The sequence below is a fragment of the Oncorhynchus masou genome, chromosome 3, assembly GCF_036934945.1.
Source record: "Oncorhynchus masou masou isolate Uvic2021 chromosome 3, UVic_Omas_1.1, whole genome shotgun sequence".
NCBI lineage: Eukaryota > Metazoa > Chordata > Actinopteri > Salmoniformes > Salmonidae > Oncorhynchus > Oncorhynchus masou.
In genome coordinates, this window is record NC_088214.1 from 13,971,409 (window position 1) to 14,032,165 (window position 60,757).

Genomic DNA, 60,757 nt, shown 5'->3' on the forward strand with positions numbered 1-60,757 from the left:
CATCATGGGCCAGAATCTTATTACAGGATTATACATCGTGTGTATGACTGTGTTGACAGATATATCTACTGTAAATCATGTCCAGATATGCTACTTATTTAACTTTTTAACATGCACAGAAATAAACCACATCCATATTCTCCTTTTGGTAGGTAATTTCATTATTAAACATGCACGGAGGGAAAGGTACACTGTGCATTCAGCACCACGGACAGAACTCTGGTTAACGGGTAGTTATGCACAAAAACACAAGAAAGAGAGAGAGCTCAACATTACATTTAAACTACTCAATCAGTGTGAGGAGTGAAGTCGGATTGGCATTGACTAGAGCAGGGAAGTCAGATATAGTTACTGACGTCGCTATGCACAAGATTGCTGAGAGTCAGTAAGAGATGATCTGTGCCTTGACTTGTAATATTTCATCACTGAAAATGTCTGTTCACATACATAGGTTGACCCAAACAGTACAAACATCTTCTGAGCATGACTCCTAATCTTTGGAAAGTTTTGTTCATCGAGAGATGCACGGAACCTCTTCAGTGACATTGTTTTGAATAGTTCTCCAATCACTGCATCAGACTGAAGATCGATAAGTTGCAGGTCAGTGAGAGCGCTATCTACATTGACGGTGAACGGAGAGGAAACCAACAGCATGTCATTTTCCAAAACTTTGAAATCCTCAAAACAACGAGAAAACCCACCATTCAAAGCAGCAGTGATGTATACTTCTCCCGCTGGTCATCTGATAGGGAACAGACTAGTAGTGTTGGAAGGTGGGTGAGATTGTTGGCTTCTACTTGGTGGGTCAGGAGGATCCCTTGAAGGCTTTAACAAGGCTGTACATCTGATGTGCAAAAAGGCCCTTCCCTTGTAGTTTGGAATTCAGTTAATTCATGAGGGCCATGATGTCCACTGTGAATGCAAAATCAGACAACCATTCTTTATCTTGCAGTTGAGGGAAATCCAAATATTTTCCTTCCATTTAAAAAAAACTCAATCTCTGACTTCAGGGCCCACACACTTTTAAGCACCTTCCCCAAACTCAGCCATCTGTGTGGTGGGGGAGATCTGCATGACCCGACTCTGTCTCTTCCAGCAGTGAGACAAACTGCCTGTGCTTTAAAGATTTTTACTCTTATGACGTTTACCACTTTAGTAACTGTATCCACAACATGGCTCATTTTCAGAAACACATTTTCAGAGCACCTCCTGATGAATAATGCAATGCAGGAAAATACTTTTCTGATCTGGGTTCAGCTCAGCTACTTGATCTTGTATCCTTTTCAAAAGGCCAACATTTTGTCCTGTCAAGTTTGGTCACCCATCAGTGGTCACACTGGATAACCTTTCAAAACACAATCCCAGCTTTGCCACACACTTATTATCCTCCTCCAATAAATATTTCCCTGTGGTTGTGCCCTTCATTGACTGCACTGAATACTCTAGATGCAGTTGCACCCCTAAAAATTAAAAACATTTATCATAAGAAACTAGCTCCCTGGTACACAGAAAATACCCGAGCTCTGAAGCAAGCTTCCAGAAAATTGGAACGGAAATGGCACCACACCAAACTGGAAGTCTTCCGACTAGCTTGGAAAGACAGTACTGTGCAGTACCGAAGATCCCTTACTGCTGCTCGATCATTCTATTTTTCTAACTTAATTGAGGAAAATAAGAACAATCCGAAATTCCTTTTTGATACTGTCGCAAAGCTAACTAAAAAGCAGCATTCCCCAAGAGAGGATGGCTTTCACTTCAGCAGTGATAAATTCATGAACGTCTTTGAGGAAAAAATCATGATTATTAGAAAGCAAATTACGGACTCCTCTTTAAATCTGCGTTTTCCTTCAAAGCTCAGTTGTCCTGAGTCTGCACAACTCTGCCAGGACCTAGGATCAAGAGACGCTCAAGTGTTTTAGTACTATATCTCTTGACACAATGATGAAAATAATCATGGCCTCTAAACCTTCAAGCTGCATACTGGACCCTATTCCAACTAAACTACTGAAAGAGCTGCTTCCTGTGCTTGGCCCTCCTATGTTGAACATAATAAACGGCTCTCTATCCACCGGATGCGTACCAAACTCACTAAAAGTGGCAGTAATAAAGCCTCTCTTGAAAAAGCCAAACCTTGACCCAGAAAATATAAAAAAACTATCGGCCTATATCGAATCTTCCATTCCTCTCAAAAATTTTAGAAAAGGCTGTTGCGCAGCAACTCACTGCCTTCCTGAAGACAAACAATGTATACAAAATGCTTCAGTCTGGTTTTAGACCCCATCATAGCACTGAGAATGCACTTGTGAAGGTGGTAAATTACCTTTTAATGCTCCTAGACCTTAGTGCTGCTTTTGATACCATCGATCACCACATTCTTTTGGAGAGATTGGAAACCCAAATTGGTCTACATGGACAAGTTCTGGCCTGGTTTAGATCTTATCTCTCAGAAAGATATCAGTTTGTCTCTGTGAATGGTTTGTCCTCTGACAAATCAATTGTAAATTTCGGTGTTCCTCAAGGTTCCGTTTTAGGACCACTATTGTTTTCACTATATATTTTACCTCTTGGGGATGTCATTCAAAAACATAATGTTAACTTTCACTGCTATGCGGATGACACACAGCTGTACATTTCAATGAAACATGGTGAAGCCCCAAAATTGCCCTCGCTAGAAGCATGTGTTTCAGACATAAGGAAGTGTATGGCTGCAAACTTTCTACTTTTAAACTCAGACAAAACAGAGATGCTTGTTCTAGGTCCCAAGAAACAAAGAGATCTTCTGTTGAATCTGACAATTAATCTTAATGGTTGTACAGTCGTCTCAAATAAAATTGTGAAGGACCAAGGCGTTACTCTGGACGCTGATCTCTCTTTTGAAGAACATATCAAGACCATGTCAAGGACAGCTTTTTTCCATCTATGTAACATGGCAAAAATCAGAAACTTTCTGTCCAAAAATGATGCAGAAAAATGTATCCATGCTTTTGTCACTTCTAGGTTAGACTACTGCAATGCTCTACTTTCCGGCTACCCGGATAAAGCACTAAATAAACTTCAGTTAGTGCTAAATATGGCCGCTAGAATCCTGACTAGAACCAAAAAATGTGATCATATTACTCCAGTGCTAGCCTCCCTACACTGGCTTCCTGTCAAGGCAAGGGCTGATTTCAAGGTTTTACTGCTAAACTACAAAGCATTACATGGGCTTGCTCCTACCTATCTCTCTGATTTGGTCCTGCCGTACATACCTACACGTACGCTACGGGCACAAGACGCGGGCCTCCTAATTGTCCCTAGAATTTCTAAGCAAACAGCTGAAGGCAGGGCTTTCTCCTATAGAGCTCCATTTTTATGGAACGGTCTGCCTATCCATATAAGAGACGCAAACTCGGTCTCAACATTTAAGTCTTTACTGAAGACTCATCTCTTCAGTGGATCATCTGATTGAGTGTAGTCTGGCCCAGGAGTGGGAAGGTGAACGGAAAGGCTCTGGAGCAACGAACCGCCCTTGCTGTCTCTGCCTGGCCGTTTCCCCTCTTTCCACTGGGATTAACCCTATTACAGGGGCTGAGTCACTGGCTTACTGGGGCTCTTTCATACCGTCCCTGGAAGGGGTGCGTCACCTGAGTGGGTTGAGTCACTGATGTGATCTTCCTGTCTGGGTTGGCGCCCCCCCTTGGGTTGTGCCATGGCGGAGATCTTTGTGGGCTATACTCGGCCTTGTCTTAGGATGGTAAGTTGGTGGTTGAAGATATCCCTCTAGTTGTGTGGGGGCTGTGCTTTGGCAAAGTGGGTGGGGTTATATCCTTCCTGTTTGGCCCTGTCCAGGGGTGTCCTCGGATGGGGCCACAGTTTATCCTGACCCCTCCTGTCACAGCCTCCAGTATTTATGCTGCAGTAGTTTATGTGTCGGGGGGCTAGGGTCAGTTTGTTATATCTGGAGTACTTCTCCTGTCCTATTCGGTGTCCTGTGTGAATTTAAGTGTGCTCTCTCTAACTCTCTCTTTCTCTCTTTCATTCTCTCTCTCGGAGAGCCTGAGCCCTAGGACCATGCCTCAGGACTACCTGACATGATGACTCCTTGCTGTCCCAGTCCACCTGGCCGTGCTGCTGCTCCAGTTTCAACTGTTCTGCCGTATTATTATTGGACCATGCTGGTCATTTATGAACATTTGAACATCTTGGCCATGTTCTGTTATAATCTCCACCCGGCACAGCCAGAAGAGGACTGGCCATCCCACATAGCCTGGTTCCTCTCTAGGTTTCTTCCTAGGTTTTGGCCTTTCTAGGGAGTTTTTCCTAGCCACCGTGCTTCTACACCTGCATTGCTTGCTGTTTGGGGTTTTAGGCTGGGTTTCTGTACAGCACTTTGAGATATCAGCTGATGTACGAAGGGCTATATAAATACATTTGATTTGACTGAAGCAAGCTCCTCTGTAATTTCAAAGTCTGGGTTTATGCCTCGTAAGAATATCAACAACTGCGCCGTGTCACGTGCATCACTGCTCTCATCCAGGGCCAAGGAGAAATAGGTGCAATCCTTTACCTCGTCTTTCAACTGTTGTTCCGTATTCTCTCAGATGTCCTCAACACGCCGTGTCACTGTTCGTCTTGACAGGGAAACATTTTCAAACAGCTCTTCCTTGTCGGGGCAAAGTATTGCTGCAGAGTCAATTAAACATTCTTCAATGAATTCACCCTCAGCGAATGGCTTGCTATGTTTAGCAATTTTATGGGACAGTACATAGCTAGCTCTCACAATTCCGTCATCTGCTGAATGCAGTTTTGTGAAAAGTCATTGCTGCTTTTGCAACTGAGAAAGCAACTCTTTCGATGCACTTGCCCTCTGCTCAGAAGACACATTCCTATGTTTCTCTGCTTCGTCTGGAAGTGTCGGGACAAGTTGTAGTCTTTCAAGACAGCGATGCTCTCTTTGCACGTTAAGCACACATCACTCTCTGATACCTCAATAAATACATATTTCGATCTCCACTCTTGCTGGAACACCCTACATTCATTGTCTACTTTCCTTTTCTTTGAAAACTTCGAAAAACAAATTTTTGCGCAATTTCTAGCGAGCACAATTGTAATTGTGATTTATTTATACGTGCCTTAAAAATAAATGTCCCACAAGCGGTGGGAGTTAAATCATTACACAAAGGTAAGTATTCATTGGGCTTTTAATTTGAATAACTTTAAAACTTTACTATGGCAAATTCTTAATGTGACCTGAGCATGATTCCGCGGGCCGTGTTGAATCAGGTCGCGGGCCGCGTACGGCCCATGGCCTTTGCCCAGGCCTGCTCTAGACACTACTCCTAAATCTGGGGTGGCAGGTAGCCTAGTGGTTAAGAGCATTGGGCCAGTAACCGAAAGGTCGATGGTTCAAATCTCCTAGATGACTAGGTGAAAAACCAGTCGTTGTGCCCTTGAGCAAGGCACTTAACCCTAATTGCTCCTGTAAGTGGCTCTGGATAAGAGTGTCTGCTAAATGACTAAAATGTCAATCTGAACATGAATTTACCGCAAGGGTACTGGGCTTGTAGAACACTTGAACATAATGGACCAAGCACAGACACTACCACTTATGCCCCCCAAAAACTGGAAGAGATAAAGAAACTTGCAACAACCATGTTAGATTTAGTGTTCATTTAAAAAATGGCAAAGATAGGAGTTACCCATTTGCAAGGCAAAGAAATATTCTAGAATGTCTGCAAAATTAGGCTGCATTAGAAATCACAGTGTTATGACCGTCATCCCAATGAAGTGTCATTACTCTCAAAAATATTATATTTGTCATTTAGTAGACACTTTTGTCTATAGAGACTTACAGTCATGTATGTAAATGTTTTCAGTATTGTTGATGTGTGGTGTTGGGTTGCCTTGCTCTGGCTCGTGAACTTGACTTTCATGGTCACATTCCTATTATATTAAAGGTGCTTCTTTCCCTTTCCTAGATCTGTATTTCTGAGAAATGTCCACTAGAGAGCCACGGTTGTGCTGGTTCTAGTCTCTTCCTGGTACTTAATCGTCCATCCCTACTGTATGTTCTGTCAGAGGTAGACATTCTCACCTAAACAGAGGTCTTTGCATTGGTCCCAGGCAGCCGGCTACTGCAACCACTGTTCTGGATCAGTATGTATAACAACTGAGGGGTTGCGGGACACTAGTAAGATACCAATGGTTGTATCTTTGCTATAGGGGGCTGTCTGCACGGTTAGAGGTAGAGGGATGGGGAGCTGGCCCTCTCACTCTGGTCTCCTCCCCCTCTGGGTGGATCCTGGTTCTGTGTTGAGACTGGACCAGGGTTTATTACAGGCCTGGAGGTCATACTCATCCTCCTTCTTCTTTGGTTCTGCCAGTCTTTTCCTCCCCTCCCTTTTAACCCTCTTTCTGTGCAGCGATAGCAGGAAGTGGTTTCTGGTCAGAGGTGAAGCTCTCGCAGAAGGTGGGCCCCTCCCCTTTTGGAATGTCCATTCCCAGCAGCTCCATCAGCTGATTCATGACCTCGTTCATGTAACCATTAATACGCAGGTGCGCGTGCTTGTCCTGCCAGACAGAAACAAACATTGTCCTGCCAGAACAGAAACAGCAAACTAGTTCCTACCACCTCAGAGTTTGCAGAACTGAAAGAACAGGCTAGATGTGAGCAATATGGCTGAAGCCTCCCCAGACTGATTGGACTGGCATTACAAATGATAGAAAAGCCAGGAGTTTATACTTACCATGTAAACCCAGAAAAACTACTGGCTTCAAAATAAGATCATTCACCTGTGAAACTGTAACTTGTCCACCTTCAAAGGTGAAACCACCCAGAGGCTATATACAGGGGGTACCAGGGAACCATTAACAGATGGTTTCTGTAGGCTAGATAAGTCATCCCTATTTACAGATGGTTTCTGGAGGCTAGATAAGTCATCCCTATTAACAGATGGTTTCTGAAGGCTAGATAAGTCATCCCTATTAACAGATGGTTTCTGAAGGCTAGATAAGTCATCCCTATTAACAGATGGTTTCTGAAGGCTAGATAAGTCATCACTATTAACAGATGGTTTCTGAAGGCTAGATAAGTCATCCCTATTAACAGATGGTTTCTGTAGGCTAGATAAGTCATCCCTATTTACAGATGGTTTCTGGAGGCTAGATAAGTCATCCCTATTAACAGATGGTTTCTGAAGGCTAGATAAGTCATCCCTATTAACAGATGGTTTCTGAAGGCTAGATAAGTCATCCCTATTAACAGATGGTTTCTGAAGGCTAGATAAGTCATCCCTATGTGTAATCAAGTCTCCGTATAAATGCACCTGCACTGTGATAGTCTCAGAAGTCCGTTAAAAGTGCAGAGAGCATCATGAAGAACAAGGAACACACCAGGCAGGTCCGAGATACTGTTGTGAAGAAGTTTAAAGCCGGATTTGGATACAAAAATATTTCCCAAGCTTTAAACATCCCAAGGAGCACTGTGCAAGCGATAATATTGAAATGGAAGGAGTATCAGAAAACTGCAAATCTACCAAGACCTGGCCGTCCCTCTAAACTTTCAGCTCATACAAGGAGAAGACTGATCAGAGATGCAGCCAAGAGGCCCATGATCACTCTGGATGAACTGCAGAGATCTACAGCTGAGGTGGGAGACTCTGTCCATAGGACAACAATCAGTCGTATATTGCACAAATCTGGCCTTTATGGAAGAGTGGCAAGAAGAAAGCCATTTCTTAAAGATATCCATAAAAAGTGTTGTTTAAAGTTTGCCACAAGCCACCTGGGAGACACACCAAACATGTGGAAGAAGGTGCTCTGGTCAGATGAAACCAAAATGTAACTTTTTGGCAACAATGCAAAACGTTATGTTTGGCGTAAAAGCAACACAGCTCATCACCCTGAACACACCATACCCACTGTCAAACATGGTGGTGGCAGCATCATGGTTTGGGCATGCTTTTCTTCAGCAGGGACAGGGAAGATGGTTAAAATTGATGGGAAGATGGATGGAGCCAAATACAGGACCATTCTGGAAGAAAACCTGATGGAGTCTGCAAAAGACATGAGACTGGGACGGAGATTTGTCTTCCAACAAGACAATGATCCAAAACATAAAGCAAAATCTACAATGGAATGGTTCAAAAATAAACATATCCAGGTGTTAGAATGGCCAAGTCAAAGTCCAGACCTGAATCCAATCGAGAATCTGTGGAAAGAACTGAAAACTGCTGTTCACAAATGCTCTCCATCCAACCTCACTGAGCTCAAGCTGTTTTGCAAGGAGGAATGGGAAAAAAAATCAGTCTCTCGATGTGCAAAACTGATAGAGACATACCCTAAGCGACTTACAGCTGTAATCGCAGCAAAAGGTGGCGCTACAAAGTATTAACTTAAGGGGGCTGAATAATTTTGCACGCCCAATTTTTCAGTTTTTGATTTGTTAAAAAAGTTTGAAATATCCAATAAATGTCGTTCCACTTCATGATTGTGTCCCACTTGTTGTTGATTCTTCACAAAAAAATACAGTTTTATATCTTTATGTTTGAAGCCTGAAATGTGGCAAAAGGTCGCAAAGTTCAAGGGGGCCGAATACTTTCGCAAGGCACTGTATTTGCGTGAAGCTCATTGTATTGCATTCCATGTCTGAAATGTGCTGTTTAAATAAAGTTTGCTTTGATTTGATGAAGATGAAGTGTGTTTCGGTATGTGATAGTGTGTGTGTGCGTCATGTGTGATATCATTCACACAAAGTGGTTTGAACTGACGCTTCTGTTACACTTCCCACACTCCTCCACAAACATGTTCCCATGCAACTCAGACACAAAATCCCTGAGAGAGAGAGTGAGAGATGAGAGAGAGAGAGAGGGGGAGAGATAGAGAGATAGATGGACAGATAGAGAGATAGAGAGAGAGAGAGATAGATGGACAGATAGAGAGAGAGATAGAGAGATAGAGAGAGAGAGGGGGAGAGAGAGAGATAGAGAGATAGATAGACGGATAGATAGATAGAGAGATAGAGAGAGAGAGAGGGAGAGAGAGAGAGAGAGAGAGAGAGAGAGAGAGATTATTTCATGAGTATGTTACTGAAAGACAATTCATATGAATGTAAATGAGGGTGTAGAAGGAGCCGAGTACTTTAGTTTAGCATTTCCTTCTCAACTCATTATCATATGGATTGGAATATGATATTCTTCTGCTCGTGTATTGAATGGTCCCCACTGCTCAGTAACATCTTCCAGGAACAAAATAGATTATTCATACAATAGATTGTTAATGTTCCAATTTGGAACGGATCCATACAGTGTGGGAATTGACATGTTTTCTCTCTAGCTGACTGCAGTTCGGCGTCGTAACCGACTTCAGGAGGCAAATGTTCACCTTCAATGGCCATTGGCACTCTGGAGAAGTGTGCTCTTCACAGATTAATCCCGGTTTCAACAGTACCGGGCAAATGGCAAATGGCGTCGTGTGGGCCAGCGGTTTGCTGATGTCAACATTTCGACCAGAGTGCCCCATGGTGGCGATGGGGTTATGTTATGGCATAAGGCATAAGCTACGGACAACGAATACAATTGCATTTTATCAATGGCAACTTGAATGCACAGAGACGCCGTGACGAGATCCTGAGGCCCATTGTCGTGCCATTAATCTGCCGCCATCCCCTCATGTTTCAGCATGATAAAACACGGCTCCATGTCTCAAGGATCTGTACTCTTCCTGGAAGTTGAAAATGCCCCAGTTCTTCTATGGCCTGCATACTCACCAGTCACCAATTAAGCATTTTTGGGATTCTCTGGATCGATGTGTACGACAGCGTGTTCCAGATCCCACCAATATCGAGCAACTTCGCACAGCCGTTGAAGAAGAGTGGGACAACATTCCACAGGCCGCAATCAACTCTAGGCGAAGGAGACGTGTCACTGTGCATGAGGCAAATGGTGGTCACACCAGATACTGACTGGTTTTCTGATCCACGCACCTACATTTTACTTTTTTAAGGCATCTATTCCCAGTCATGTGAAATCCAAAGATTAGTGCCTAATTTATTTCAATTGACCAATTTCCTTATATGATCTGTAACTAAGTAAAATCTTTGAAATTGTAGCATATTGTGCTTATATTTTTATTTAAGTACATTTTTTTGCTCTGAAACCTTAAGACTCCTGCTTGAGCATTAACTTTGTAAATACTTTTGACAATAGAGATCAAGGCCACTATTCATGAAGGCTGTGTTCACACAGGCAGCCAAATACTGAGATTTTACTCAAATATTGGAAAGATGTGAGGTGATTGGTCAAATGGCCAATTAGCGGCAAAAGATAAGAATTGGGATGCCTGTGTAAATGCAGTCTAAGTTTTTAGAACCTGATAGTAGTTCCAGAGACGGTCCTGAAGCTCAAGCAAGTCTGATTTATGACTCTTTGTCACCAGAGACAGATCAGATAAATCTACAATAGGCTGGAGAGAGAGGGCTATTATAATCGTGACTCTCCCTCTCTCTCTATGGCAAGATGTGTGCATGTACTGTCATTCTACTAGGCTATGTACAGATCCTGTTGTATTGCTGCTTTACTATAGTTAATATGTATACATGTCTCCTTTCCCCAAAAGAAGCACAAGTCCATACTGTGTAAACTGAAGATTTCTGTGTTTGTGAATACTATAGTGTGTGGTGGTGATGAAGATAAAAGTCCTGGACTGAGAGGCATCCGTACTGTTGTAGCCGGAGAGCCGATAGCGAATCAGAACCAAGTATATCAGCAGTCGGTCAATGGGTGAGGGCTCAGAAGCCAACCACTCCAGCTACCTGCTTGTATTCATGGTCCTTCGAGCCGGATTCAGACCGAGCTCCAGTGATGGTGTTCCAGTATCAAGAAGAGGAGGTGCTTCTGCGCCCCAGAGATGCGCCACCAACTCATTCTCAGAGGGCAATCTCAGAGGGCAATCTCAGAGGGCATTCTCAGAGGGCATTCTCAGAGGGCATTCTCAGAGGGCAATCTCTTGAGTCCATTCTAATGAGGATGAGAGTGTGGAGAACGCATAAAACATTACATTTGAGAAGCACTCATACTCCACCTACTGCATTACCTCCCACCCCCCCCTACTGTATTACCGCCCACTCCCCCTACTGTATTACCTCCCAACCCCTACTGTATTACCTCCCCCCACGGTATTATCTCCCACCCCCCTACTGTATTACCTCCCACCCCCCTACTGTATTACCTCCCCACACTGTATTACCCCCCCTACTGTATTACCTCCCACCCCCTACTGTATTACCTCCCACTCCCCGTACTGTATTACCTCGCACTCCCCATACTGTATTACCTCCCATCCCCCTACTGTATTACCTCCCACTCCCACTCCCCCTACTGTATTACCTCCCACTCCCCCTACTGTACTACCTCCCACTCCCCCTACTGTACTACCTCCCACTCCCCTACTGTATTACCTCCCCCCACGGTATTACCTCCCAACCCCCTACTGTATTACCTCCCACCCCCCTACTGTATTACCTCCCCACACTGTATCACCCCCCCCTACTGTATTACCTCCCACTCCCCATACTGTATTACCTCCCATCCCCCTACTGTATTACCTCCCACTCCCACTCCCCCTACTGTATTACCTCCCACTCCCCCTACTGTACTACCTCCCACTCCCCTACTGTATTACCTCCCCCCACTGATTACCTCCCACTCCCCCTACTGTATTACCTCCCACTCCCCCTACTGTATTACCTCTCCCTAATGTATTACCTCACACTCCCACTAATGTATTACCCCACACTCTATTACCTCCCAGATCCCCTACTGCATTACCTCCCCCCACTGTATTACCTCCCACACCACCTAATGTATTACCTCACACTCCCCCTAATGTATTACCTCACAATCTATTACCTACAAACACCCCCTACTGTATTACCTACCCCCACTGTATTACCTACCCCCACTCCCCCTACTGTATTACCTCACACTCCCCCTAATGTATTACCTCCCACTCCCCATACTGTATAACCTCCCACAACCCTACTGTATTACCTCCCACTCCCCCTACTGTATTACCTCCCACTCCCGCTACTGTATTACCTCCCACACCCCCTACTGTATTACCTCCCACTCCCGCTACTGTATATTACCTCCCACTCCCGCTACTGTATTACCTCCCACATCCCCTACTGTATTACCTCCCACTCCCCCTACTGTATTGCCTCCCACTCCCGCTACTGTATATTACCTCCCACTCCCCCTACTGTATTACCTCCCCCCACTGTATTACCTCCCCGCACTGTGTTACCAACCACTCCCACCACTGTATTACCTCCCCCTACTGTATTACCTCCCCCTACTGTATTACCTCCCACTCTCCCTACTGTATTACCTCCCACCCCCCTACTGTATTACCTCCCCCACTGTATTACCTCCCCCACTGTATTACCTCCCCCTATTGTATTACCTGCCCCCACTGTATTACCTCCCACTCCCTCCACTGTATTACCTTCCACTCCCTCCACTGTATTACCTCCCCCTACTGTATTACCTCCCTCTACTGTATTACCTGCCACTCCCCCTACTGTATTACCTCCCCCTACTGTATTACCTCCCACTCCCTTCACTGTATTACCTGCCCCCACTGTATTACCTCCCCTACTATATTACCTCCCTCTACTGTATTACCTGCCACTCTCCCTACTGTATTACCTCCCTCCACTGTATTACCTCCCCCTCCCTCCACTGTATTACCTCCCCCTCCCTCCACTGTATTACCTCCCCCTCCCTCCACTGTATTACCTCCCCCTCCCTCCACTGTATTACCTCCCCCTCCCTCCACTGTATTACCTCCCCGACTGTATTACCTGCCCCCACTGTATTACCTCCCCTACTGTATTACTTCCCCTACTGTATTACCTCCCTCTACTGTATTACCTCCCACTCCCAATACTGTATTACCTCCCCCTCCCTCCACTGTATTACGTCCCCCTACTGTATTACCTCCCACTCCCTCCACTGTATTATCTCCCCCTACTGTATTACCTCCCACTCCCCCCACTGTATTACCTCCCCCTACTGTTCGACCTCCCACTCCCCCACTTTATTACCTCCCACTCCCCCCACTTTATTACCTCCCCCCACTTTATTACCTCCCACTCCCCTACTGTATTACCTCCCTCCACTGTATTACCTCCCACTCCCCTACTGTATTACATCCCCCCACTGTTTTCCCTTACGCTGCATCTCCTCATTCACTGAAACTTCTTCCAGCCAGGACAATGACAATAGAGACGAAACAAGATATAGATACAAAGCAAACATTTTACTTAATAATTATCAGTGAATCGTAATGATCTTACTACCACACCATTTAACAGGCAAAAATGACCAAAAACTAATGTTATGCAAGGTAGATGTTAATTCTTTGTGGGTCGCTAGCTAACAGTTGTAGTTAGCCAGTTCGCCCTATTGACTTACTATGCACATTACAGTGGGTATTGTAGGCACACAGTCTGTCCAAGGTTATAGAAGGACAAGACACAAGACAGACTGTCAAGCCATCTCTTGACATCTTTGTAGTTAGGAGCAGCATCTGGGCTTCAAAAGGAAAGAGACTCATTTCAATGCAAAAGGCTGAGCGAGAATTACTGAGAATACTGTTGAAGTCCTAGCATTCTCTGCTCCCATTCTCTCAACTTACACAGCCCCATCTCTCACAGTGACTCAACCTCTGCTCACCCAAGACCAAATCAAAGCTAATCACCCATTTGGAGAGACAGGCACTAGGGCAGAGGAGTACATCAGCCAGGTAGTACACACTTATCTTTTGGAGAAAAGGGCTGTGGAACATGAAAAGCAATGTAAGTCTGCAAATTGACTTTAGTGGGGGAACGTGTCCCTTTTTCACCTAGCTTTTTCAGTGATGGACCAGAAATTAAATTACAGGCCATATCTCACAGACAGACTTGCAGACCAGTATGACAGAGGCAGGCAAGCAGTTTGTTGAAATATGAATGTGACATCTTCTAGAGTTGAGAGATGCCACCCCCCTACTGTATTACCCCCCCCCCCACTGTATTACCTCCCCCTACAGTATTACCTCCCACTCCCGCTACTGTATTACCTCCCACACCCCCTGCTGTATTACCTCCCACTCCCCCTACTGTATATTACCTCCCACTCACCCTACTGTATTACCTCTCCCCACTGTATTACCTCCCCGCACTGTATTACCCCCCACTCCCCCTACTGTATTACCTCCCCCCACTGTATTAACCCCCATTCCCCCTACTGTATTACCTCCCACTCTCCCTACTGTATTACCTCCCTCTACTGTATTACCTCCCACCCCCCCTACTGTATTACCTCCCCCCACTGTATTACCTCACCTACTGTATTACCTCCCCCTATTGTATTACCTCCCCGCACTGTATTACCTCCCCTACTGTATTACCTGCCCCCACTGTATTACCTCCAACTCCCTCCACTGTATTACCTCCCACTCCCCCTACTGTATTACCTTCCACTCCCTCCACTGTATTACCTCCCCCTACTGTATTACCTCAAACTCCTTCCACTGTATTACCTCCCCCTACTGTATTACCTCCCACTCCCTCCACTGTATTACCTGCCCTACTGTATTACCTCCCCCTACTGTATTACATCACACTCCCCTACTGTATTACTTCCCCCTGCTATATTACCTCCCACTCCCCCTACTGTATTACCTCCCACTCCCTCCACTGTCTTACCTCCCACTCCCACTACTGTATTACCTCCCCCTACTGTATTACCTCCCACTCTCCCTACTGTATTACCTCCCTCTACTGTATTACCTGCCACTCCCCCCTACTGTATTACCTCCCACTCCCTTCACTGTATTACCTCCCCTACTGTATTACCTCCCCCTACTGTATTACCTCCCCCTACTGTATTACCTCCCACTCCCTTCACTGTATTACCTCCCCTACTGTATTACTTCCCACTCCCTCCACTGTATTACCTCCCCCTACTGTATTACCTCCCAATCTGTATTACCTCCCACTCCCTCCACTGTATTACCTCCCGCCACTGCATTAACCCCCACTCCCCTTACTGTATTACATCCCACTCCCTCCACTGTATTACCTCCCCCTACTGTATTACCTCCCACTCCCCTACTGTATTACCTCCCCCTACTGTATTACATCACACTCCCTCCACTATATTACCTCCCCCTACTGTATTACATCCCACTCCCGCCACTGTATTACCTCCCTCCACTGTATTACCTCCCACTCCCCTACTGTATTACCTCCCACTCCCCTACTGTATTACCTCCCACTCCCTCCACTGTATTACCCCCCACTCCCCTACTGTATTACCCCCCACTCCCCTACTGTATTACCTCCCACTCCCTCCACTGTATTACCTCCCCCTACTGTATTACCGCCCACTCCCCTACTGTATTACCTCCCTCCACTGTATTACCGCCCACTCCCCTACTGTATTACCTCCCTCCACTGTATTACCGCCCACTCCCCTACTGTATTACCTCCCACTCCCCTACTGTATTACCTCCCACTCCCTCCACTGTATTACCTCCCCCTACTGTATTACCTCCCACTCCTCTACTGTATTACCCCCCCTACTGTATTACCTCCCACTCCCACTACTGTATTACCCCCCCCTACTGTATTACCTCCCTCTACTGTATTACCTGCCACTCCCCCTACTGTATTACCTCCCCCTACTGTATTACCTCCCACACCCCCTACTGTATTACCTCACACTCCCCATACTGTATTACCTCACACTCCCCCTACTGTATTACCTCCCACTCCCCCTACTGTATTACCTCCCACTCCCGCTACTGTATTACCTCCCACACCCCCTGCTGTATTACCTCCCACTCCCCCTACAGTATTACCTCCCACTCCCGCTACTGTATTACCTCCCACACCCCCTGCTGTATTACCTCCCACTCCCCCTACAGGACAAGACACAAGACAGACTGTCAAGCCATCTCTTGACATCTTTGTAGTTAGGAGCAGCATCTGGGCTTCAAAAGGAAAGAGACTCATTTCTATGCAAAAGGCTGAGCGAGAATTACTGAGAATACTGCTGAAGTCCTAGCATTCTCCTCTCCCATTCTCTCAACTTACACAGCCCCATCTCTCACAGTGACTCATCCTCTGCTCACCCAAGACCAAATCAAAGCTAATCACCCATTTGGAGAGACAGGCACTAGGGCAGAGGAGTACATCAGCCAGGTAGTACACACTTATCTTTTGGAGAAAAGGGCTGTGGAACATGAAAAGCAATGTAAGTCTGCAAATTGACTTTAGTGGGGGAACGTGTCCCTTTTTCACCTAGCTTTTTCAGTGATGGACCAGAAATTAAATTACAGGCCATATCTCACAGACAGAATTGCAGACCAGTATGACAGAGGCAGGCAAGCAGTTTGTTGAAATATGAATGTGACATCTTCTAGAGTTGAGAGCTGCCGCTGAGACTCATCTTGTCCCTCATGTTGAATGTAGGAAATGTGCTCTACAAATTAAATATTATGGTTTACAACACATTCCTCACACGAGACTGGGAGAATGAGTGAATACAAGCAGACTAAGAGCGCATTAGAATAAGAGTGTAATGAACTGTAATATGAAAGAAAACATTGGACCATTAGTGTGGAAGTCAACATCACAGAGCTCCAGCCTATAGTAGTCAGTGCTCTGGTAACAGAGCTATACTGCCCTCTGCTGAAACAGCAGTACTGCAGTCGAATAAGAGGGTGTTGACACATTTATTTCCTTACTTAAATCGTTTGAAAACGCATCCTTCCATCTTCCATTTCGAAAACATAAAGTAAAAATCACTGATCCAATTCCAAGTAGGATATTTGAACAGACTGGGGCCCCTTACTGGTATAATAATATACTTGTAAATGCAAACTCCAAGGATAGGAGGGGGTGTTCTTTAGCCTGTTGAGGTGCACTCAGTGGTTGAGCGGTACAGGGTCACGATCTTACTAACCAACTGAACTCACTAGTGTGGGTGGACTGGAGCTCCGATGTCACATAAAATTATATTTTTTATCAAAAACTACAGATTTCAGTACCCGTTGAAGAGTATGTAATTACACAGCACAATTGGGTGCTGACGTCAGAGCTCCAGTCCAACCCACTAGTTGCAGCTGGAGTTGAGTTTAATTAGCTATGGTCTTTCCTGGAGTCAGGTATGCCTGAAGAGGTTAATGCCTGCCCCAGAGTGGCCCACCAGGTACTGGGACTCCCTGATCAGCTGGGCCAGAGCCTCTACTTTCCCCTTCAACTTTCCTTTACTGTCAAACGACTGGGAGAAGGAGCGAGAGTGGTGAAGAGAGGGAAGGGATGGGAGGGGGGCAGAGAAGATGGGGGAGGAGAAGGTGGGAAAATAGGACGAAAGTAGGGAGAACGGGGCAGGTTAGACTCTTCTATTTAAGTGTGGTTCAGTGGTGGGAGAACAGCCGAACATGTCAAAAGTAACAGTGGGCCGCGGCCCTAACAACAAAGTAATGCAATCTATGAAGACTATATTAAAGGGAAATTCCACTCAAAATTCAACATGGACTATGGTCTCCCTTTGCCTTGGCTGTTGTCAATCCATCCTGTTCCTACTTTACAGTAAACCTTCTCCTTACGTTGCATATTCATTTTGGATAAAGGCACAAGACCTTAATTGTGAATGTCTAAAATGCATTCAAATTAAACAGTAGGCCTATTCAAAAAGTAGTAGCTGAACTTCAATCTGTGGTTGACGCACAATAGAAAGTACACACTATTGTTACACTATAATTAGTCTCGGTTAACGCAGAATTAAAATCTTGTGTAATTTGGTCAACAGGAGATTTGTACTGTTGTGATGCATGCTGTATATTTCACATGGGGGTAGAAGGGACAAAAAACTTGTTTCCAATAAAGAGCTTTATTTTTCCAGTTTTAAAGTGGCCAAAAACAACAAAAAATGAAAAAGTGATGGTCCATATAGCCAAAGATGCAGATCAGTAAAGGTACATGTCACTGTAAACTACATGACCAAAAGTATGTGGACACCTGCTCGTCGAACATCTCATTCCAAAATCATGGGCATTAATATGGAGTTGGTCCCCCCTTTGATGCTAAAACAGCCTCCACTCTTCCGGGAAGGTGTTCCACTGGATGTTCCATCATTGGGCGTTCCCCAAACTGTTGCCACAAAGTTGGAAGCACAGAATCGTCTAGAATGTCATTGTATGATGTAGCGCTAAGATTTCCCTTCACTGGAACTAAGGGTCCTCGCCCGAACCATGAAACTTAGCCCGAGACCACTATTCCTCATCCACCAAACTTTACAGTTGGCACTATGCATTCGGGCAGGTAGCGTTCTCCTGGCATCTGCAAACCAGAATCGTCCGTCGGATTGCCAGATGGTGAAGCGTGATTCATCACTCCAGAGAACACGTTTTCACTGCTCCAGAGTCCAATGGCGGCGAGCTTCACACCACTCCAGCCGAAGCTAGGCTTTGCGCATAATCTTAGGCTTGTGTGTGGCTGCTCGGCCATGAAAACCCATTTCATGAAGCTCCCAACGAAGAGTTCTTGTACTGACGTTGCTTCCAGAGGCAGTTTGGAACTCGGTAGTGAGTGTTGTAACCGAGGACAGGTGATTGTTATGCGCTTCAGCACTCGGCTGTCCCGTTCTGTGAGCTTGTGTGGACTACGACTTCGCGGCTGAGCCGTTGTTGCTCCTAGACAGTTCCAGTTCACAATAACAGCACTTACAATTGCCCAGGGCAGCTCTAGCAGGGCAGAAATGTGACAAATTGACTTGTTGGAAAGGTGGCATCCTATGACGGTGCCATGTTGAAAGTTGCTGAGCTCTTCAGTAAGGCCATTCTACTGCCAGTGTTTTGTCTATGAAAATTGCATGGCTATGTGCTCGATTTCATACACCTGTCAGCAACGGGCGTGGCTGAAATAGCCAAATCCACTAAATTTGAAGGACTTGTCCACATACTTTTGTATATATAGTATATCTCTGATGCCCACCAGGAAAGAGACCACTGTATCTTAAATTCTCAATTTTTTTCTCATTCTTAAATATCCTGAGAGTTAAAGTTAAATTAAGCCAAATTAGAATAAATGCAACATCCAATATTGCTGATTAACACACGCAAACACATCTCTACTTGGAGATTCATGACATCACCCTCCACACACAAAAGTCAAAACAAAAGTGGCAGCCATTTTCTTTCCCCAATTCCCGAGGCTTGCTGACTGATATTGCCACAACATATTTTCAACAGAGATACACAATCTTCCTACAGAAAACCACAAAGATCGACTCTATGACCCAAGGACATTTTAAATCATTCTCTAACAAAGACTACTGGCATAATTCTCAATGAAAGGAGAATAAAAACAGGAAACAGCAAATCATTACGCTAAACCCATAAAGCACTTTTCCCCCTTGTCCATACAGTTGCTGGGCTACACCAAAGACTTGTCTCCGGCTCCATCATCCTTTGTAGAGGAGAACCTTGAGGAGAAAGGTATGGGTCTCAGAGAATTCTGTCCAGATGCAGGAGAACCACGACAACATTACATTGAGTGCTTTAGAATCACTCACTCAAACAGAAAAACACCTCAGACAGTTACGGCTAGGCCAGCAAAATGTTGTTGAAACGCTGCTAAAACATTCAAACTGGGTTTGGCCCACAGCTCAAGTGCATCCTGGGTTCCACCAGACAGTCATTAGTGTGTCCATGATCACAAAAGTATTTTTTTCTAAATTCAATCAAACCAGTATTCCGGCATGTATGATTGTGTACAAGATGTCTGACATGCAGAAACACCATGTTGACAGTCAGTTTTCCCCTCGCACAGAAATGTAAGGGAGGAGTGAAGCCAGACAGAACCTCGTCTTGGAGATACATAAGTTCTGCTGTAAGTTCAGTGGCGTGTCGCTCACACAGACACAATGACAGGTGAAGTCTTCAGTCACCTGTTCAGGCAAAACACTTTCTGACTATAGGTGTGAGTGGACTAGGAGGCGGCCAACTCATGTGCCTGATTTACCAAGTGGTTCCACCTGGTTTTTCCAGATAGTCAAACAGGGTCATAAGGTAGCATGTCGAGTTTAGTTTCATCGATACTTCCTGCAAATAACAGGTGCAGACTTTGCACAGATGACAGTGTGCTTGGATTCTGAGGATAGAAAAAGTGAGAGGTTTAAAATATGTGAAGTAGTCCTTCCTGAAAAGTCTCTCCTACGGGAGGGGAGTTCAGGGAACGCACGCGTCAGCAATCCAGGTTCCCAGGTAGGACGTGTCACGACTCCTCCGTCCCAGAGTCGTCTTCATCATAGCAGCAGTCGTCCTCGTCTTCGTCCTCCAGATCCTCGTCGTCATAGTAATCGTCGTAGAAGAGGTCGGAGCCCTCGTCGGGGGGCGGGGCGCGTGTGCGGACACAGTATTCGGCCAGTGTTGTGGGGACCTTCACCCCGTCGCGCTCCGCTTCAGCCTTAGTGGCCAATACCTGCTTCCTGAGACACACACAGAGATAGAGGGGCTGAATAAGTGTGTGTGCTGTACTCTCTGTCCTTGTGCATGTGTTTACCGACCTGATTAACTCGCTGTACTCTCTGTCCTTGTGCATATGTTTATCGACCTGATTATCTCGCTGTACTCTCTGTCCTTGTGCATATGTTTACCGACCTGATTATCTCGCTGTACTCTCTGTCCTTGTGCATATGTTTACCGACCTGATTAACTCGCTGTACTCTGTCCTTGTGCATATGTTTACCGACCTGATTAACTCGCTGTACTCTCTGTCCTTGTGCATATGTTTACCGACCTGATTATCCTGTACTCTATATGTTTACCGACCTGATTATCTCGCTGTACTCTCTGTCCTTGTGCATATGTTTACCGACCTGATTATCTCGCTGTACTCTCTGTCCTTGTGCATATGTTTACCGACCTGATTATCTCGCTGTACTCTGTCCTTGTGCATATGTTTACCGACCTGATTATCTCGCTGTACTCTCTGTCCTTGTGCATATGTTTACCGACCTGATTAACTCGCTGTACTCTCTGTCCTTGTGCATATGTTTACCGACCTGATTAACTCGCTGTACTCTCTGTCCTTGTGCATATGTTTACTCTGCTCTGTACTCTCTGTCCTTGTGCATATGTTTACCGACCTGATTAACTCGCTGTACTCTCTGTCCTTGTATATGTTTACTGATTAACTCGCTGTACTCTCTGTCCTTGTGCATATGTTTACCGACCTGATTATCTCGCTGTACTCTCTGTCCTTGTGCATATGTTTACCGACCTGATTATCTCGCTGTACTCTCTGTCCTTGTGCATATGTTTACCGCTGATTATCTCGCTGTACTCTGTCCTTGTGCATATGTTTACCGACCTGATTATCTCGCTGTACTCTCTGTCCTTGTGCATATGTTTACCGACCTGATTATCTCGCTGTACTCTCTGTCCTTGTGCATATGTTTACCGACCTGATTATCTCGCTGTACTCTCTGTCCTTGTGCATATGTTTATGTTTATCTCGCTGTACTCTCTGTCCTTGTGCATATGTTTATGATTATCTCGCTGTACTCTGTCCTGTCATATGTTTACTTGTGTCATATGTTTACCGACCTCTCTGTCCTTGTGCATATGTTTACCGACCTGCTGTACTCTCTGTCCTTGTGCATATGTTTACCGACCTTATCTCGCTGTACTCTCTGTCCTTGTGCATATGTTTACCGACCTGATTATCTCGCTGTACTCTCTGTCCTTGTACTGTTTACCGACTGATTATCTCGTCCTCTGTCCTTGTGCATTTGTTTATCTCACTCTGTCCTTGTGCACCTGATTATCTCGTTGTACTGTGTCCTTGTACACATGTTTACCGACCTGATTATCTCTGCGTACTCTGTCCTTGTGCATATGTTTACCGACCTGATTATCTCGCTGTACTCTCTGTCCTTGCTGTCCCTCCACTTGCGGTACATGACGGAGGCGTCCACGTTGGCCGGGGAGGAGGTGTTGGGCTCGTTCAGCAGAGAGATCACACTCAGAAGGATGGTCCTACAGAATACACAAACCGGGTTGGGTTTCAGAAAGTAGCACAAGGCTTTGTCTATCAGAGTTAGCTGGTTGGCTCATAGATCCTGCTTTGTGGGATGCAGACTAGGATATTTCTGCAAAGTAAGACTTCTGAAATGTGTCAACCTGTCGATATAAACCTAAAACGGTGCTGATGAAAATAAGACCTACAAATTACCTTGACTAACCCCCCGCACATTGACTCGGTACCGGTACCCCCTGTATATAGCCTCATCATTGTCATTTTGTGTTACTAAATAAACTAAAGTCAAAAATAATTTGTAAAGTAAATATTTTCTTAAAACTGCATTGTTGGTTAATGGCCAGTAAGTAAGCATTTCACGGTAAGGTCTACACCGGCCCATGTGTCAAATGGAATATGGATTTGATTTACTACTTCTAATTTAAGAACTCACGTAAATAAATGTTTGTCAACTTGACTTATAGTAAACTCGTAACTGGATAAACCACAGTGTAACAGGAGTGCTTGTCCTCTGATAGGCTAGGTGGACGTTTCACCACACTGCTTATAACAAATTACATTTCTCTGATCTGCATAGGTTCTACAGGTTGACTTGGGGTTTGGCTAGTATGATTTCTATTCACTTCCAGGAAGTCATGGAGAGGTTCAACATGTCATGTTAGCTGGGTATGCGTGACACAGCACAAAAGGAGAGAGAGCAAGAAGGGGGAGAGAGAGAGCAAGAAGGGAGAGCGAGCGAGAAGGGGAGGAGAAAGAGAGAGAGACGAGAGAGAGAGACGGGAAGACGAGAGAGACGGGGAGACGAGAGAGAGAGAGACTGGGAGACGAGAGAGAGACGGGAAGACGAGAGATGGGGAGACGAGAGAGAGACGAGAGGGAGAGAGACGAGAGAGAGAGAGAGGAGAGAGAGAGAGACGGGGAGACGAGAGGGAGAGAGACGGGGAGACGAGAGAGAGAGAGAGACGGGGAGACGAGAGAGAGAGACGGGGAGACGAGAGAGAGAGACGGGAGAGACGGGGAGAGAGAGAGACGGGGAGACGAGAGAGAGAGACTGGGAGACGAGAGAGAGAGACTGGGAGACGAGAGAGAGAGAGACTGGGAGACGAGAGAGAGAGAGACTGGGAGACGAGAGAGAGAGAGACTGGGAGACTGGGAGACTGGGAGACGAGAGAGAGAGACTGGGAGACGAGAGAGAGAGAGACTGGGAGACAAGAGAGCGGAGACGAAGGGAGACGAGAGAGACGGGGAGACGAGAGACGAGAGAGAGACGGGGAGACGAGAGAGAGAGAGACGGGGAGACGAGAGAGAGACGGGGAGACGAGAGAGCGAGAGACGGGGAGACGAGAGAGCGAGAGAGACGGGGAGACGAGAGAGACGGGGGAGACGAGAGCGAGAGACGGGGAGACGAGAGAGCGGGGAGACGGGGAGACGAGAGCGAGAGACGGGGAGACGAGAGAGCGAGAGAGACGGGAGACGGGGAGACGAGATGAGAGAGACGAGAGGAGACGGGGAGACGAGAGAGAGACGGGAGACGAGAGAGAGACGAGAGACGAGAGAGAGACGGGGAGACGAGAGAGAGACGGGGAGACGAGAGAGAGACGGGGAGACGAGAGAGAGACGGGGAGACGAGAGAGAGACGGGGAGAAGAGAGAGACGGGGAGACGAGAGAGAGACGGGAGACGAGAGAGAGAGACGGGGAGAAGAGAGAGAGAGACGGGAGACGAGAGAGAGAGAGACGGGGAGACGAGAGAGAGACGGGGAGACGAGAGAGAGACGGGAGAGGCGAGAGAGAGGGGAGACGGGGAGACGAGAGAGAGAGACGGGGAGACGAGAGAGAGACGGGGGAGACGAGAGAGACGGGGAGACGAGAGAGAGACGGGAGACGAGAGAGAGACGGGGAGACGAGAGAGAGAGAGGGAGACGAGGAGAGACGGGGAGACGAGAGAGAGACGGGGAGACGAGAGAGACGGGGAGACGAGAGAGAGACGGGAGACGAGAGAGAGAGACGGGGAGACGAGAGAGAGAGAGAGAGACGGGGAGACGAGAGAGAGACGACGGGGAGACGAGAGAGAGAGACGGGGAGACGAGAGAGAGAGAGACGAGAGACGGGGAGACGAGAGAGAGAGAGACGGGGAGACGAGAGAGAGAAGAGACGAGAGAGAGAGAGAGAGGGGAGACGAGAGAGAGAGAGACGGGGAGACGAGAGAGAGACGGGGAGACGAGAGAGAGACGGGGGAGACGAGAGAGAGACGAGGAGAGAGAGAGAGACGGGGAGACGAGAGAGACGGGAGACGAGAGACGAGAGAGAGACGGGGAGACGAGAGAGAGACGGGGAGACGAGAGAGAGACGGGGAGAGAGAGAGAGAGACGGGGAGACGAGAGAGAGAGACGGGAGACGAGAGAGAGAGAGAGAGACGGGGAGACGAGGAGAGAGAGAGAGACGGGGAGACGAGAGAGACGAGACGAGGGGAGAGAGAGAGAGACGGGGAGACGAGAGAGACGAGACGAGAGAGAGAGAGACGGGGAGACGAGAGAGAGAGGGGGAGGGAGACGAGAGAGAAGGGGAGACGAGAGAGAGAGAGAGACGGGGAGACGAGAGAGAGAGACGGGGAGACGAGAGAGAGACGGGGAGACGAGAGAGAGACGAGACGAGAGAGAGACGGGGAGACGAGAGAGAGACGAGACGAGAGGAGACGGGGAGACGAGAGAGAGACGGGGAGACGAGAGAGAGACGGGGAGACGAGAGAGACGGGGAGACGAGAGAGAGACGGGAGACGAGAGAGAGACGGGGAGACGAGAGAGGGGAGACGAGGGAGACGGGGAGAGAGAGAGAGACGGGGAGACGAGAGAGAGAGAGACGGGGAGACGAGACGAGAGAGACGGGGAGACGAGAGAGAGAGAGACGGGGAGACGAGAGAGAGACGGGGAGACGAGAGAGACGGGGACGGAGAGAGAGACGAGAGAGACGAGAGAGAGAGACGGGGAGAGACGAGAGAGAGAGACGGGGAGACGAGAGAGAGAGACGGGGAGAGAGAGAGAGAGAGACGGGGAGACGAGAGAGAGAGAGACGGGGAGACGAGAGAGAGAGAGACGGGGAGACGAGAGAGAGGGGAGACGGGAGACGAGAGACGGGGAGAGAGACGGGGGAGACGGGGAGAGAGAGAGGGAGACGAGACGAGGAGACGGAGAGAGAGACGGGGAGACAGAGAGAGAGAGAGACGGGGAGACGAGAGAGAGAGAGAGAGAGACGGGAGACGAGAGAGAGAGGGGAGACACGAGAGAGAGAGACGGGGAGACGAGAGAGAGACGAGAGAGAGAGACGGGGAGACGAGAGAGAGACGGGGAGACGAGAGAGAGACGGGGAGACGAGAGAGAGAGAGAGAGGGAGACGAGAGAGAGAGAGACGGGGGAGACGAGAGAGAGAGACGGGGAGACGAGAGAGAGACGGGGAGACGAGAGAGAGAGACGGGGAGACGAGAGAGAGAGAGACGGGGAGACGAGAGAGAGAGACGGGGAGACGGGGAGAGAGAGAGAGAGAGACGGGAGACGGGAGAGAGAGAGACGGGAGACGAGAGAGAGAGACGGGGAGACGAGAGAGAGACGGGGAGACGAGAGAGAGAGACGGGGAGACGAGAGAGAGAGACGGGGAGACGAGAGAGAGAGAGACGGGGAGACGAGAGAGAGAGAGAGACGGGGAGACGAGAGAGAGAGACGGGGAGACGAGAGAGAGAGACGGGGAGACGAGAGAGAGAGACGGGAGAGACGGGAGACGAGAGAGACGAGACGGGGAGACGAGAGAGAGAGGGGGAGACGAGAGAGAGAGGGGGAGACGAGAGAGAGAGACGGGGAGACAGAGAGAGAGACGGGGAGACGAGAGAGAGACGGGAGACGGGGAGACGAGAGAGAGAGAGAGACGGGGAGACGAGAGAGAGACGGGGAGACGAGAGAGAGAGAGACGGGGAGACGAGAGAGAGAGAGACGAGGAGACGAGAGAGACGGGGAGACGAGAGAGAGAGACGGGGAGACGAGAGAGAGACGAGAGAGAGGGAGACGGGAGGAGACGAGAGAGAGAGACGGGGAGACAGAGAGAGAGACGGGGAGACGAGAGAGAGAGAGAGACGGGGAGACAGAGCGAGAGACGGGGAGACAGAGAGACGGGGAGACGAGAGAGACGAGAGAGAGAGGGAGACGGGGAGACGAGAGAGAGAGACGGGGAGACGAGAGAGAGACGGGGAGACGAGAGAGAGAGAGAGACGGGGAGACGAGAGAGAGACGGGGAGACGAGAGAGAGAGACGGGGAGACGAGAGAGAGAGAGACGAGAGAGAGACGAGAGAGAGAGACGGGGAGACGAGAGAGAGAGACGGGGAGACAGAGAGAGAGAGACGGGGAGACAGAGAGAGAGAGACGGGGAGACGAGAGAGAGAGAGAGGGGGAGACGAGAGAGAGAGACGGGGAGACGAGAGAGAGACGGGGAGACGAGAGAGAGAGACGGGGAGACGAGAGAGAGAGACGGGGAGACGAGAGAGAGAGACGGGGAGACGAGAGAGAGAGACGGGGAGACGAGAGAGAGAGACGGGGAGACGAGAGAGAGAGACGGGGAGACGAGAGAGAGAGACGGGGAGACGAGAGAGAGAGACGGGGAGACGAGAGAGAGAGACGAGAGAAAGAGACGGGGAGACGAGAGAGAGAGACGGGGAGACGAGAGCGAGAGAGAGAGACGAGAGAGAGAGACGGGGAGACGAGAGAGAGAGACGGGGAGACGAGAGAGAGAGACGGGGAGACGAGAGAGAGAGACGGGGAGACAGAGAGAGACGGGGAGACGAGAGAGAGAGAGACGGGGAGACGAGAGAGAGAGACGGGGAGACAGAGAGAGACGGGGAGACAGAGAGAGAGACGGGGAGACGAGAGAGAGACGGGAGAGAGAGAGAGACGGGGAGACGAGAGAGAGAGACGGGGAGACGAGAGAGAGAGACGGGGAGACGAGAGAGAGAGACGGGGAGACGAGAGAGAGAGACGGGGAGACGAGAGAGAGAGACGGGGAGACGAGAGAGAGAGACGGGGAGACGAGAGAGAGAGACGAGAGAACATACTGAGAGGGCGTGTACCTGACGTTCTGGGTAGGGTTCCACCTCTCAGAGGGCAGCTCCCCACTCTGAGGGTCATCAACTGGAGGGTGCAGAATGGATATACATACGTCCCCATTCTAACACAAGGGAGAAGCTAAAATTAACATACACAAACACTGTACGTATGTCCACAAATGACAGGTGTGACTAGGATTAAGCCACCGATAGAGAGCAATACATATTCAGATTAGGACCATGACATTTGTTTGAAAATGAATTACCTTAAGTTTGACTATTTTTCTAGAATTGGGTCAGTGATCCCTTACCTCATAGATGTTGGGGTGCCACATCTTGGTGAGGAAACGGAAGGCAGGTGGCGAGTAGGGGTAGTCAACCGGGAACTTGATACGAGCCTGTGGGACACACGGAGAGAAAGTCATATATCAACATATGTCAGCAATATGTCCTAACATGCGTCTGTGGGACCTAACCCGATTCAATGGTAAACCTGATGTTGCAACCCGGTGTTGAGTAGAACATATCCGAGAACAACAACAGCCTGACCCAGAAATATGTGTGACAGTGTCACTGTAGGCTGGAAGTACAGCAATAGAAAACAGATGCGATGTTAAGTTTTACGGGCCTACTACTAACGGAATCCAACCATGTAGTTGACCATAGCGCATGTTGGCTAACTAGCTAACAAAACAAGCTAGGATTAGTGTATCAAGACAGTACCTCGGCCTTACCTTGAAATAGCCCCCTTCATAGTGAGTGTTAGGAGGTCCAAAAATTGCCACTTCCCAATTGTAGAGATCTGCTTCATCGACCAATGTTATTTTGAAGCCTTCGACTGGCTCCTCTTGAAGGCTCTTCATTTCTAGCATTAATGCTTTTTGTGAGCTTGCTACGTGAACAGGACCATGTTGCGCCATGGCAAGATAGCCAACTAGTTAATATTGCTAACGTTAAGCGGGGAACGTCGTCGTTTACAACACAGCTAGCAACCTAGCGAGCCAGCTGATCCAGCAAAACTAAAAACGTTTTCTTTGTTGCGATTTCCTCGATGCGCACAATGGCTAGTTAGTTAATCTCTCTTTTGATTCAAGTAGATGGATTTGTTTTGAAATCGCGCAATATCTGTTATCTAGCTAGTTATCAGTATCAAATAACTCAAAAAAACTCATACTAAAAAAATGTGTTGGTATTTTAGTAACTAACTAGGCTCACCGACCTAGCTAAGCCGTGAAGCAAGCTAGTTAGCACAAGCTGTTAGCTATTGGTCCAGTGACAATGAATATATATTTTTTAAATGTTACTTTGAAACTGATAGTTATACAACAAATCGTTATGGACCAGCTATCGACGATACAAACATAAATAAATAAAAATCCCCAACGACGTGTTCCTGCTGGCTATAAATGAGGAGAGTTGAAAGCAGTCTCCTCTCCTCTCAAAACAGTCAATAAGATTGTAGTACCCTCTGGGAAATGTAGTTCCGATGTAACCATTAGCATAAAATTCTCATGTCAGCGGTGCAAAAAGTATCCATTGTCATCACCATGTTTATTGTAAAACAATTTCAATGAATTGAGAATAGAATGTTTTTTATTACTTGTTTTTGTTCGGGTGGGTTTTAAGAACTACACAAGACATTTCTGGAATACAGCCAATAGTGTGACACGTACAACATCACGGACCTTGTTTTGCCTTTTCGATGCCAATTTATGTGGAAACTAAAACATGCCTAGACGACATACCTATAGATGGGGTATAGTGGTCAGATTTCATTAATCATGATAAAATACTTGGGAAAGGCACATTGACGTTCTATGCCACCATTCTCTCAAATTATCAATTAGATTATAATATGACGTTTACAAACTGCGCCGGGGCTCAATGCAAGTCCCAGCGGTTGGCTTTAAATATGCATGAGAATTAAAACAACAAATGCGAACAAAATCAATATAAAAGTTAGTATGAGATGGGATCCCTTCGTGTTTTTTAAGTTAATATTTAGGTTTATAATCGTCCTAACGACTCTTCACCTCAAATACATTACAGTTGTGTGCTGCGAAAAAAAAATCATTAAACTCCGATTTACGCGACGTAGAACGGACCACAACGTTTTGGAAACCCATTTGCCATGGGTCCGAAAAAGTATCATCGGTCCCGTTCTGGCTCTCGTAGTCGGAACCGAAACAGGTCCAAAATAAGTAGATCACGATCACCCGAAGAGAAAAGATGCCGGAATCGGTCCGTGGGTCGGAACCAAAATCCCTGGAGAATTGCGCGTTCCGAGAGCGGAAGCTCGGACAGCAGTGGTGGATCTGCGGGGCGACAATGGCCGCCGAGCAGAGGCCATCCCGGGTCGAGAAGCGACTCAGACAGCGACAAGAGACGTAATCTGAAGGGCAAGTCAAAAGACCGATCCAGGTAAACATGACAGGTTAGGTTATATTAAATAAAAATGCGCAGTGCATGTATTCTACATGGCCAAAGGTATGTGGACTCCACTTCAAATGAGTGGATTCGGCTATTTTATCCACACGCGTTGTTGACAGGCGTATAAAATTGAACACACAGCCATACAATCTCCATAGACAAACACTCAGTGACTTTCAACGTGGCACCGTGGTAGGATTCCACCTTTCCAACAAGTTAGTTCATCAAATTTTTGCCCCGCTAGAACTGCCCTGGTCAACTGTTAGTGCTGTTATTGTGACGTGGAAAATTCTAGACGCAACAATGGGTCATCTGCGAAGTGGTAGGTCACACAAACACACAGAATGGGACCGCTGAAGCGCATAGCCCATAATTGTCTGTCCTTGGTTGCAACACTCACTACTGAGTTCCAAACGGCCTTTGGAAGCAATGTCAGCACAATAACTCTTTGTTGGGAGCTTCATGAAATGGGTTTCCATGGCTGAGCAGCTGCACACAAGCCTAAGACCACCATGCGCAATGACAAGCTTTGACTGGAGTGGTGTGAAGCTCGCTGCCATTGGACTCTGGAGCAGTGGAAACGCTTTCTCCTTAGTAATGAATCATGCTTCACCATCTAGCAGTCTGATGAATGAATCTGGGTTTGGCAGATGCATAGTGCCAACTATAAAGTTTGGTGGAGGAGGAATAATGGTCTGGGGCTGTTTTTCATGGTTCGGGGTAGGCCCCTTATTTCTAGTGAAGGGAATCTTAATGCTACAGCACACAATGACATTGTAGACAATATTGTGCTTCCAACTTTGCATGTTTTACTAGCGCATAACAGTGCAGCAAAATGTCAAACAAGTACAATATTAATCAAGAAATCACATGTGTGCAACTACATTTTTCTATCCATCAGCTCTGACTCAGATGATCCAAAGGAGAGGAAGGAAAGAGAGAAAATGAAAGGCAGAAGAGAAGACAAAGGAGAGAAGAGGAGGGGCTGCAGCCAGTCCCAGTCCAATTTAGGGTCCAGTGCAGACCGGAAGAGAGTGAGGGATGGGGGGAGCATTGACCAGGAGAGGAGATGGCAGAGGAGTGCAGACAGAGGGAGTAGAAGCCCTAGCAGAGAGAGGGAACGACAGATCAGGGAGAGGATGAAAAGCAGAGAGAGGGACCCAAGCCGAGGTGAGGAGAGTAGTCAAGACAAAGAGAGAAGCAGCCGGAGGAGTGAAAACCGCGGGAGGAGAGAGGGAAGCAGAGGTAGGGACAAAGATAGGAAAAGACGTCGCTTTGGCTCCTCTGACTCGTCTAAGAGCTCTGGGTCGGAGGGCGGGGCCCGTGGAGGCAGCCCGGGGTCTGGAGAGGCCGGACCCTCGGTCCGAGATGAGAAGAAGAACCAGAGAGAGATGCTGAAGGCCCTGGAGACCCCAGAGGAGAAGAGGGCCAGACGACTGGCCAAGAAGGAGGCCAAGGAGAGGAAGAAGAGGGAGAAGATGGGCTGGAGTGAGGAGTATATGGGCTATACCAATGCAGACAACCCCTTTGGAGACAACAACCTGCTGGGCACCTTCAAATGGCAGAAGGTAAGAGAGGGAGAGGAGAGTGGGCACTTGATAAATGGATGTATGTGGGACTATCAACACCCTCCTTTTAGAAGGACAGTGGTTACATCTGACCAGGCTCTGACTAATCTGTGTTTCTGTGGTGGTGGTGTTGTGGTCAGGCTCTAGACAGGAAGGGCATTGGCCATCTGGGTGAGAAGGACCTGAAAGACAGAAACAAACGCATCCAGGAGGAGAATCGTAGAGAACTGCAGAAGGTATGCTTCTATGCAAAAACGAGCTGATGTGTGTTTAATAGGTTCAGGAATGTATGTGCTTATGGAGAATGCAATGCAAGAGCAGGAACTTTGTATAAGTGTGTCTGTCTGTGTTTAGGTGAAGCAGCTGCGACTGGAGAGGGAGAGAGAGAAGGCCATGAGAGAGACGGAGCTAGAGATGCTGCAGAGAGAGAAGGAGGCAGAGCATTTCAAAACCTGGGCAGAACAAGAGGATAACTTCCACCTGCACCAGGCCAAGCTACGGTGAGTGGTGATACCTTCATTACCGTCCCCCTGTAACCCTAACCCTCAACCTCACATGGTTCCATATACTCACTCGAAAATAGCCTGGTACATAAACAACATCTCACTGCTCTGGTGTTTGCTGATGTGGATTTGTGTGCAGACCTCTGACTCATAGATGTTTGTGTGTCTAGGTCTAAGATCCGTATCCGTGACGGCCGTGCGAAGCCCATAGACCTGTTGGCTAAGTACATCAGTGCTGAGGATGACGACCTGGCTGTGGAGATGCACGAACCTTACACCTTCCTCAATGGACTCACCGTCACTGACATGGATGACCTGCTTGAAGACATCAAGGTGTGTGTGTCAGGGTTTCCGTTAGACGGTAAATGCCGACATTTGGTCAATGAAGACAAGCGGATAAATAAAATTGTTACTGGCCAAATTGTAAAAAAACACACAAAAAACATCCATTGTGAAAAAATGCTTTTATTTATTCATTGATGGAAAATACCGGTGGATATTCTCCAACTTCTAAGGCAAACAAATATACTTCATAATAAATCCTCTGGGACATTAGTGTAGGGTGTGTGCCAACTATTCACATCAGTTAAAATGTTTCAATCACTAGGCAGCCAACTGTCTATAGTAGGAAACAGAGTAGTCATCAATAAGCCACGTATATCACACATGACGTGAGTCACGTCCCCAAGATCTCTGGAAACAAGCACTTTCATAAATGCATGGCGTGGGCCTCGTTTCACTAGAGCGTTGTAAAATAAGATTTCTATCAATGAACCAGCCTTAATGAATTTATTTACTTATCCAACATCAGGTTGATAATTGTTTTATTTTGTGGCCTCTTTCCCCTGCTGTGGTGCTGAATGGTGGGGCTGTGAATGGCAACGGGAGTGGGGACAGAACACCTCTCCCCAGTTGTTATTTATTAGGCCTGCTGTGTTCCTCCAACACCTCTCCCCAGTTGTTATTTATTAGGCCTCTTTCCCCTGCTGTGGTGCTGAATGGCAGTGGGACTGGGGCAGACCCTGGTGTTCCTCCCCAGGTGTTCCTCCAACACCTCTCCCCAGTTGTTATTTATTAGGCCTCTTTCCCTCCAACACCTGCTGTTATTTATTAGGTGCTGAATGGCAGTGGGACTGGGGCAGACCCTGGTGTTCCTCCAACACCTCTCCCCAGTTGTTATTTATTAGGCCTCTTTCCCCTGCTGTGGTGCTCAGTGGGACTGGGGCAGACCCTGGTGTTCCTCCAACACCTCTCCCCAGTTGTTATTTATTAGGCCTTTCTTTCCCCTGCTGTGGTGCTGAATGGCAGTGGGACTGGGGCAGACCCTGGTGTTCCTCCAACACCTCTCCCCAGTTGTTATTTATTAGGCCTCTTTCCCCTGCTGTGGTGCTGAATGGCAGTGGGACTGGGGCAGACCCTGGTGTTCCTCCAACACCTCTCCCCAGTTGTTATTTATTAGGCCTCTTTCCCCTGCTGTGGTGCTGAATGGCAGTGGGACTGGGGCAGACCCTGGTGTTCCTCCAACACCTCTCCCCAGTTGTTATTTATTAGGCCTCTTTCCCCTGCTGTGGTGCTGAATGGCAGTGGGACTGGGGCAGACCCTGGTGTTCCTCCAACACCTCTCCCCAGTTGTTATTTATTAGGCCTCTTTCCCCTGCTGTGGTGCTGAATGGCAGTGGGACTGGGGCCCCTGGTGTTCCTCCAACACCTCTCCCCAGTTGTTATTTATTAGGCCTCTTTCCCCTGCTGTGGTGCTGAATGGCAGTGGGACTGGGGCAGACCCTGGTGTTCCTCCAACACCTCTCCCCAGTTGTTATTTATTAGGCCTCTTTCCCCTGCTGTGGTGCTGAATGGCAGTGGGACTGGGGCAGACCCTGGTGTTCCTCCAACACCTCTCCCCAGTTGTTATTTATTAGGCCTCTTTCCCCTGCTGTGGTGCTGAATGGCAGTGGGACTGGGGCAGACCCTGGTGTTCCTCCAACACCTCTCCCCAGTTGTTATTTATTAGGCCTCTTTCCCCTGCTGTGGTGCTGAATGGCTTTGGTGGTGCTGAATGGCAGTGGGACTGGGGCAGACCCTGGTGTTCCTCCAACACCTCTCCCCAGTTGTTATTTATTAGGCCCCCTGCTGTGGTGCTGAGAATTTATTAGGCCTCTTTCCCCTGCTGTGGTGCTGAATGGCAGTGGGACTGGGGCAGACCCTGGTGTTCCTCCAACACCTCTCCCCAGTTGTTATTTATTAGGCCTCTTTCCCCTGCTGTGGTGCTGAATGGCAGTGGGACTGGGGCAGACCCTGGTGTTCCTCCAACACCTCTCCCCAGTTGTTATTTATTAGGCCTCTTTCCTTGCTGTGGTGCTGAATGGCAGTGGGACTGGGGCAGACCCTGGTGTTCCTCCAACACCTCTCCCCAGTTGTTATTTATTAGGCCTCTTTCCTTGCTGTGGTGCTGAATGGCAGTGGGACTGGGGCAGACCCTGGTGTTCCTCCAACACCTCTCCCCAGTTGTTATTTATTAGGCCTCTTTCAAATTTAAAGTTCAATTAGAGAGGCCTAGATTGTATTTGAAAACAGCTGTTTTTTTTCTTTATTAATAAAAATGTTCACACAAATAGCCTATAGGACAGGTCGTTCGCAAATTATTATATTTAAGTTTTATTACTGTGTAGGTGACTTGTTCTAGGCTAAATGTCTTTTTCGTCTTAAAAAAAATATATATTAATTTCTGATTTCTAGAAGGGGTAAAGATGCAACAGGAAATGTTTTGCTTTTCAATAAAACCTGTCATTTTGGTATAAGAACATTGTTATATATTATTTTACATTTCTATTCTGTTAAGATGAATTGGGTGGACGCTCTAATGCGTCACACAGATAACGCATTAGGATGTCTGGTAAATACCGGTACATGTTTTGCCTGTCAGTTTGTCCGGCACCACATTTTCCTAACTGAAACCCTGGTGTGTGTGTTTGTGTGACGCTTTGTTCAATGTTCTTAGAACTGTTTCTATCAATTGTGGTTTGTAGCGGAAGACAGAGACTGTGACATGTCTGTGTGTGACGCGTGTGTGTGCATTTTCCCTGTAGGTGTACATGGAGCTGGAGCAGGGCAAGAATGTGGACTACTGGAGGGACATGACCACCATCACAGAGGACGAGATCAGCAAGCTCCGGAAACTGGAGGCATCTGGAAAAGGCCCAGGTACAGCAGCACCACCACCTCTAATAGGCCAAACTACAGTAACATCTCAGTAGCGCTCTCTCTCATTGGCCCATATTCTGTCTTGGCATTCCACCATCAACCTCTATCCTCTGTGCCTACACCTAGGCATTTCTCCCCTTGTCCCTCTCCTAGGATGTGTCCAAAATGGTCCACTGGTCAAAAGTAGTGTACTCTATGAGGAATATGGGGCCATTTCCTGCGCAGCCCCAGTCTAATGTTTTCTGGGTAGTTGACTGTCTCCCTCGTCCCCAGGTGACCGTCGTGATGGCATTAACACGTCAGTGAGCACCGATGTTCAGATAGTGTTTAAGGGAAAGACCTACAGCCAGCTCCAGGCGCTGAACCTCAACATGGAGACTAAGATCCGAGCTGGGGGATCCAACCTGGACATAGGCTACTGGGAGAGTCTGATGCAGCAAGTCAGGGTCTACATGGGCCGAGCACGGTGAGGACCGGTGTGTGTGGGTATGCACACTTACCCTACCGGTCTCTGGCATTTCTGTGTTTGTGTGTGTGTTAACCATCCCTATCTATGTTATAGGTTGAGAGAGAGGCACCAGGATGTGTTGCGTCAGAAGCTGTTCAAGCTGAAACAGGAACAGGGAGTGGAGAGTGTGCCTCTCTTCCCCATTATCAAAGAGGAGCCTGAGGAAGAGGATGTGTGAGTACATGGGCGGACACACACACACAGAGGTTTCACCTTCCACCTCTTTCTTTACATGCTCATGTACACAAGGTTTGACCTTTGCCTCCTCTGTTTCTTCTCCACAGGCCCGAGAAAGAAGACCCTCCCTCAAAGGAGCCTGGCGCCGCCTCTTCCTCCCCTTCTGCCAATCAGAAGAGCGCTACAGAGAAGGATGACCAAGTGGCAGGCCCATCCACAGAGGGAGATGGTGAGAAGGAGGGAGAGGAGAAGGGTGAGGTGGTAGAGGCCGTTCTGACTGAGGAGGATTTGATCCAGCAGAGCCAGGCAGAGTATGACTCTGGCCGCTACAGTCCCACCCTGCTGCTGCCCTCAGAGCTACCGCTGGACACACACACCATCACACCTGACGAAGACACACAAAAACTACACCTCTCACGCAGACAGCTCGCCGTGACAGGTAAGTGGCTTTGCATCAACACACCCATACACACAGAAACACTCGGACATCTCTACCTATCGTCATATTCATCTCTCTCTCTCCTCTTGTTCTCCAGGTGATGCCAATGAGAATGCGGAGGATGAGTTTGTGCGTCGTGCCAAACAGGGCATGGGCGGGGACGAGGCTCAGTTTAGCGTGGAGCTTCCCCTAACGGGCAAGATGTACCTGTGGGCCGACAAATACCGACCCCGGAAACCACGCTTCTTCAACAGGGTCCACACAGGCTTTGAGTGGAACAAATATAACCAGACGCATTACGACTTCGACAACCCTCCGCCTAAGATCGTCCAGGGCTACAAGTTCAACATCTTCTACCCGGACCTGATCAACAAACGTTCCACGCCGCAGTACTTCCTAGAACCCAGTCCTGACAACAAGGACTTTGGGGTTCTGCGGTTCCACGCGGGCCCGCCATACGAGGACATTGCCTTTAAGATCGTGAACCGCGAGTGGGAGTACTCTCACCGTCATGGGTTCCGCTGTCAGTTCGCCAATGGGATTTTCCAGCTGTGGTTCCACTTCAAGAGGTACCGCTACAGGAGATAGAACTGGCTAACTGTCCAACACCAACCCAGACTGGGAACCTCAGACTGCCAGGTTTTAACCATAGATATGCAATGTTAATGTACTTTGTATCGATTGTGTTTTTATTGGTTGTCTTAGTGTTAACCTTTCTCTTTGTTATCACTACGGCAGCCCAGACCATTCCGTTGTCACAAAGAATGGTTTCCATTTGTTTGATCAGCTACTGCTTTTCAATGTACAGTTGAAGTTGCAAGTTTACATACACCTTAGCCAAATACATTTAAACTCAGTTTTTCACAATTCCTGACATTTAATCATCCTAATAAAAATTCCCTGTCTTAGGTCAGTTAGGATTACCACTTTATTTTAAGAATGTGAATTGTCAGAATAATAGAGAATTATTTATTTCAGCTTTTATTTCTTTCATCACATTCCCAGTGGGTCAGAAGGTTACATACACCCAATTAGTATTTGGTAGCATTGACTTTAAATTGTTTAACTTGGGTCAAATGTTTCAGGTAGCCTTCCACAAGCTTCCTATAATAAGTTGGGTGAATTTTGGCCCATTCCTCCAGACAGAGCTGGTGGAACTGAGTCAGGTTTGTAGGCCTCCTTGCTTGCACATGCTTTTTCTGTTCTGCCCACACATTTTCTATGGGATTGAGGTCAGGGCTTTGTAATGGCCACTACAATACAATTTTTCCACAACTTTGGAAGTATGCTTGGGGTCATTGTCCATTTGGAAGACCCATTTGCAACCAAGCTTAACTTCCTGACTGATGTCTTGAGATGTTCAATATATCCACATCATTTTCCTTCTTTCCTCATGAAGCCATCTATTTTGTGAAGTGCACCAGTCCCTCCTGCAGCAAAGCACCCCCACAACATGATGCTGCCACCCCCGTGCTTCACTGTTGGGATGGTGTTCTTCGGCTTGCAAGCCTCCCCCTTTTCCCTCCAAACATAACGATGGTCATTATGGCCAAACAGTTCTATTTGTTTCATCAGACCAGAGGGCATTTCTCCAAAAAGTACGATCTTTGTCGCCATGTGCAGTTGCAAACTGTAGTCTGGCTTTTTTATGGCGGTTTTGGAGAAGTGGCTTCTTCCTTGCTGAGCGGCCAATCAGGTTATGAGGATATACATTTACATTACATTTACATTTAAGTCATTTAGCAGACGCTCTTATCCAGAGCGACTTACAAATTGGTGAATTCACCTTCTGACATCCAGTGGAACAGCCACTTTACAATAGTGCATCTAAATCATTTAAGGGGGGGGGGGGGTGAGAAGGATATATAGATACTTTTGTACCTGTTTCCTCCAGCATCTTCACAAGGTCCTTTGCTGTTGTTCTGGGATTGATTTACACTTTTTGCACCAAAGTACGTTCATCTCTAGGAGACAGAACGTGTCTCCTTCCTGAGTGGTATGACGGCTGCATGGTCCCATGGTGTTTATACTTGCGTACTATTGTTTGTACAGATGACCGTGGTACCTTCAGGCGTTTGGAAATTGCTCCCAAGGATGAATCAGACTTGTGGAGGTCTATAATTATAATTATTTAATTTTTGTGATTTCTTTTGATTTTCCCATGATGTCAAGCAAAGAGGCACTGAGTTTGATGGTAGGCCTTGAAATACATCCACAGGTACACCTCCAATTGACTCATGTCAATTAGCCTATCAGAAGCTTCTAAGGCCATGACATCGTTTTCTGGAATTTTCCTACCTGTTTAATGGCAGTCAACTTAGTGTATGTAAACTTCTGACTTCAACTGTACCTGTCTCTGAAATGACATATTAAAGATTATTTTCCTAGCTGGCTTCCGTTTGATGCAGAGCTGTGAGAGGTAAAACTGTCTAATAAATCATATTCAATTAAAGAAACATCTTAACTTACATTTTCCTCAGTGGCATTAAGTATGCCTCAGTCAGGATGTCAACAAATCACTGACTAAAGCATCCCCTTTACCATTGGCTAAGGGCAGGATTCCATCTGTAATCTCATTCACCATAAACTCTGCAAATGTTTTCTCAATTGAAAATTTGGCCACTATAGCGCTGAACTTCAGCGATACAGATTGAATCCACCCCTAACTAACGCTGACCTATCCACAGCTGTTTCATTTACGACTAATTAACCCCCAATGTTAGCAAGGCCACTCCTGCCCCAGGTGGAAACCTGTCAAGCCTATTGGCTATTCTATATACACACACATTGGTGACTCCAAAAACAATTAAAGTAGAAAGAGTTTTAATAAAGACAACAGGATCCTGAGAAGGCATGTACTTAGACAGGTTAGAAATAGAGAGAGGACCACCTAACAAAACATTCTGGAATAAAGTGGATGATTCACTGAGAAAAACAAGATAGTAAAACATTGTCATATCAATCATATTAATTTAATTAGGATAATTCCTACCTATCCTTGTAGTTCTCTCTCAGTGCTTGTTAGAGGTGGGTGCTGGATACCGGCATAGATGGTTGTTCATTTGAGCGGGTCACACAAGTTTCTAATGCTTTAGGAGCGCGTAAATCTAAACAAAGTTTGATAACCAGTCCCCTCCACCACAGTTCAACTTGACCAATCCAGCACTAGAGCAGGAAAAGCTGGGTCTGATTGGCTGGTAACAGAATCATAGGGTGTGTTCCTCTGCTCAGGCATTGCTGACGCCTGCCAGAACTTACAACGCTCTGATAGGTATTTAACATCAGCTAACCACATATGTTATAGCAATCTGTCAGTCGATGACACAGTCAGTGATGTCACGTCAGCAGAACGCAACCATAGTTTCACAAACAATACAGTTCTCTTCCAACCGCTTTGTACAAAACATTACAGGTGTGTTGGTCCGATCTAGTCACAGTTTATCTGCTGCATACTGTTCAGTCCCGTTGAATACTGACTGCATACAGTCCAAAAATAAAGCAAACTGAAATACCATTGGCAGTAAGATCATATCTCTGATTCATCATCAATGAATGGCAATGAGGGGAAAGTAACTCTGGCTTCCCCCTCCTCACCCCCTCCTAATGCCACCTCCCCAGTAGAGTGGTTGTTATTACTGGTGCAGTTTCCTTCTCCAGACACCAGGGCCTTGCTCTCCGCCTCCCCAGGCTCTGAGACCTCTAGGTGGGCCACGGCAATGTGAGCAGCCCCCTCCTCTGGGGCACCTTGGTTCTGCCTTCTCCCTGCTCCTATCACTCTCCCACAGGGCCCAGGCAGGGGCAGATGTCCCTTGTGCAGGTTCCACCCCAGCAGGACAGCCAGCAGAATCGCTAGGAAGGCCACTGACACCTGCAGTGCTGCCAGGGAAGGGCCCTCGGTCCGGGGTTCAGGTCTGAGTGAGAGCCCTTCTAGACCTACTCTAAGCTGGTACTCAGCCACGGTGGTGGTGTATTTCCCGCTGTGGGAACGCTCCAAGGACAGACAGCGGTAGCGGCCAGTGTCAGAGGCAGAGGCGTTGAGGATAAGGAGGCTGTCTCGGAGGATCTGGTTGCGGGTTGAGGAGGGCAGGGGCAGGGAGTCTTTCACCCAGTGTGTCTCTGCCAAGTTGGAAGTGGGGGGGCACTGGAGCTTCACGTTGCCACCTAGCCACATGGTCTGATTAACAGTCTTCACAGGGTCTGGAAGAGAATGTATTGGTTAGAAAACACACAGACGGACACACAGAAAAGATGGAATAGACACACATACACTCACCTGAGGCGGGGCAGAGAGAGAAGTCTCCAATCCATAAACTTTGGATCAGTTCACTGAGACAGAAACGGGAAGGTGTTCAGGGACAGAGTTAACCAACAGTACATCAGATCTCTGTTCTTCTACATGGGTTAAAAGTAATCAAAGGAAAACGTACAATTGGTTTATGCAGCACCATACCTGTCTGTGTTAGCTGTAGACAGGGAGATACACTGGGCTGTAGTTCTGTCCCAGACACAGTAAGGGTCTCTGGCCAGGACACAGTCCACACAGGTGCGAGAACGACCACAGCTACTAAACGGCATCTGAACAGCACCGTACTCAGAGCCTGCGTACAGCTGACCCTACACACACACACACACACACACACACACACACACGTTACACACACCCTTTACACTGCCATACATACTGTACAGCAAATTTCAGCTGCCGACAGACAAGAAATAGAGCTTTACGTTACCGTTGTGTTGGAGAAACGGAGGACTTTGATTGGCTCACGGGGCTGGAAGAGCTGCACTTCCTCGATGATGAACATCTCCTTATCGTAGTTAAGCGCTTTCAACACGCTGCCACCCTCTGAGACACGAAACACACATCAGTGCTGATACTGTATGTGGGCAACTAAGCCATACACAGCGGTTCAGAGTTATTAAACACACACCTGTGCCTATGAACATGACATGGTATTTCTTCCCGTCCAGGGCCTGTGTTCTGTGTACTATGATGCGTGTGAAGGCAGTGCCTCTCCTGACCAGCAAGGGGCGCTCTCCCATGGGCAGAACAGCCTGGTCCATGAGGGGCCGGTCTCTAATGAACTGCAGGGTCCGGTCTGGCAGGTCCAGAGTTTGACTGATTCCCTGGTTACGAGCCTCGTCATCTATACACTGGAAAGGGGAGTGGGAGAGGAGGGAGGGTTTATTCAAGCCTGGAAGAACGTACAACTTTAATCAGGAAACTTTCAAGGTTAGGTTGGTCTGTTGAAAATCTATAGATCATCTGAAGGGAGAGACTGTGAATAAACATCATAATGACAGAAATGTTACAGGAAGAGAGAGAGAGAGAGAGAGAGAGAAGACAAAAGGAAAAGAAGAGTCAGTCTGACTCACAGCTCCAGGTCTGGGGGAGGGCACGGCACCACTGTACATCACCCACTTCACAAAGGACGTTTCCACGGTTACCGGGGTCTTGTACTTCCCCTCGGAGAACACCCTGCCGATGTCCAACACGCTGTATGCACACACTGCAGAGAGGTCCACCCTGTCCCTGGAATACAACCACACAGAGCATTAGAGACATACACTGCAGAGAGGTCCACCCTGTCCCTGGAATGCAACCACACAGAGCATTAGAGACACACACTGCAGAGAGGTCCACCCTGTCCCTGGAATACAACCACACAGAGCATTAGAGACACACACTGCAGAGAGGTCCACCCTGTCCCTGGAATACAACCACACAGAGCATTAGAGACACACACTGCAGAGAGGTCCACCCTGTCCCTGGAATACAACCACACAGAGCATTAGAGACACACACTGCAGAGAGGTCCACCCTGTCCCTGGAATACAACCACACAGAGCATTAGAGACACACACTGCAGAGAGGTCCACCCTGTCCCTGGAATACAACATTAGAGCCACACACTGCAGAGAGGTCCACACACACAAACTAAAACAGTCAGGTCCATCCGTTGTGGTGCTCACATAAGCAAAACACACACACTCATACACACACTTCAGAGTTCAACTTACGACTGTGATGTGAATACAGCATAGAACACACAGCTTCTCCAGTCCCCCTCCTCACACCAGCGGTAGGTGTCCTGTATGATGTAGGGTAGCTGGGATTCCAGAACAGGACAGTCCACACGGGCCTTTAGAAACGACGTCCACTTCTTCTGCAGGGTCCTCTGGCCCCCAAGGTCCCCCTGAGACACAGAGACAGAGATTTACATGAAGCTGCCATTAGACAATAACGGTATATCTTCATAGAATACAAGCACCCAAAGACTCCTTAAGGAGAGAAGTCATTCTCAATGCCACCGTGGGACACACACCTTGCAGACACGTGCTACGCGGGACACCACCAGTTTGCTGTAGAAGTCGTACTCCACAGCGGTCTCAGTGAAGAACAGGTAGACCTTGTCATCGTCACCCGTTAAGCTGTTCCTACTCTCTGGCATCTGGGCCATGGAGATGAAGTTGGGCTCTGACAAAGACAAATGTAGTAGACATCAACCTAAAGACTTCAACCTGTTCTAGGATCTGTTTGTGCTGTCTTGCCAATTCCTTATGTTTCCATTATAAGAGTTGGCAAGACGGCACAGACAGATCGGGGACCAGGCTATAAAGACTTAACCTCTTGTTGAAAAACAAAGAAAAGGGAGTTGAAAGAAGACTGTCTTACCATGTAGCCAGGAGCTCTTGAACTCAGTGCGTATGGAGGAGGGAGAGCTGCGCATCACCACAGGCTCAGAACCCAGGAAGTTCATTGATGTGGCTGAATAGAGGGTTTTGTCTAGAAGAGATATAGCTTTTGTCAAAAACTTACTTTTTGTAGCAGGTTGGGAGAACTTATGCAGCAGGTAAGAAGAATTCACATAGCAGGTTTGAGGAGAAGGTTAAGTTTAGGAAAAGGGTTTGGGTTAGCTAACAAAGTGAGAACACTTTTAACGTCAAATTGACAAAAGCTGTATCCCATCTGAGCACAGGTCCTCACCTGAGAGCATTGTGGGTCAAGATGGTTCAACTCAAACAAGCCATCAGATCAGGAATATCAGACCTGCATCACTTAACCTAGCCTTTTCTGTCTTTAAGGAGATTGATATTCCCGGATTCCTGACAGAATTCTGGAGTAGTTACTCACCGATCATGATGGAAGAGAATCTCTGGAATGGATCGAAGGGACACTTCCCTTTGCCATCCTCTGCCTTGTTTTCCAGAATCAACTCTCCGTCTTTGTAAGACTGAAACGACAGAGATGAGCGGTACACTTGTGAATGATATCTACTATGACAGGTTATGACCGGACTTGATCATAAGGAGTGTTGTGTTTCCATTGACTCACCATGTAGTCACACTCTGGGTTGAAGGCCTTGGTCCCACACACATACATCCTACCGTCCTCCATCGTATGCAGGACCCTGATGTAATTCTGACACTCTATCTGCAACACAGTATCTACTTATTTAGCTATCTGCATAGAATGCACATGTATATACAAATGAAACGGGAAAGCACCATGAAATGTGCAGAGAAAGCATCAGTTCACTGACTGGTCTGGACCGACCTGATTTTTCCCCTTGGAGCTGCACTCCTTCTGCTGCTTCTCTGTCACTTTCCAACTTACCTGAAAAAGACATGGAAGATAAAGTTAGAAGATTAACACTTTACGAGAGGTGTTGCGTCTGTTTCAACTACTGGTGCATAGCTCGGCCACCCATGCATACCCCACAAGAAGTCTCTTCACAGTCCCCAAGACCAGAACAGACTATGAGAGGCTCACAGTACTACATAGAGCCATGACTACATGGAACTCTATTCCACATCAAGTAACTGACGCAAGCAGTAAAATTAGATTTAAAAAACAGATAAAAATACACCTTATAGAACAGCTGTGACTGTGAAGCCACACACACATAGGCACAGACACATTTATACACACACACATAGATTTTGTACTGTAGATATGGTAGTGGCGGAGTAGGGGCCTGAGGGCACACAGTGTGTTGTGAAATCTGTGACTGTATTGTAATGTTTTTAAAAGTGTTTAAACTGTCAGAATATGTTATTGTTAGACACCGGGGCTCCTATGGAAAGGAGAAGGGCCACAATCTGGTACAAGTCAAAAGGACAGCCGTGAGTTGGGGAAGAGTGAGGAATTTGGGTCGAGGTCAGGTCAGATGAAGTGAGGAAGAACAGAACATTGGCTGTTCAGATGTTTATCAGGAGACTCAGTATAGGAGGAAGGGTTAAATACCGGTGCTCGCGTGAATGTCTTGCTCTTATGCAGCTGTGTGACCCTTTGGGTGAATAAACTTGGTTTGAGATTTTCTAATCGTCCAATGGTTTTTACTCTTCATTTAGAACCCAACACCAGGAAGAGTCGCTGCTGCAAAGGCATGTTGAACATGAGACATGAGTCTTCCAGGACATAATTTCATAGCTGTCAGTGTAAGTGCCAAAGCAATCTGTTAAACTGTAATACTTCAGTGTTCTTACGGAGGACTTCTTGTTGGAGATGTTGTTGATGTCCAGGGCGTAGATGTTCTCCCTGGCTCCCAGCAGCAACAGGCCCAGGTCCTCTCTCAGCAGCATGGTGGAGTAGTTCCACACACCCTCTTCACCGAACATACGACCATTCTCTCCTAGTACAGCAGAATGAGTGACATTGAATGATACAGGAAGTCGTACGGAGTGACACCAATAGTTACTCACAAAGACACCTGCAGTTACACCGGATGATAGTTATGTAAACTATTTTTTGACACATATGACAGTTACATAAACCTTCCCCTAATCCAAATGACACCTGATTGTGGCTGTAGCAGTAATATAATATGTAGATATATTCACAAACAGTATAGACAGAAGCAGTGAATAAATATTGATGGACGCACTTAAATGCAAGAGCAGTACTTACTATGATAGGGTACAGTTTTACGCGGAACGCAGTCCAGTGGCGAATGGGCATCCAGCGTCAGAGCGAGAGGGAGGAGCCAAAAGAAACTTACGACCACTCGAGGATACATGGCTTGTTCCTTGTCAAAATGTAATTTAGTTCCTCAAATGGCTCTTAAAAGGAAATCCAGTCCAGTCTATGTTAAATCCAGTCCAGTTTGTGTTAAATCCAGTCCGGTAGAGAGAAGGCAGGAGGCACTCATAGACCCAGGCTACGTGTTAGGCCTACTTTGTGTTCAGAGGATAGATGGCTGTGTGATTGAGCCAGTCTCCAGCACAGGCTTCTGATCTCTCTACAGGCCTCTGTCAGCAGGGAGTCCATGGTAAGATGGATGGCACGGACCTGAGAGAGAGAGAGAGCGAGGAGAGAGAAAGAGAGAGAGAGAGAGAGAGGAGGGGGGTCTATGGTAAGATGGATGGCACAGACCTGAGAGAGAGGGGGTGGGGGGGTCTATGGTAAGATGGATAGCATGGGGAAAAGGCACAGGCACTGGCCTGCTGACTGCTTTGGCCCATCTGAGAGAGAGAGAGCAAGAGAGAAAGCGAGAGAAACACTGGAGAGGGGGGACATATTTTGAGGGAGAGAAAGAAAGAGAAGAGCTAGAGAAAGGTATGGTTAAAGAGCGTGATGTGAGCTATGGTCTGCGCAGCAGTAACTCTGTCACAGCCATAGTGATGGTAATGGGAGGGCATGAAAGGCTTTCAGTGGGGTGCAGGAGTGTCGACTTCAACTCGTCTGGACCTAACAAAACCACACAAAAACAGATCCTCACAGAATACCAAATCCTGTGTGGACAGGGGAAATAGCAGTACAAATGGTGAAAAACACATATTGTTCAGTTCACACAAACAGTCTTGTTTTAATAACACAATTGATTCCATTCAAAATCCTATTTTCCCTAACCTCTAAACCTAACCCTAACATAATCTTTAACCCTCAACTCTAATTCTAACCCTAAATCCCTTAGAAATAGCCTTTTTCCTTGTAGGGGGTGGAAAAATGTCCCACGTTGGTCAAATGTTGGTTTGTGTGCTACTGTTGTTGGACTTCTGGTCCCCACACGTGTAGTTAAACATGTCCACACACACAAATACAACTAACCCAGGTCTACCATCACAAGAACATTGGCAGTTGTACAATCTTGTTCTGTAAATGTTGCAATGTCGCAAGTCAATCCTTTTGAGGATCGGATTTCCTCACTACGGTGGGTGTGTCCAGGAGTGTCATTAGTCAGAGTGCTGGTTGTGTAGCAGATTAGTCACAGCATGTCACATAATGCATGTCACAGATGTTTCACATATCTACCCCTGAGGCAAGAGGCTCCATTGGTTAACACATGCTGCGGCTACACCAATGGCATTCATATTTAGACACATCTCTAATAAGAGACAGGTCTGTTTGCATGTCTGTGAGTGGTGCAACTGCAGAAAAAACCTTCCTGTGTAGTTTAATTAGTTTAATTTCTTTGTCCAAATAGTTTATACCCTGACACATTGACAAACTTCAGCAGTGAATGGTGTAACGTTGTGGACTGTGTCACATCCGGCCGTGATTGGGAGTCCCATAGGGCCGAGCACAAATGGCCCGAGCGTCGTCCGGGTTTGGCCGTGATTGTAAATAATAATTTGTTCTTACTGGCTTGCCTAGTTAAATAAAAGTTGCACTTAAAACACATTTAAAAAATAATTAGGATAAAATGTCATACCTAATACCTCAATTGTTGGCAAACAAGTTAAAGTAATAAACTATTGCGTAACTCAAAACAGGAAACAGCTACTCTACTTCAGTCCCCTATCAGTCACCTGTCTGGTGCATATGGACAGAAATAAATGCACGCAGTAGTTTAGCATTTGTGAGAGTTTATAATGTGTTCACACGTATCAAGGCTCAAATTCATTATGCCCACTATACATTTGACAAATGTAACAAAAATGTACCTTAAAAAATATATTAATCAGAGACTAAACCTACCTTTAAAGGTGAAAGGTGTTCTTTCTCGAGTGTGTACAAGAAACTGCCCAGGTCTGGTTGCTCTTTGGTTCAAACACAGTACAAACCCACAGCCAAGCGCTTTCCACAAAGAGGCAGTGGCTAAACGGCTGTCCTTGTTCCCCCTTCTGTCTCTTTCGGATCCGTTGAAAGGGACTGTTGTTGTCGGATAAATTGTTGGGAAAAGTTAAGGCGCTCAGATCCCGCGGTGAAGGACCTGAATAGATACCGCTGCTGCTACGGCTCCGTCAGCATGCCAGATTATTCTCTCTGATTGAGCAACCTGGTCTCTGAGCATTTTGTATTATTCTGTACATATATTCAGAGCAATTCCTTTCAGTATAATATGTTACATTTCATATGGTATGTATTAATTTGTGGATGTCCATCACCCATTTTGTATATTATGCTATGAATTACAATTTCGTTTATATGTTACTACTTGCAAAATGTACAATATGTAGCAAATTTGTAAAATGTGCTTTAAAACTGGTGGGAGGAGCTATATGAGGATGGGCTCATTGTAATGGCTGGAATAGAAGACTGGAGTCAAAGGTGGATTCCATATGTATGATGTTTGAGATACCGTTCCATTTATTACATTTGAAACATTACAATGAGCTCGTCCTCCTATAGCTCCTCTCACCAGCCTCCACTGTGCAAAACATGTGATATGTTGGCGAGGGTTTAGGGTTAAGGTCAGGGTTAAGTTCAGGAGTTAGGTTAAGGGTTAAAGTTTGGGGAAGGGTTAGCTAACATGTTAAGTAGTTGCAAAGTAGCAAGAAAGTAGTAAGTAGTTAAAGTTGCTAATTAGCTAAAATGCTAAGGTTGTCTATGAATGAGATTTGAACTCTCAACCTTTGGGTTATAGGCCCACCCATCAACCCTAACCAACCAACCTACTTACGTTTTTGCCTTAACTTCGGGATCGGTGTCCCTTCCACAGGACGGTTGAGCTAACATAGGCTAATGCGATTAGTATAAGGCTGTAAGTAACAAGAAAATGTCCCAGGACATAGACATATCTGATATTGGCAGAAAGCTTAAATTCTTGTTAATCTAACTGCACTTTCTAATTTACAGTAGCTATTACAGTGAAATAATACCATGCTATTGTTTGAGGAGAGTGCACAATTTAACATAGTTTTTAATAAACAAATTAGGCATATTTGGGAAGTCTTGATGCAACATTTTGAACAGAAATGCAATGGCTCATAGGATTAGTCTAAAGATTTGCACATATACTGCTGCCATCTAGTGGCCAAAATGTATATTGCACCTGGGCTGGAATAATACATTATGGTCTTTCTCTTGCATTTCAAAGATGATGGTGCAAAAAAAATACAAAAGAACAGTTGTTTTTTTCTTTGTATTATCTTTTACCAGATCTATTGTGTTATATTCTCCTACATTCCTTCCACGTACAAACTTCAAAGTGTTTCCTTTCAAATGGCACCAAGAATATGTATAGCCTTGCTTCAGGGCCTGAGCTACAGGCAGTTAGATCTGAGTATGTCATTTCAGGTGAAAAAATGAGGCAGATCCTTAAGAGGTTTTAAGTAACCATCTGTCTTTTGGAACCATACCAAACGTAACATATCATACTAATTTTAGCGTCTCGGATTTACATTTACTATGTTATGTCTAGTCTATGAGACCAGGCTGTGAGCGAGGTAGAAAAGATGAGCGCGCTCTCTCGTGAAAAACAGGCGAGTCCCGACAGGTCTGACATAAAAATGACTGAAATATCACGCTCCCCTTGAACAACACAATACTACAAATGCTAATGAAGACAGTTCCTACAACAATACTTATATTTTTCGTGTAGTTTAGTGTAGTGCTCAAGTCAAATGTGGACAGTACAGCAGTTGTGTAAAGTACTTAAGTAACAATACTTTAAAGTACTACTTAAGTAGTTTTTTTGTGGTAGCTGTACTTTACTTTTTATATTTTAACAACTTTTACTTCACTACATTCCTAAAGAAAATAATGTACTTTTTACTCCATACATTTTCCCTGACACCCAAAAGTACTCCTTGCATGTTGAGTGCTTAGCAGGAGAGGGACATGGTCCAATTCAAGCACTTATCAAGTGAACACATGGTCATCCCTACTGCCTCTGATCTGGCAGACACTAAACACACATGCAAATTAAGTCTGAGTGGTGGAGTGTACCCCTGGCTATTTGTACATTTAAAAAACAAGAAAATGGTGCCATCCGCTTTGCTTAATATAAGGAATTTGAAATGATTTATGCTTTTACTTTTGGTACTTAAGTATATTTTACCAATTCCATTTACGTTTGATACTTAAGAATGTTTAGAACCAAAGACTTTTAGACTTTCACTTTTACTTGAGTAACTTTCTATTAAGGTATCTGTACTTTTACTCAAGTATGACAATTGGACACTTTTTCCAGCACTGTAATAGTGGGGACAGCGGGTTTTAGGGACCTATCTCGTTGGAAAGAAAATATGAAATAATTTAATGCTCCATCATTGATCCAAAACATTTAGCCAAACTACATCTTGAAGCAACTAACAATCGTATCTGTCCTGCAAACTGTTTGCTTATCTCATGCTTGAGTGCATAACTTGTTTTCCCATAAAGTTCTTGTGGCCCTTACAAAAACCAGGGCAGCTTAAGATGCAGTCCAGAGTCCAGACGGAGTCATTCCCTCCGCAGAAGAATGTTCCATTAATTATTAACACAGTGAATGACTATCCTACTCTAATATCACGGAATCCATCACCGCAAACATGATCTTAATACAGTACCTATAATGGATTGCCTCCCATTGCAGTGGTGAAACACTATGCACAGTGGTCTGTATTGTACACACCACTGGATGAAGTGTGCATTGATTATGGGTCATATTCTGGTACCAATTTCTCTCCTCCATTTTCCTAATGTTCTTCTTTTCACTATAAAGGTTACATTTTCCCCTCAACTTACACTTAAGATTAGTCAATTTAGTTGGTTAGTCCCAGGTAAGGAATGTAACATGGCAGTCATTATTGTTTGAAATGTGATATTATAGTCCAACTATGGCACAACAAACAAAACAGACTGACAATATGTTTTGAAGCCAGTAGATTATGACTCTCCCATTCATGTTTGCTTTTGCTTCTAGCTGCTGGTATGCATTGGATCACCCACTGCTGAGAGAGGGCAAGAACATTATGATGCATCTGAGCAACGTACAGGAAGTATTTTTATTACCACAAATAAACAGTAGCAGTGCGTGGGTCCAATCACTGGGGAAGCCAAGCCAGTAAAAAAAGCCATATTACCACCTATGTTGTAATAATTGCATTGTTTGCTCTATGACCCATTCGTTGATATGCCACCGTGATATACAATAAGGTGTGACAACAAAAACACAACAGTCACACAGTGGCAGAATAAATTCAACTACACATATTGTTTGTTTCATCACAAAACCGGAGAGCAGCATCTGTCAGGTGAAGTCCACAAAGCAAATATTGCATGTAGCAACCAGTTATAGTTATCACGCAAGTCAGTGTTTCTGACAGTTTACTAAACAACTACTGACTTAGAACCCCAGAGTTACCGCAAGTCAGTACAAAGACAACAGGAGCACTGTCTCCACTATTTCAGCACAATTTCAACTTAAACATTTGAACATCAAGTCGACAAGGCTTAATGCTTAGTTTATTCCACCGAAAATAAACTTAAAAGATACCAAAAACAATTTAGTCCAATCAATGTTGCTAAATGTCTATGGTACTGATTTGTGTGTGTGGGTTGTGGAAAGCTGTCAGTATGGCCACTGCAAGTCAAGTGTGGCCACTGCAAGTCAAGTATGGCCACTGCAAGTCACTCATTGCTTCAAGCCACACCTCACTACACCCACCAAACAGGAGAAAACGTACCTCAAAGTCAATTCAAGAATGTACAAGAACGTCTTAGGAAAACATGTTGTTCAGTACAAGACATTCTGCAAAGTAGGAAGAGTTCAAGCAAAATGAATGCAACCCTGTCTACGTACAGTTGAGCTCAGCTCAACGCGGATTGGCTAATTATTTTATACTTTTTTTATTTTCAAGGGTGGCCAAATGCTTGCTGGCATCAACAATGAAATGCTACAGCGGCAACATGTCATACTCTTTCTGTCCAGACAGCATCAGATACATGGGCTACACATACTGAGACAGAGGGGCACTGTTTCACTCGCTTGGATGATTTCTCCACTGAGATAGATTCAGGGAATTTAAGGAAAATTATGAAAACACAGTAAAAAAAACTGCTAGCTGGAGCTCATCTGAGCAGTCAGTTGTGAATGCCATCACCCGCTAGTACTTAATGCTGATTGGTTTTGGTTCTGCTGTCCGGTAAGAACATCATGTAGAGGCACAATTAATTGTAACCATTACCAAACACACACACACAGCTGCTTCCATTGAAGGGTTTATATAGGTGTTGTAGTTACTGTATGATGGACACAACACTTCAAGATAGAAAACAGCATGTGAGAGCTCGTCACTACACAACTTGCATCTTCTCGAGGTGGCAGGTGAACATGCTCTGATTGGAGGTGTGTGGGCTGAGCTCTGGAATGCACCCTGATTGAAGGTCAGTCAGGTTAAGAGGGCCAGCCTTTTTTTACACACAGAGACGAAAAATAAATTGTAAATAAACAATATAATTGTTATTGGTCAAATGTTTGTGGAAGCCAGGCTTCTCTTGGCATCTATGAATACACACACCACTGCAAATAAATAAATAAAGTCAATTATTTTCATAACCACACATAAGAACAAATGAAGCAAGATGAGGGTACAACATTTGTAACATTTATTACGTGACGAAAACTGCTAGCTGCAGCTCGTCTGAGCGTTCTGACTCAGGCTGAGCGTTCACACCACAGGCTGTCTGAAAAGAACATTGTGCAATCTTCTGTCCAGGACTTTTATGTTCATCATCACCATACACTAAAGTATTCACACACACAGTCTTGTACAGCTAACCTTGTTGGGGGACACAATTCAGTCCCATTCAAAATCCTATTTTCCCGAACCCAAAAATCTTACTTTAACCCTAAAACTAACCCTAACCCTTAACCTAATTCTAACCTTAACCCTAAACCCCCTAGAAATAGCATTTGACCTCATGGGGACTAACTAAATGTCCCTAATTGGCCACATTTTTGTTTGTTTTTTAAAACACACACTTCCACTGAAGGGTTTATATAGGTGTTGTATATAAATCTTTAGCTTACAAAAGGATGGACTTTTTGTTTGTTTGTTGATGCAGGCACAATCTTCCCATTTAATTGAACATTCCAGAATGTGAAAATGTACTGAACGCAGCCCTGAGAAGGGTAGAAATCACCCTAATGGGACAGACATGGCTTTTTTAACATTATGTATATAAATATTTTCCTCATTCCCATTTGTATGTGGTGGGTAGTAAGGCCAGCAAGGAAACCCATGACAGTGAAATAGAGATATGTCCTACTATGAGAACCTAACTCACATAATGTGACTATCACAATAAGCAATGACATATTAGGAAAATAGAGTTCACCCTTGTGTAGCCTTAAGGTGTGTCACGCCTTCTCCCGCTCCGGCGCTTGACGTTGCTGGTTTACTAACCACCTGTCCCGGTGACCCATCATTACGCTCACCAGGACTTCATCACTACCTTGATTACTTCCCCTTTATCGAGCACTATGTAGCCTCACGAATCAGGCATTATTAGTTCTGTTTTCATGTCCAGACGCTTCGCTTGTTTTGTATCAGTCCATGTTCGTTATTATTAAATTCACCAACTGCACCTAGCCTCAAGCTAGGCCCAAATACCAGCTAATTCTAGGGCTTCAATACCTCCTCTGCCAATTGGCCGGGACCCTTTATTGTCGACACAGAGTCCCACCGATCCATCACGACTGGACTGCCGACGTGATTACCCGATGTGGTCTCAACAGGCTATTCTGTTACGATATCGCTGCAGAACCATCTACTAGCCCCGGCTCGCTAGCTTTTCTGAATGCTGTGTCCCCTGATTGCCCAGCTAGTGTCCTGTTCGCCCAGCTACTAGTGACAACCGAACAGCATCCTGACTCACCTATTGCTGCTCTTTTGACCCTATGATCACTCGGCAACACAGCTGATGTCCCCTGGACTGTTTCAACACGGTACCTAACTTTGTTTACCTGTCGGCTCCAGCCTCGAACTCAGGTCCTGTATGTACCTAACTGACCCGCTCTGCACATTCATCTCCATTTACCTGTGTCTTAGCTCTCCTGATCAACACCTGTGATTGCTTTGACTCTGTCAATATGCCTTGTCTACTGCAGTCTTGGCGAGTTTTTGTTTTATTTCACTGTAGAGGCCTGAGTCCCACTCAAAAAGCCTTAGCTCTTTCGTCCCACCCCACACACATGCTGAGACCTCAGATGAATTGATGCCTCCAGAGACGAAACCTCTCTCATCGTCACGCAACGCATAGGTTTACCTCCACTGTACTCACATCCTACCACACCCTTGTCTGTACATTATGCCTTTACACCCCAAGATTAGTAGGGCAAAAAAAATTAATGCTTGTTTGCCAAATTGTACTTTGTCCTACAGTGATGCATTACAATACGTCTGGCATGTGGTAAGAGAAATGTCTAAAATGAGTTTGACCATATACAGTGGGGCAAAAAAGTATTGTCAGCCACCAATTGTGCAAGTTCTCCCACTTAAAGATGAGAGGCCTGTAATTTTCATCCGAGGTACACTTCAACTATGACAGACAAAATGAGAGAAAAAAAAATCCAGAAATCACATTGGTTTTTTAATGAATTTATTTGCAAATTATGGTGGAAAATAAGTATTTGGTCAATAACAAACGTTTATCTCAATACTTTGTTATATACCCTTTGTTGGCAATGACAGAGGTCAAATGTTTTCTGTAAGTCTTCACAAGGTTTTCACACACTGTTGCTGGTATTTTGTCCCATTCCTCCATGCAGATCTCCTCTAGAGCAGTGATGTTTTGGGGCTGTTGCTGGGCAACACGGACTTTCAACTCCCTCCAAAGATTTTCTATGGGGTTGAGATCTGGAGACTGGCTAGGCCACTCCAGGACCTTGAAATGCTTCTTACGAAGCCACTCCTTCGTTGCTCGGGCGGTGTGTTTGGGATCATTGTCATGCTGAAAGACCCAGCCACGTTTCATCTTCAATGCCCTTGCTGATGGAAGGAGGTTTTCACTCAAAATCTCATGATACATGGCCCCATTCATTCTTTCCTTTACACGGATCAGTCGTCCTGGTCCCTTTGCAGAAAAACAGCCCCAAAGCATGTTTCCACCCCCATGCTTCACAGTAGGTATGGTGTTCGTTGGATGCAACTCAGCATTCTTTGTCCTCCAAACACGACTAGTTGAGTTTTTACCAAAAAGTTATATTTTGGTTTCATCTGACCATATGACATTCTCCCAATCTTCTTCTGGATCATCCAAATGCTCTCTAGCAAACTTCAGACAGGCCTGGGCATGTACTGGCTTAAGCAGGGGGACACGTCTGGCACTGTAGGATTTGAGTCCCTGGCGGCGTAGTGTGTTACTGATGGTAGGCTTTGTTACTTTGGTCCCAGCTCTCTGCAGGTCATTCACTAGGTCCCCCCGTGTGGTTCTGGGATTTTTGCTCACCGTTCTTGTGATAATTTTGACCCCACGGGGTGAGATCTTGCGTGGAGCCCCAGATTGAGGGAGATTATCAGTGGTCTTGTATGTCTTCCATTTCCTAATAATTGCTCCCAAGCTGCTTACCTATTGCAGATTCAGTCTCCCCAGCCTGGTGCAGGTCTACCATTTTGTTTCTGGTGTCCTTTGACAGCTCTTTGGTCTTGGCCATAGTGGAGTTTGGAGTGTTTTTATGGTTGTGGACAGGTGTCCTTTATACTGATAACAAGTTCAAACAGGTGCCATTAATACAGGTAACGAGTGGAGGACAGAGGAGCCTCTTAAAGAAGTTACAGGTCTGTGAGAGACAGGAATCTTGCTTGTTTGTAGGTGACCAAATACTTATTTTCCACCATTTGCAAATAAATTCATTAAAAATCCCACAATGTGATTTTCTGGATTTTTTTCCCCCCTCATTTTGTCTGTCATAGTTGAAGTGTGACTATGATGAAAATTACAGGCCTCATCTTTTTAAGTGGGAAAACTTGCACAATTGGTGGCTGACTAAATACTTTCTTTGCCCCACTGTATAATATTTAACCCTACATAAGGTTTTGACAGGATGTAATTGCTAGAAAAACACTGCAGGTATTCACGACCTGACAAAGCTTCCAGTGGGCTGATCACATTGTCTACGGTGGGAGCATATCAGAATTACTTTTTGTCAAATTCTTAATATAACTATATGGAATAACTGTCTTAACACTGAACAAAAATATAAAACGCAACATGCAACAATTTAAAAGATTTTACTAAGTGTAAATAAATTAGGCCTAACATGCTCACTAACAGGGATGTAAACAAATTTGTGCACAAAATGAGAGAAATACACTTTGTTTGTATGAAACATTTTTGTGATCTTTTATTCCAGCTCATGAAAAATGTGACCTACGTGTAGCGTTTCTATTTTTGTTCAGTATATGCTTTCACCTCTCACAGTGAGAAATGTGACTACAGTATCAATCATGTGTGTACTTAATAGTGTAGCACAGTTATTTTTTTTAGGTTATTCCAGGGTTACACCGGGATGATGTGTCAAACCCACCAAACCCTGGATAGACATGTGGTGTGGAATGTGTGCAGGTGGGTCAGTGTGTATGAGACACTGTAAAAGGACACATTACCAGCCGGCCAATCTAGGACTTTTTATTCTGTGGGACTGAAGGGAGGGAGCATGCATGGCAGTACTCATTATTGTGCCATGCAGTGTCACTTATCAAAGCACTTAGGACTTTGTATTGTATCTAAGCAAACAATAAAACTTCCTCTCCTGCTGATTCCTTTATATGCCACTCCTATACCAGCCCAAACACTATACTCTGCCTCCTAGTAACACTGCCCAGTTAGGCCCTCGTTACACAGCACCTGATACCAGTCTTCAAATCTCTCTGTGTGATCAGGATGAGGCTGTTTCTCTCTCATAATTGTTACTTTTCTGTTGCCTTCAGACAGACACAGCTCTCTGTTTGCTGTAATTGGGTCCAATGTGAGCTCACAGGCATCTGGTTACATGAGAGAAATGAAGACGAACATAAAAAATAAAAAGAGACAAACTTTCACATTCACATTGAGTGTATTGATTGTGCTACACTACAATCTCCAGATGTTTGTTCGTATGTTTTATATCATTTGAACAAATGTTTACCTTAAAAAATGATAACTCTGCCTCCAGAAATTCATACCACTTAACTTTTTCCACATTTTGTTGTGTTACAGCCTATTTTCAAAATGGATTACATTTTCTCACCCATCTACACACAATACCCCATAATGACAAAGTTAAAATATGTTTTTAGACATTTTTACAAATGTATTAAACATGAAATACAGAAATATCTAATTTACATAAGTATTCACACAATCCTTACTGATTAAAAGCATATCAATAACATGATGCAGCCACCCACTATGCCTGAAAATATGAAAAGTGGTACTCATTAATGTGTTGTATTGGATTTGCCCCAAACAAAAACTTTGTATCCAGGACAAAAAGTGCATTTTTTTGGCAGTTTTACTTTAGTGTCTTGTAAACAGGATGCAGGATTTGGAATATTTGAGTTGTGCATACTTCCATTTCACTCTGTCAATTAGGTTAGTATTTTGGAGTAACTACAATGTTGTTGGTTCATCCTCAGTGTGCGCCTATCACAGCCATTAAACTCTGTAACTGTTTTAAAACATTGGCCTCATGGTGAAATCCCTGAACGGTTTCCTTCCTCTCTGGCAACTGAGTTAGGAAGGACCCTTGTATCTCTGTATTGACTTGGTGTATCGATACACCATCCAAAGTGTAGCTAATAACTTTACCATGTTTAAAGGAATGTCTGCTTTTTAAAAATGTTTACCCATCTACCAATACCAATAGGTCCCCTTCTCTGTGAGGCATTGGAAAACCTCCCTGTACTGAATCTGTGTTTTAAATTCACTGCTTGACTGAGAGACCTTACAGATAATTGTATATTTAGGGTACAGAGACGAGGTAGTCATTTAAAATCTGGCTAAACACTTATTGCACACAGAGTGAGTCCATGAAACTTATTGTAACTTGATAACCAACATTTAATCTTGAACTTATTTAGGCTTGCCATAACAAAGGGGTTAAATAGTTATTGACAAGACATTTCAGCTTTTTAAGGAATTTGTAAAAATGTCTAAAAACATAAGTCCACTTAAACAATATGGGGTATTGTGTGTTGGCCAGTGACAAATCAGTGTTTTATCCATTTTACATTCAAGCTGTAACACAACAACATTTGGTAAAAGTCAAGGGGTGTGAATAGTTTCTGAAGGCACTGTATATGTGAGATATATTTCCTCAGCCCAGACTTTAACCAACACTCTTCACTGTGAAGAACTCTGTGGAAGAAACAGAAGTCGCAAGGCTTTCAATGGACTGTTTTAGACTATTTTCCTGCTGTTTAGAGGTCGACTGAAGGTTCAGAGACCCTCATGTTTTCTCATGGTGGGGGGCATGTTACTCTGCGTCTGGTCCGCTCTCTGTCCACCACCTCTCTCAGTATCTGCCCCGGCAGCAACGTCAGACAGCTGGGCACACTCAGCTACAATAACCAATCACGCAGGGGGTTACTGTGAGGTCAGGGAGCAACCGCCAATCAGACAGGGTTATACTGTGATGTAGGGTGTCTGACTTACATCTATGACAGAGTAGATGAAACCTTTCCACAGCTCTCGAGCCTCCAGATTGGCAACCTGGAAAAGAGGAGAACAGAGGAGAGGTTATTACTTTCCGCCAGTACAGTGCCTCCGGAAAGTATTCAGATCCCTTGACTTTTTCCAAATGTTACGTTACAGCCTTATAACAAAATGTATTACATTTTTAAAAATCCTCAATCTACACACAATACCCCATAATGACAAAGCAAAATCAGTTGTAGAAATGTTTGCTAACTTATACAAACTAAAAAGCAGAAATACCTTATATACATACATTTTCAGACCTTTTGCTATGAAACTCAAAATTGAGCTCAGGTGCATCCTGTTTCCAATGATCATCCTTGGGATGTTTCTACAACTTGATTGGAGTCCACCTGTGGTAAATTAAATTCATTGGACATGATTTGGAAAGGCACACACCTGTCTATATAAGATCCCACAGTTGACAGTGCATGTCAGAGCTTGGTGGAAGGAATTGTCTGTAGAGCTCCGAGGCAGAATTGTGTCAAGGAACAGATCTGGGGAAGGCTACCAAAACATTTCTGCAGCATTGAAGGTCCCCAAGAACACAGTGGCCTCCATCATTCTTAAATGGAAGAAGTTTGGAACCACCAAGAGCTGGCCGCCCAGCCAAACTGAACAATTGGGGAAGAAGGGCCTTGATCAGGGAGGTGACCAAGAACCCGATGGTCACTCTGACAGAGCTCTAGAGTTCCTCTTTTGAGATTGGAGAACCTTCCAGAAGGACAACCATATCTGCAGCACTCCACCAATCAGGCCTTTATGGTAGAGTGGCCTGACAGAAGCCACTCCTCAGTAAAAGGCACATGACAGCCCACTTGGAGTTTGCCAAAAGGCACCTAAAGGACTCTCAGAACATGAGACACAAGACTCTCTGGTCTGACGAAAGCAAGATTTAATTATTTGACCTGAATGCCAAGCGTCACATCTGGAGGAAACCTGGCACCATCCCTACGGTGAGGCATGGTGGTGGCAGCATCATGCTGTGGGGATGTTTTCAGCAGCAGGGGCTGTGAGATTAGCCAGAATCGAAGCAAAGATGAACGGAGCAAAGTATAGAGACATCCTTGATGAAAACCTGCTCCAGAGCGCTCAGGACCTCAGACTGGGGCAAAGGTTCACCTTCTAACAGGACAACATCCCTAAGCACACAGCCAAGACAATGCAGGAGTGGCTTCGTGACAAGTCTCTGAATGTCCTTAAGTTGCCCAGCCAGAGCCCGGACTTGAACCCGATCTAACATTTCTTGAGAGACATGAAAATAGCTGTGCAGCAACGCTCCCCATTCAACCGGACAGAGTTTGATCTTCAGAGAAAAATGGGAGAAACTCCCCAAATACAGGTGTGCCAAGCTTGTAGCATCATACCCAAGAAGGCTGTAGTTGCTGCCAAAGGTATTTCAACAAAGTACTGAGTAAAGGGTCTAAGTACTTATGTAAATGTGATTTACCTTTTTTGGGGTGTGATTGTGGGGTATTGTGTTTTGATTGATGAGGGGAAAAAAACAATTTAATCAATTTTAGAATAAGGCTGTAATGTAACAAAATGTGGAAAAAGTCAAGGGGTCTGAATACTTTCCGAAGGCACTGTTTGTGTGTGCCTGTGTTTTCTTACTGTGAGTTCTCTCCATCTGTCATGCGTTGGATGATTGTAGCTGCTCCCAGGTTTCTGTCTCGGCTGCAGTCGTCTTTCAGTGAGACAAAGCCACTGAGGTCCATCTTCTCCACATACTGCAACAGATATCAACCGTACAAACGCAATGACATATCAGACTTAGTGTGTAACAGTTATTTGAGTGTCCTTGGCATTATTGAAGAAGAATAGAGTGTTCCCACACAGACAGGTCCACAGCCGCTGAGAGATCTGTACACACACAGACCGAGATACGCAGAGAGATCCAGAGGAAATCAGAGACATATTGGAGCTGCATACCAGTTTTTCACTGAAAAATCTTTTAACATTATTGTACATTGTTACCTCATCCATAAAACCTTGTTTTTCCGCCATAGGGGATTTTAGAAACCCTTCAAATCAGAGCGGTCTTTCGTGTAAGCTTATCCTGGTGTAACGTTTTGATAACCGTGCAAATCTCTCTCGTACTTATCAATATATTTGCATGTATTTACCGCCAACAAATGAAATGCTAATTGGCTGCTAATGTGGCTATAAAGAACTACAAACACCATGATTTTCTGGACGAGACCGTCAAATCAAGGCAAAGGTAAGAATCTCTGGATTAACTACCTAATGTTAGCTAAATGTAGTAATTCATAAATAGGCTACATTTCTTAAATGTAGCTGTTAGCAAAGGAGTCAGCTAGAGATGACATGCAGGAGCCTGCAGGGATTTATGGTCTTGCATGATGTCTTCTTTGGTGCTAATTAGCATTTGCATATCTGAGAGTAAATAGAGCTGAACATATTAATGAAAGCCATCTTGTCCGCGAGAGATTTACATCGTTATCAAAAGCATACACAAAACACAGCCCGTATTTTAAGTGTTTCTTTAATCCCCTATTCGGAAAATGAATGGCGGAAAAACGATTTGAACCATTCCCTGTTTGACCGCTAGGTTTTATGGGTATTATGACACCTCCAATCTGGGGATCTATAATGATCCCACGGGATGATTCTGCACCACAGCTGTTGTCAATCCCTGGGCATGTGATCCTCCATTCAATAAAGTGCACCTGAACCCCAGTCCCAAACATCCAGGCGTTACCTCCCTCCAAGCTGTGGCAAGGCAGTGTTATTAAACCGCAGCCACTGACAACACCATGCTTCGCTCATCTCCAAAACACCACAGCACAGTGGCACCATCTCTCAGAGATAGAGATGGCCATATTAAAAGCATTTCTACAATCAATTCACTAGTATGGTCATTTAGACTAAAAATGACAATGCCTAAGGGACAGTTATATTCAAGCATAGGCAACCAGAAGTGACAG

The 60,757-nt window shown here is 45.7% G+C and overlaps 3 protein-coding genes across 4 annotated transcripts; 1 reads left to right on the forward strand and 2 right to left on the reverse strand.

The window, feature by feature from the left end:
- Nucleotides 1-17,902: 17,902 nt before the first annotated feature.
- Nucleotides 17,903-29,063, reverse strand: LOC135510710 (ubiquitin-conjugating enzyme E2 R1-like). Of its 2 annotated transcripts, none has more exons than XM_064931863.1 (5): nt 27,889-29,063; nt 27,466-27,552; nt 27,179-27,276; nt 21,943-22,071; nt 17,903-20,519 (listed from the first exon to the last, which is right to left on the reverse strand). In XM_064931863.1, the coding sequence occupies exons 1-5, from the start codon at nt 28,072-28,074 to the stop codon at nt 20,306-20,308; spliced, it is 714 nt and encodes a 237-aa protein (XP_064787935.1). In that variant the 5' UTR covers nt 28,075-29,063; the 3' UTR covers nt 17,903-20,305. The 2 variants fall into 2 exon arrangements, with proteins under 2 accessions (XP_064787935.1, XP_064787925.1); XM_064931853.1 differs by having other exon boundaries at nt 27,164-27,276.
- A 35-nt stretch (nt 29,064-29,098) lies between these two features.
- LOC135510661 (splicing factor Cactin-like) lies at nt 29,099-38,364 on the forward strand. Its single transcript, XM_064931757.1, has 10 exons — nt 29,099-29,575; nt 30,486-31,152; nt 31,293-31,388; nt 31,507-31,652; nt 31,826-31,988; nt 34,739-34,853; nt 35,127-35,319; nt 35,416-35,535; nt 35,646-35,977; nt 36,075-38,364. Exons 1-10 carry the CDS (start codon nt 29,286-29,288, stop codon nt 36,563-36,565), a joined length of 2,613 nt encoding a protein of 870 aa, XP_064787829.1. The 5' UTR covers nt 29,099-29,285; the 3' UTR covers nt 36,566-38,364.
- Nucleotides 38,365-38,783: 419 nt separating this feature from the next.
- LOC135510670 (semaphorin-4E-like) lies at nt 38,784-47,302 on the reverse strand. The gene is made up of 15 exons (XM_064931767.1): nt 46,902-47,302; nt 44,892-45,272; nt 44,471-44,616; nt 43,539-43,598; nt 43,317-43,415; nt 43,116-43,215; nt 42,657-42,767; nt 42,307-42,458; nt 42,002-42,177; nt 41,357-41,513; nt 40,912-41,134; nt 40,711-40,826; nt 40,428-40,591; nt 40,251-40,303; nt 38,784-40,174 (listed from the first exon to the last, which is right to left on the reverse strand). Exons 2-15 carry the CDS (start codon nt 44,998-45,000, stop codon nt 39,504-39,506), a joined length of 2,337 nt encoding a protein of 778 aa, XP_064787839.1. The 5' UTR covers nt 45,001-45,272; nt 46,902-47,302; the 3' UTR covers nt 38,784-39,503.
- Between the last annotated feature and the right edge of the window lie 13,455 nt (nt 47,303-60,757).

Bases quoted from the DNA above. Each gene is read 5' to 3' on its own strand.
- LOC135510710 (XM_064931853.1), bottom strand. From the start codon at position 28,074: ATGGCGCAACATGGTCCTGTTCACGTAGCAAGCTCACAAAAAGCATTA. The intron at 27,277-27,465 runs GTAAGGGATCAC...CCCTTGTGTTAG, and splicing joins GGCACCCCAACATCTATGAG to AATGGGGACGTATGTATATC. The intron at 22,072-27,163 runs GTATGTTCTCTC...TGTATTCTGTAG, and splicing joins GTCAGGTACACGCCCTCTCA to GACCATCCTTCTGAGTGTGA.
- LOC135510661 (XM_064931757.1), top strand. From the start codon at position 29,286: ATGGGTCCGAAAAAGTATCATCGGTCCCGTTCTGGCTCTCGTAGTCGG. The intron at 29,576-30,485 runs GTAAACATGACA...TCTATCCATCAG, and splicing joins AAGTCAAAAGACCGATCCAG to CTCTGACTCAGATGATCCAA. The intron at 31,389-31,506 runs GTATGCTTCTAT...GTCTGTGTTTAG, and splicing joins ATCGTAGAGAACTGCAGAAG to GTGAAGCAGCTGCGACTGGA.
- LOC135510670 (XM_064931767.1), bottom strand. From the start codon at position 45,000: ATGTATCCTCGAGTGGTCGTAAGTTTCTTTTGGCTCCTCCCTCTCGCT. The intron at 43,416-43,538 runs GTCGGTCCAGAC...ACTGTGTTGCAG, and splicing joins GCTCCAAGGGGAAAAATCAG to ATAGAGTGTCAGAATTACAT. The intron at 43,216-43,316 runs GTGAGTCAATGG...CTGTCGTTTCAG, and splicing joins ACCCAGAGTGTGACTACATG to TCTTACAAAGACGGAGAGTT.